Source organism: Lissotriton helveticus, chromosome 7 (genome assembly GCF_964261635.1).
Source record: "Lissotriton helveticus chromosome 7, aLisHel1.1, whole genome shotgun sequence".
NCBI classification, from domain to species: domain Eukaryota; kingdom Metazoa; phylum Chordata; class Amphibia; order Caudata; family Salamandridae; genus Lissotriton; species Lissotriton helveticus.
In genome coordinates this window covers 1,865,435,764-1,865,507,852 of record NC_136068.1, presented here as the reverse complement: position 1 = coordinate 1,865,507,852, position 72,089 = coordinate 1,865,435,764, and the positions used below count along the sequence as shown (strand labels likewise).

Genomic DNA, 72,089 nt, shown 5'->3' with positions numbered 1-72,089 from the left:
CATCCAAAGCTTCTGGTCATAGATACTAATGGCACTAGACCACATGACGGGATTACATATTCCCGAAGACCCCCTGACCGCACTATTGGGATACACTGAACCCATTGCTGCCAAAGTGCAGATATACACTACTCTTGCGCTCCTTCTTGCTAAGAAATGGATTGCCTGTAGATGGGGAAGAGGGAGGGTGCAAAAATTTAAGGACTGGCTCCAAGACCTTATCTACTGCCAAGAGCAACTACATATTTACGCAGATCCCCAACCCCCTTCATCCCACCCAAAGGACATGTGAGCCCCCTTACAAACATATCTATTGGAGCACACTACCGACAAAGAATCTAAGACACCCTAGTAGAAATATGACATGATGCAAAGGGAACCTCCCACCCGCGTCCACACACACCATTTACTGGAGAACATGGGGCACCATGGGACACCACCCTCTATCCCGACGTTCAGAGTGCGCCATCACCTCAGATATACATACTTTGAGTACAGTGCATTAATGGAAATGTCAACCTCTTTTTCCTTTACATTTAATGTTCGTTATTACATAATTACAGATATTCAACTGCCTTTAATGCTCATTGCTCCAACTAACGCGGCCGGCCCGATGTGGTTGTAGGCGGCTTGCCCTGTATTACCCCCCCTCTTACTTATATTATCTCCATACTTGATGCATCACAATGGCGACCCTACTGGGGATGTAGGCAGCACACTGTGATTCACACTTCTTTACCCTTAATAAAGGTTTTTTTTAAAAAGTGTTAACTTAAGAAAAAAAATTGTTTGTGAACTAGGTGTGGCATGGAGACTGTGGTTGCAGGATTGCGGGTGGAGATATTACTGGCAATGGTAGCAGATACTGTGAGATACCAGGCCAATATTTTCCTGCCCTGCCACCATGAGGGGCTGATGAATGTTGAAGCCTGACTTTTTGCCTTTACCTACTGTATTTTAAACTGTGTGCTGAATTTAGTGTTAGCTGGCTTAGATAATCTGGCCACTGCTGATCGGTACCGAAGAACTACTGCTCCCTGTGTAAATTGTACCTATAATTGGTTATCCATAATAGGCATATCTGATTTTCTATTAAGTTCCTAGTAAAATGCACTGTGTGTGCCCAGAGCATGTAAATCAAATGCTACTAGTGAGTCTGAAGCAGTGGTTGTCCACCCACAGAAGTATATTTTCAAATTTGTCTCAGATCTACCACTGCAGTGTATGTGAGCGCAGTTTCAAACTGTCATGTTGACCTGACAAGTGCACCCACTTGACAGTCCCTAACCTTTTTATACATGTGAGGAACTGCTAACTTAGGGCCAAGGTACCCCCATGGGCAGGGTGCAGTGTATGTGAAAGGTAGGACATATTTACCGGGTTGTTTTGCATGGCCTGATGGTGAAATATGCAAGTTTGTTTTTCACTATTGCAAGGAATAGCTCTCTCATAGGCTTGTAGCTGCCTTGTAGCATTTTTACAAGTGTAGCTTTTGGATTTTGGGCTCCTTGAGCTCAGAAGTTAATAACACATTTTTTAGTAAAGATGGTTTTTAAACTTTGTGTTTGGAACTGACACTTTTATAATGTGGCCATTTGCTTGCCATCCTGTTCCTGCCTGTGGAATCAACGTCTCGTTTTTGACTGACATGGGCTGTTTGTGTTTTCACTCAAGACACTCACACATAGGAAGTTGAGGTGTGCCCTACATATGCTGATGGGTCTTCCTGGGCTAGAGTGATGGGAAGAGTTGTCACTAGTACCTGAATATGCTGTGGCTGCCTTGCACAATGCTGTCACCACCCCCTGTAGTGTGGCTGGACCAGGAAGAACAGAACAGTTTTTTTACAGAGCAAGAGACACTTCTTTAAAAAGACTTCAAAGTGAAAAAGGGGTATAAGTATTCGACCTAAACCCCCAGATTTTAGATTGCCTCTGGACTAAGAGGACCATGCGAAGAAGGAGAGCTGCCAGGAGGAGTGCTGCTCCTTGTCTGTGTGTTGCCTTGCTTGGTGGGCCTGCAGTTGCTGCTTCTGTCTGTGAGCAATGGAAGGGACAGACCTTTTAACCTGCTGTGGTATCGTGCTTAAGACTATTCTACAAGGGCTTGAAGTAGAGCTAGTTTCTATAAAAAATTCTCAGGGACTCAAATACTTCAACGCCAGCATCCTTGCACTCCACTACTGGGAGTTCCAACCTGCCTTGTGGTGCAAAACCTAGGCCTGAGCCCTTGGAGCTCGTTGCTGCTGTAAAAAACTGCTAAAAGCTGAAGAAACCCCCAACGCACAGACCCATATGGCCAAATAAATCCATTGAGCGCCTGACAGTGGTCCTAAGAATCACAGCAAGCCAAGTCGAATATATGACGTTATAACGCATACAATTACAACGCATGTTTTTACAACCCAGTCTTTACACTGCAACTACCATTGCATTACATGATTTTACAATGCATGCCATCACAACACATTTTTAAAAACGACCATTGCAATATATTCCATTACAATGCATATCATTACAACGCATAATACTTTTAGGGCAACAGGAGCATAAGTGTTGGATAGTGTAGGAGTAAAAATTACTATTCCCATGTACCACAAAACCCATACCCACCCTAATACAAAATAAAATCTCCACTACTTAACTTATAATGCATTGTAATGGCATGTGTTGTAATGGTATGAGTTGTAATAGCATGCGTTGTAGTGGCATGTGTTGTATTGAAATGCATTGTTTGGCATGTGATGTAAAGGCAGTTGTGTTGTAACATTTGCGATGTAAAGGTAGGTGTTGTAATGACTGCGTTGTAATGGATGTTTTGCGCCATGTTCAGAGCACCTGTCTCCTACATTTGATACCACCACCCTCACCCTGACTCCGATGCTGTCCCTGCTGTGTCTAAAAGAAATGAAGCATTGTGGGACTGCAGCTGAAGTAATTAACATAGCACCTGTTTGCCGCCTCATCGACCTCCAGCCTTTCCAGATTGCCTTGCATCACACCTAATACCACGCATCTCCAAGGCAGCACCCACAGACCAGGAACCGCTGTGGGATTAACGTATCACTCCCCCTACAGTCCAGATTCGACACATCACTTCTCCTGCGTGCAGCGGAACTGTTCCAACGCTTGCCTCCTGTGCAGCTGATTTGCTTTAACAATTTTTAGACATGTGAAGGTACTTTGTGTAAAAACACCATAACCATTCCTATGGACAGAATTGCAAAAATGTTTTAAAAGTCATGTTTGAGTTGTGTATGTTGGATTTTTCTTTCTTATTTCGGTCAGATAAAGAAACTTTAATTTTCTACACTAGTGTGGTGTCTATTTGTAGTGTTTTCACCGTGCTACTGTGTGTCTTATGTACAAATGCTTTACACATTGCCTATGAGATAAGCCTGACTGCTTATGCAAAGCTACCAAGGGGGTTAGCAGGGGTTCTCGTGTGTGTGTAATCCCCATATCCTGTCTAGAAGGCAGGGTCAGGACTTGAACAGGATACAAACCTGAGACAAACCTGAGACCCCCCATTTCTAACAGTACCTGAAGAACTCAGGTAAAAATATGACTACTTGTGGGCTCTGAAACAGGCCACTGTGCTGTACAGATACCTAGTGGATTGGCTACTTTATCTCAATTACAATATCAAGGTGTAACAGTGTCTTGTCCCGCGACCATTAACATCCCACTTTTTCCTCTATTGACACCTGATAATTCATATACAACCGATATGGATAGAAATTTAAATCCATATACAACTGATATAGATAATAGAGATTTAAATTCACATATATCCAGGTACTAGACTAATGAGAAATGTAAGGAAAAATATAATAATTGTGTTTTCTACTCAATATATAGCACCTAATTCCCAGTACCTAACCTGAGTTTATATTCAGTGGTTTCCAATGCGCTCATACATGATTGCCACATGCGAGTAAGAAATGCTGTGGACATATTGCAGCAGGAATATGGAGATCTCACAAGAAGATCTTGAGGCTCTTTCATTTTTTGACAATACCTACATTAATGGCAGTAATTTAACTGAACACCTGACTATGGTGGACAGAATAGTGACTCTTTTAGCGAGATTTGGGTGGAACATTAATTTTAAGAAATCTATAATTGCATTTCTTTGTGTGATTTTCTATGATACAAGATGTCCAGAGTGGGGAAAGGTTTAGCACCTGGCTTCCTACAGAAGAATGCAACTTTACAGCCTCCAAACATACTAAGGATGATACATGCCCTAATGGATTTTCTTAGCTTAAGAATAACTTACTTGTCGCATTAGTCTGGAAAACTATAAATGATAGCACACACAGACACTTTAAATGGACTGCAAGCATATATGTTAGAGATTAAGGGCCAGAGTTTAAAATCTTTAATGCAAAGCAATGCAGCAGGACAAAGTGCTGCACTGCGCTGAGCTGAATGAAAGAGAGTGGGCAGGAATGTGCCGTATTTACCATGATATGGTTCATTCCTGCTCTAACTGCTTGGCACTAATGCAGGCACCATAGTGCAAAGGTGACTAAATTGCAGGTAGGATTGTTTTTGTGCAGGAGGGGACACCTTCCTACACAACATCAACCCTCTACTATGTTTTCATCTTTATAAGTGTGCTGCAGGTTGCAGCACACGTAGAAAGAGAAAACAACCAGGAGAGATAAAGGTATTTCTCCTGCCCTGCCTCCCTTGGGGAGGTGCAGCATTTTGACACATACTAGTGGTCATATTTATCAAAGCTTTGAAACAAAATGTGCAGTAATGCATTATTTACCAATATATTAAACCCTCAACTGTTGCAAACACTGCATAGACTGTCCTTGCTAGCTTTCATAAACCCTTCAGTGACATTTTTCTGGACCATATCGGGCCAATCCCGGGTGTTAACTTATTTAACAATATTTTCTTTGAGATTGATTCATTACCCAGATTCCTTTGGTACCTCAAGAGTGCCATTTCATGTACATCCCATTAAAAGTACAGCCAAACTGAAACTCTGATCCCCATTCTGGGACTGAGAAACCTGCTGTGTTTCAATATTTACGACCAAGGACCTCATTACGATTTCGATCAGAAAGCATTCCGGCCAACAACTTGTCGGAGTTGTTTCTGACTATCTCGGGTTTGGAGAATCTGGCCAACTGATTACAATGTTTCTGAACACTTTTCGGTCAGACTCCCATTGACTTCAATCGGAGCCTGGGTTCTGACCAACAACACAGGCTCCCATGGAAAAAGTATGTGGTTGTGGAAAACCATACATTCTGTTGCGTGCACCCCATTTGCCTACCACACTGTGCATGTTTGTAAAGAGGGGTCCCATGGGTGAAGGGGGGCCTGGTATGGGCTCTCAAAGTTAGTTTCCAACGGCCTTTTTTTGCGAAACTGACCAATTCGAAAATGCTGTCAGAATCCGACATCGTAATATGTCAATCGGAAATGCAGGCCAAAGACCTGTACAATTCGGCTCTGACTGACTCAGAGTTGCCGATCAAAACAGAGTCAGAAAGACCGAACGGTTACCTTTCCATCGTGATTGGTCAGTCAGAAATGTTTCAGAGTCGGTCAGAAACATGGTTTCTGACAAGGGTTAGGAAAATCCAAATGCCGTTTGGAGCCTTTCTGATCGGCATCTTAAAGAGGCCCAAGTGCCACTTTAATTGAGTGAACCTAAGGCTGCAGTTTCAACTACTGCAACCACTTCTGTGGTTTAATATGAGCCTCCAGCACAACCAACATTAATTGAAATGATACGACTGCAAGAAATTGAACTAAAAGAAACTAAGCTTAATGCAGATTTTGAAAGCAGGGAATTAATCATACGCTTTCAGTAAATGAATGTTACAAATAGATTCTTGCTTGCTGTTGGTTTCATGACAGATAACTTTACCCACAATGGTCATACATTGGAAATCTGGCTTCACAAGTATTGTAATGGTGCCCATAACATTTTCTTCAATGTGGAGGCGGTCAATTACATCATTCGGTATCACCAGAACCCGTTGCAAAATAAATATTGATAGAAAGAATTTTCATGGGCCAATCTGAAAAAGACCTATTGATTAATTCATTTGTATTGCTGGAGTCCTGCGGGACTTCCGTGGGGGAAATCGTTCCAATACACCTAATTGCTTTCCTAGGATTGACCCCCTCACATCCAAACAAATTCCATCTTAAAATGCTGGTTTCTCAAAAACGGCTGAATAGATTTACACCATAAAGAACGCGCATCAAAGATCTGGGGCCATATTATCGAGACGGGGCGATAAAATTATCGTCACTTTACCGGCAGGAAACTGCCGCTAAAGTGTCGATAAGGGGCTTGATAATATGCTCTATAGAATTCCAAGAGAAACCCAGGTTATACATCTAACCTGGGCTTCTATGGTACCACTTTAGAGGCAGTTTCCTGCCGATAAAGAGGCGATAATTGTATCGCGCCATCTTGATAATATGCCCCCTAGGTTTTTGCCAAATTTAGTGTAATTCCTTTTAGAAGTTTCTTCTGTATTGAAGGGCATGGTTTCCCAAGGAAATTAACTTGTGCAATTACAATTGTGGGATCTCCTCTTTTTCTTGCCCACCCTTCTTAGATCGACATAAAGCTTTTTATGAAAGAACCAAAGTGGGTGAACTTTTTTTAAAACTTCCGTGCAGATAAATCAAACAGCACCAAAGGTATTAGCAAAACAAAAAAATGCCTTACTTATGTAAACTTCACCTAACCAACATTTAGTGACTCTACTGGTAAATCTATTAAACATACACCTGCATGCTAATGGAATGCATTGTAGTGCATGCATGGTAATTGTGTGGGTGTTAGTGGATGAGTTCTAATGAATCCATATCAAGAACTGAATCTCTATGCTGAACCAGCAGGTGAATATCAAAGTCTCAATATAATGGCTAAAAACGACTGGTCAAAAAAGCCATTAGCTGAAATAGCCTCTATACATATTTAGTAGGTTTGGTTAGACATGAGGCAGCACCAATAAAATAGAGATTAAGGGCGCCGTTTATTAACACGCTGCACCTGTGAAAAGTCATAAAAAGTAATGGAAATCAGTGCAAATTGTTTATTCTGGATGTATTTTCTTTTCACTGGAAAGTAACTCTTTGAGCTGCTTTGAACCACTCTGCATAATCTGGTTTATGGGCATTCTCCTGCATTCCCATGCAACTACCCATGGTTTTTGGCGCAAAGCTCTATATACTAAGAGGCAGGGCTTGGCCCTGAAACTTTACACCAATTTGAAGCAGCACAAAGTAGGAGAAAAGTTTTATTTTCTCCAAACATTTCCAACTTTGCACATGTGCTGCCCATATAGTCCCCGCACAAAGTGAGAGAAGTTTTTAAGTTAGTCTAAGTATTGCTTTTGTAGTGGAAGAATACCATTCTGTTTTACAAGCAATTGTCCATATAAACTTATTTTTCCACCTACCTATCTTCTAGTTCAAAACTTATGCTAGACTCATACAAGCACGCCGCCATGGAAAGGCTGGCGGGGATTTGATTTGGCAGCCCGTTGCGGACCCCCAGGGGGCCAGGGGGGCACTTGGGGGTACCTATGGTACCCCCCTAAATGTCCGTGCACAATGTGTCAGGCACCGCAAGGTGCCTGACACCTTGTGCATGGACATGCACAACAGGGCATTTTACCATTGCGGCGGGTGCTGCAGCCAGCAGCACCCGCGGCACTGTTAAAATGCCAGATGCGACCGCCGCGGTCGAATCATGATCAGGGGTGCGGGACCGCCGCATGGCAGGCGGGCAGTCCCGTATCTGCTAGGATGGCGACCGGACTCAGTACTTATTGGACATTTTCCTCTAATAAATAGTGGCATATTATACCCACTGAAATGTAAGACAAAGAGATGCATGATGTTTTTTTGTCAACCTTTGCAAAGGTGTGTGAAAAACACACTTTGGCACATCTGCCTGGAAATCGCAAACTATTGTGTTTTATATCCTTATCTAACACTAGCATATGGCTCTGCACAAAAATGATTTTCTGAAAACATTAAGGCTCTCATTGTAGTTCGCGCTTATACTTTCGATTTACTTTACTAATTTGGCTATTCGTCATTTACATGTGTGAAGTTACTCAAATATGAAGACATACATAGCCCCAACTTTGAAAGGGGGGTGGAGCTAAATTCAGATGTTTATGTCACTACTGCAAACAAAGAAGCAATAGCAAGTCCTGCACCTTGCATCTACTGGTTCAGCAACACCTTCCCTTAGAAAATAATGGAGGTAAGAACTTCAAATAAAACCCCATATGAAATAATGTTATTTTAAATTAAAATATTTAAAGTAGTTACATTATCAATACCTATGCCTTAAGATAACTAACAATGAAACAACTTACAGTCTATGAGTTTCTATTTTAAAATGTATGTAACTTTGATTTTTTATTAAAATATAACTAAGTAGTTCATCACTCTAAGAGCTCCAAATCTTACATTGTAGGGAAACTGCACAAAGCATATTACATTTTAAACTTAAGCTAAAAATAGTTAAGAAATATTCTAAATATTAATGTCATGTTTTAATGTTGAACAAAATAAAAAAAAATAAAGCACTATTAACTTAATTTTGAATTCAATATGTAATAATATAAGTATATTTAGTTAAATCAAAAAAATTATTCATAAACAAAACCCAAAATAAAGTAAAGGCATATTTTGTATTAGGTATTAGTAATTTCCAAAAGTTATATTGAAAGTTAATTAAAACTAGTTGAATGGCATTAATACAATATTAATGTTACATTATTCTTTCAATTCGAAAATTGTTATTATATGTTTTAAAATTAAATAGTAACAAGTATGCTTTATTGTTAGATAATTGTATTTATTTATATTTTTAATTATTACAATTCATTTACTTTAACATTATGTCCTATGGGGCTACTAGTTTAAGTCCTCACCTTCATTATTTTCTATGGGAGGGTGTTGTAGTACCAGTGGTTGGCCATGTGTGGAGATGGACTTACTCCATTTCTGGGCTAGAGTAATTTACTACTGTTTTGGGTCCGGTTTTGGGTATTATATTGTTAGCAGTGCAGTTGTGAATAGCAATGACCTCTACTCTTTTGAGGTGGGTTCATGACCCTCTTTAAACTAATCCTCACTAATTCCCTCCTTACTCCTTCCAAATTCCATTCACCATAGTTGCAACCATGCCCCATTTTCCAGTCACATACCTCTCCCCATCGTTTACTACTAAAATGTATTCTTAAAAGTGCAGAAAAATATGGGAGTGGCAGAGGCTAAGCATATACGTATAGGTTTGGGAATAGCGGTTTGTGGTAAATTAGCATACTGATTGTAGTACTACTAAATATACTACAACATGCAGTCTGTGAATAGGCCCCTAAGTGTTGTATGTAAGGGATTTCTACATCAGTAATTCCACTCTTGAACTTACCAACATACCCAGGTTCAGTAATTTCGAGTTGCAGAACTACCCCTGTATTTTAAGGTAGCGCCATAGGGAGTGGGGAATAACACAGAAAACTGAGGCCTAGATTTAGAGATTTTTTAAGTCAGGTTTGCATCACAGTTTAATGCAGACCTGAAGCAAAATCCATATTGGTATTTACAAGGAAATGTATTTCTTTTGCAAAACATAAAAAAAGTAATGCAAGTCAGTGTATTGCACTGAGTTGCATTACTTTGCATCATGGAGGCTTTCTACAGGTGATCTATGGGTGTTCTACGGGTGTTCCGATGCATCTGTCCATGGATTTTGACGCAGAGCTGTATTTACAAGGATTTGTAAACATGGGTTTGGGCCAAAATGGTGCGCCTGCCTGAGTCTGGTGTAGCAACGCAAGACATCCTTATTTCTCCTCGTTGTTTCTTCCTTGCCTGTGTGCTGGATACAGCGGAACACAGAAAAAGAGGAAAAAGCCTACAAGTTTTTCTTTGGACAGGAAAGTACCTCTTCCTGCATAAAAAATATCCTGACAATAATGGAGGCACCATAGTACTAAGGCTACATGGATACTCAGCTTCCAACTGTCTGTCTTCAGTGGCTACATGGATGAACGACAACTGTTTGCGCCTAAATGGCGATAAAACAGAATTGCTGGTCGTTGGGAAATCTCCCTCATCATGGTCGCACATGTGGTGGCCCACAGAACTGGGCAATCTTCCCCTTCCCGCGGACTCTGTCAAGAACCTTGGAGTAATGCTTGACTCTGATCTCTCCTATAAATCTCACGTCAGTAAAGTGACAGGCAAGTACTTCGGCATACTGAAAATTCTTCGTAAGGATCTTGATCTTCTCCCTATCAGCACTAGAAAGACAATTGCCCATGCCCTAGTCACTCCCCACCTTGACTATGGAAATGCTCTGCTCTTAGGTTTGAGTAAAAAAGGCCTACACCAACTTCAGTGCGTCCAAAACGCTGCTGCGCGCCTAGTACTCAACCTACCTCGCAGAGCATCTGGGAAGACTGCCCTTGCAAAGCTCCATTGGCTCCCAGTCAAGGAACAAATTAAATGTAAAGCTCTCTGTTTCACGCACCGCCTACCTGCAAAAACCTCTCACTGTTCACCGCCCCACCCGGAATCTGAGATCGACCGGAGCAATGCTGCTCAAACCCCCTCGCATTACCAGAGCTAGGATGGGCGGCTGCTCTTTCACATATCTCGCCCCCAAATACTGGAATGAACTTCCACTCGACCTCCGAATGGAACCCTCTGAAACAAGATTCCGTGGAAAACTTAAAACGCTTTTGTTCCCTCTTATCTAATGCTCTCGTTCCTCTCTGTCCCTGGCTCTTCTTTCCATCTTTGGCCTCCTGAGAATTAGTAGCATCTAGCGTGGGGACACACTGTTTTTGTGTAGCCAGGCACTTTAAAAATGGCTTATTATTATTAATATTAAGGCACCAGGGTGCATTGGCCCCAGGCAGCCCAAAGAGAGCCAGGGTAGGGAGTTAGTAGAACTGTGCCACTTCTTGTGAGACTTTTGCACGGTTCTGCGTTTCACACAATGCAATGAGCAACTTCAATTCCTGAGCTGCGCTGCATGAAATATCAGTAGATCCAGGCCTGAGTTCTCAGAATACTTCCCAGAGGTGTGTCCCTCTTTCTGGGTCTTTTTGATATTGAAATGGGCATAGGGAGACATTGAGAATGTGTTGTATCTGCGGAAATCACTATTTGCCTGTATTGTCACACATTGTGGCAGATTTACAAGCCCCTTGCGCCTCCTTGTGCCGCCATTGTGTCACTTTTTTGACGAAGCAGTGGCACAAACAATGCGGCCAATTTACCCTGCGTCACGTTATACCTGCTCCAGGTTTTATGTTTGCAGGGTCAGCTTTCCCACACAAAAAGCCATGTAGAACTGATGCAGTGAAATTTACATTTCACTGTGTCACTCTATGCCTTCACTGCGTCAAAATCCCTACGCCTGCTCAAACCAGGCGTACGGAATGACTCAGGGCTTTGTGTATGGGACTCACCTATCTGTTGTGGCACATTGCTGAAGTTGCATGAGTCAGTATTTCTAATGCCTCTGTTAATCTTTGCGCCATGAAGCACTGTATTGTAAATACAGTGCATCCATGGTTTCGCAAGGATATTTGGCACTGGTGGAAGGAAACTGACACATCTATGCAGATGCATCAGTTACTTGTAAATCTCCCCTATTGTTTCTTCTGCTGTGCAATGCACCTGACATAGAACAACCTTGAATGATGTAAACTTGCAGAGAACAGTTCTGCATTCATTTGTCATTGTCCAGAGAAGGAACTCTACAACAGATACATTTAAAGAAAATAGTTTGAACTGAAGTAATATGAGTGAAAAAATGTGCGACGGTATGAAAATTACTTTGGGAAACTTTACAAACTTTGACCGAGATAAGTACAACTATACCTGACCCTCCTGTTAATGAACAATTAACTTTTCTTTATTTACGCTAAAAGGTTTCCATGTCGAGCTTTGAGACAGGTTGCTAAACTAAAAAATTGTCTTGGGGAACAATTTGACATCAAGTAATAAGTGCTAATTGCTTTCTCCTGCAGCTGCCTGGTAAACCTTTTTTTTGGGGGGACAAGTTTAGAATCCCAGAACAGATAAATACCTGTTGTCTTTCAGGACCAGTGGAAGACTCGACTCAGAGAAAGAGGCCACCTTGCTTACATTTCTCCTCAGGTGCATGCCCTATGTTTATTGCCTGACTCTATGAGTGAAGGAATATTTGAGGAGCGTCACGGCTATTGTTCCTTTTCTTTTTTGTCTGCAGTCTTTTTCTCTTTGGCCAGCTGTCTCCTTTCCACTTCTATCATACTGAATCTAAACTATATTTTTGTAATGTGAGTTTCAGTAAAAATTTTAATTCTGTGAGCAAGTGGTGTGACCTTGTGCCTACAACTCACACATTGTGTCCTCTTCCCCAAGGTGAGTAGCTTCATTTTAAAATAAATTATGAGCAATCATTGGGGTGCTTAGTAAATCTTCAGTTTTCTAAATTTAAGGTATTATTTCAAGAAGAGGGTCGTCACATAAGGTTTTTCAGCACAGACATCAATGCACCGCTCTGAAAAAGAGCTATTTTGGTTGTGCACAAAAAGGGAATGAAGAACATGGTTTGTGCTCTGGTGACAAATGTGTAAGATGGGGTCAGGCATCCCATTTTGTTTACTCAAACCAGGGAGTCATTTCTCAGAGAAGGATGAGCTAATAAGATGAATGAAATCACCCCATCAAAATATTCAGGTGACATTTTTCTTTACCATAGATTTTGAGTTTAATTGAGGGCTAAAGAGATTACAGATGGGATTTGGGCACAGCGCAACACGGTCATTTGTTGTGCTGCCCTACGCACTGTATTCAAGCAATATGATGCATTCCTGTCCTTTCTTCCTGCACTGGCACTGTTTTGGCATCCTAGTTCCTATGTGCCTGTGTTGCAGGCACCATTGTTTGTGTGCCCCCTTCCTGCACAAAAACAATCTATTGAGGCGTTTTCCCCTTTCTATGAGTGCCACAAAAAAACAAATTTCTCATTGTTACGCCTCACCTTGGGAGACATACGGCTTTGGTGCTTCCCCCATTGGTGGATGGCAAAACCCACCGCAACGCCCATGGAATGCCTCCTTGGTGCAGATCGAGATGATACCGCGATTTGCGCTGCGTTGCCTTACTCATGATTTATGATGCCACTCAGAGCAACGCAGGGTGGCTGTGCGTGGCTTCAAACATCGACATGAGAGCCCTGCATGTACCACTTTACATGGTGGAAAAGGGACGCAGGGCTCTCGTAAATAAGTCCCTAAGTCTTGAATATTTGCCTCAACCCAGTGGTCATCAGTACCATAGACAGAGCCCTTCGTCCATGGGACACCCACACTCACAGATCAAGTGTGCTCTGCTGCCTCATGGGACTAATGATGTAAAACAATCTGCTTCTAACATGCGGTCACATAGCATCTGCCACAGTTCTGTACATTACATATGGTTTTGAAGAAGGAAAATCAATGCATCACACTAATTAAATGCTATTTTGGTCGTGCAACTAAAAAGGAAGTAGAAAAACTGTTGGTGCTCCAGTGAGCAAATGTGAAAGATGGGAGCAGGCTTGTCATATTGTTTGTGAATCCCAGGGAGTCAATTCTGATTGGTGGGTGATTCAAGGCATTGGATGAAACCTTCCATCAAACTCCTCTGGTGTCATCCTGCTTTGCCCTTGCCCTTGAGTTGCAGCTGCATCGAGTACTAAGCCCTGTGCACCCCCTCAGCCCCCGGTCACCGGTGCACGAGGCAGAGACGTCATCCATGACCCAGCCATGCTCTGCTGCTGGACGGGTCTGGGATGGGATCAAAGGTGCGCCCTTCACGGAGCCTCGTGGCGTCTGTACCAGCTCTGCCACTATTTAAAATATTTGAGGAGAATTTATATGTCTCTCTAATGTACTGTGTTGGTCTTTTTGCCAGTCTTTCCCCACATGCAGCTCCTTAAAATTATGGTGGTTCTAAAAAAGCTTCTGGTTTTCTGGTGTTACTAAACAAGTGAGTGCAACACGAGGAAAACCGTTAAGTGGGGAGTTTGCGTCGGTTCAGAATGGTTTTAGGCCTGTTTGCACTCAAGGATGTAATAAATGCACATTGCTTTGTTTTCTCTCCCTACGTGGAAACCTTCCTGCCACAACAGTTCATAATTAAAAGGCCCAAATCAGCCTTGTAGGAGAGTAGGGTCTGCAATCCTATGATCACACAGATTTTTGCTTTTTGCTTCACTGGTTTACGACTTTCCCTGGCTGTGGGCCTGCTAATCAGACCCACAGCCTAGCTGTTCTCTCTAATCCAAATTGTACCCAGGTACTGAATTGGCAGTGGGCCCTCTCGAAGTCCCTGTACCCAGGGCTGAGGTGTACCCAGAGGTCTCCCAGGGGCTACAGCATGTATTATGCCACCCCTGGGCTGACTAACCAAACAGACACAACTGGCTGCATGACAGCTGGGGCAAGGTGGGGTAATCACCCTTTGCTTTAGATATAGTATTCCTATATCTAAACCTAAATGGGCACACAGATTTCCTATCAGTCACTCCTATGGCAGGCCTTGACAATCCTGAAGGCAGAGTGCTTGGAATCGTGTGAGATAGTGCTCTGGCATGAGCTGAGCCTGTCTGCGGCTTTCGGGATCCATCCCTTAGCCGTTTCCATGATATCGCATACCATATACTCTTAAGTGCATTATAATCCTCGCGGTTATATGCCAACTCTGGTATCGCTTTATCAAAACATGTCGAGTAAGGTGTCATACGAATTGGAATACTAACCCCTCGCCAATTCTAGCGACGGGGTTAGCATTCCACCCTTCTAGAGGGACACGACATGTTGGTAACCTGTAAACCCGGGTAAAGTCAGACAGAGCCTTAGCTCCACAAAATGGATGCTGCCACCGAGACACAAGTCTGCCCTCCTGTTGCTGGGAGTCCTCCCAGCGCAGGAGGCAAGGACAAAGGGTTTCCTGTCAGGGGCGGTGCCAGCACCGTCCCAGACAGGATTTTGTGTATCCTAGGTAGGCAGGGCTTTAGAGGAAGGTGACTTCAAGTGGCACCCCGGTGCTCACTATGCATAGGCCGGCTTGAACCAGTTCCAGGGGCACACCAGACCCTGAGCTGGGGAAAAGCCCGCCAAAGGAGAGGGGTGTAACCACCCCCCTCCTGGTCCCACCCATAGGGCAGGACTTAGTCGCGTGCCAGCCCCCTTTTGCAGGATAAAGGTAGGAGCTGGCCCCCTTCCAAATCAGATCAATCTTTGAATCCTGAACCGACCTTCCTCACGAAGAACTCAAGACTCTTCTCAAGATTTCTCCCTTGTGACTAAGGTGTAGTCACCCTGCAGCAGCAGGCACCAACCAAGCTTCGCGGTTTGTTGCCAGTCTCTCCTTCGGATCAAGACTGCTCCAGCACGATGAGAACCGGCTTCCCTGGCACCTCTGACCTCAACCCACCTCATCAGCTCAGCTGTGATCTGTGGGTGCGACGAGACCTCGAGGGACCGGCCATCTTCAGAACTGCACGACGCTTGTCCAGCACGACCACCGAGTGACCCTCGACTGAGTGCTTTGGGGTAAGAGAAGCCCCGACCCTGAGCAGCTCCAGCACCGAAGTTCAGCCCCCCTGCATCCACGAGATCTGCGTGGGGCCCTTCTGCTCTTGACTGCTCACCGCGTTGTCCAGAACACTTGCCCGTTGGCTAGTGGTCCCCTTACGACGCTCCACGACGACAAACACCACTGGTCTGGTTGCTCCAGACTGGCCCTTGCTTCCCTCCAACAGAGAAGCACCCTGGACCCTCCTGGTCTACTCAAGACTCCATTTTAGGTCCACCGCGTGGGCCTTGCATTTGCCAAGACTTGTTGCCCAATCCTGGGTCCAGCGACGTCGACAGCAGAGACCTTCGTGGGACAGCTCGCACCTCCATCCTGGTCGCCGACAACGCCTCCTGGTCCGAGAGACTGCAGAGCCCAGCAGCGCCCACTCACCTGGTCGAGGTGACTTCGTCCGGTGCCACTCTGGTGCCCACTCAATCACTGGCTAGTGATTCAGAACTTGGTCCCCTCTGCTTTCAGGTCTTCTTCTTCCCTGATCAGGCTTGGATCTCTACGAACTTTCTTCACTGGCCGCCTGCCAGCAACTCCTTTCTTCAGGCTCCTGGTTCTTCAACGAGGGTTTCCGACGCAACTTCGACCCTATGCAGCCGCAGCCCCTGGGCTAGGTAAACCAAGTACTCCGGTGCTTCAGCATAGTCCAACACTCCAAGTGTTCGGATCCACCCTTGTTTTCGACCCACCTAGTCGGGTTCGCCCGAGAACAGTAACTTTAACTTTGCTAGCCTCCATAGACTTTTTCCCGCCTTACGTGTGAGAGTTCCCACTCTGCACACGACGTCCACAGGCCTCCTGCTTCTAATCCAACTGCTTAGTATTGTAGGCCTAGCGTTTCTAAAGTCTATGAGAATAGTTACTTACCTGCTAGCAATCCGCATTCCACTTCTTGTGTATATGGTTTTTCGTGCCCCTAGGGCATTTGTGTAAATTGTGCGACTTAAAGTATTTTCGTAAGAGTTTTGTTGTGTGCTTAGCTCCCTGACTCATAAAGAGTTCAGGGTAGACTTGTTATAAATAAATATACGTTTATTTTCATAACAACTTGTGTGGTGTCTTTTCACTTGGTGTTCAAGGGGTAATGTGATGGTAAAACAGCTGGCTTAACACGCCCTCTAGAGTCTTAGCCTTAGACTGCTCGTATCCATGCTACTAGGATAGCTGGTCTATAAGGTTGACTTACAACCTATCATCAATAAGGGTTGTTTGGACTGATACAGAGTGCTCACTAGAATAGTGAACATTATATATCAGGCCAACTTCTCACATTGGTGAGCAGCGGTTGGGATTTGAGCTTGCTGTTGTTTTACCACGCATATCCTAAGAATATCTTGTGAAAGATCACATAAGTACTGAGGTACATATAACTTAGCTTAGAATACTCTGAGTTCTACTGAACCAGCTGTTGTAGCTCCTAGGGCCTAGCACCCCCTAAACTACAACTCTAGCAAGGGATCAGTAGGCAAACATATAGTGTAGGTAAGTGCACCACTTACACCTCACTAGAAAAGCATGTCTACCCAGGGAGACTCTACTGAGACTCCCCTTGTGGATGTTGACCCTCCACAGGTCACTTCAAGATATGCAGCTCTCAGTTTCCAGGAGATGAGACAAGTGTGTACCTCCAGGAAACTGAAGCAGGGGTCTAACCCCACCATTCCCTTTCTAATAGGTCTCTTAGAGACTTATGATGCGAGAAAGATTTCTCAGTTAGATGGGAACATGCCAGCCTTAGAGGGAACCTCTGGGGATCCAGACCTCCACAACACTGAAAATGCAGTTGGGGAGGAGGACCTCGAGGAGCTCTCTGGGGATGAGGTAGACAAAGGTCTTGAGGTAGTCAGAAGGCTAACTAGGGCCAACTTAGACTTACTTGGGCTAGGATCTGGGGGACCCCCAGTACTAACCCGAAGTGGGCCTAACCTTGGAGTTAGGAGAGATAGATCTCTTTCTAGGGACTCCAATAGATCTCTGCACTCTAATGCCTCTTCCCAGAGGAGAAGGAATTCTCCACAGAGGAGATTTACTTCCCCTCAGAGAAGGGAGCATGAAGCTAGGATGAGACAAGCTGAACTGAGGATTGAAAGGGAAGAACTTGCCCTGGCCAAAGAGAAGCTTGCCTTTGCTAGAGAGCAGCAGATGAGTGGGCTAGCTCCCACTGGTGGCAGCAATCTCCCAAGAGATAAAGAGAAGGGTTTAGATACTAAACACCTGACAAAGATAGTGCCCCCCTTTAAGCAAGGGGATGACATCCAGAAATGGATGGCTGCTCTGGAGAGGGCCTGCACTGTGCAGTGCATTCCCCAGAGTCAGTGGGCAGCTATACTGTGGCTCTCCTTTGATGGCAAAGGAAGAGACAAGCTCCTCACTACAAGAGTGGAGGATGCTAACAATTACCAGGTCCTGAAGAATACACTGGTTGATGGGTTCGGTTTAACCACTGAGCAGTACAGGTTGCTGTTCAGAGACACCCAGAAAACTCAGTCTCAGGACTGGTCTGACTTTGTGGATTGTGCCACTAAGGCTTTGGAGGGCTGGTTGCTGGGTAGCAAGGTTACAGATTACACAGGATTGTATAATCTTATGATGAGAGAACAAATTTTAAATAATTGTCAGAACCAGTTGTTGCACCAGCACCTTGTTGATTCAGATCTGACCTCTCCCCAAGAATTGGGAAAGAAGGCAGACAAATGGGTCAGAACAAGGATCAAGCAGAACCAGACTCAGAACCAGGGTGGTCAGAAGAAAGCAGACCAGAAGGGTAATACCAAGAATGAACAAAATGACCAGAAGTCTTCGACAGGTCCCCAAAAAACCAAAGAGGGTGGGGGTCAGGCTTCACAGCAGAAAAAGAAGACTCCAGAAGGCCAGTCAAAAAGGTGGTGCCAGTACTGTAAAAGTAAGTCTCACTGGTTTAGTGAGTGCACCAAAAGAGGAGGGCAAACTCCTACCACTGCAGCCCCTAAGGCAACTGCACCCCCTAGTACAGTCAGTAGTGGTAGTGCACCTCCCAAGGCATTAGTTGGGTTAACCTTAGGAACTGAGGGGTCTGACAACTTAGTTGGCACACTCACTCAGGCTGTCCTTGTCTGTACAGGGGATGTGGATGTGTCCCCTGAGATAAGTCCCAATACTTTGGGCAAATACAGGCAGACACCTTTGATAAATGGAAAAAGGGCTCAGGCCTACAGGGACACTTGTGCCAGTGTCACAATGGTGACACCTAACTTTGTGGACCCTGGACAAATCATGCTAGGTACAGATTACCTAGTGACCAATGCTAGCAATGTCACTACCAACCATAGTATGGCAATTGTTAGTTTCTCCTGGGGAGGGGTAAGTGGCCAAAAGAAAGTTGTGGTTAGTTCAGACCTCCCAGTAGATTGTTTGTTGGGCAATGATTTGGAGTCATCCCTATGGTCAGAAGTGGAGCAGAGGACTCACATGGAAATGTTAGGCTTGCCAGCACATGTCCTTGCTGTGACTAGGTCACAGGCCAAAAGATGCCCCACTGAACAGGTGCTGGATCCTGGAAAAATGGACCAGACACCTTCCAAGAAGAGGAGCAGTAGAGTTAAGGCATTGCCTTCTCCCTTGCCCCAGGTTGAGGATCAAGCCTCTGAGGAAGCTGATCTCAAAGAACTGAGGGAAACTGAGCCTAAAGAGCTTGAACCTGATCAGGTTGAGTTTCTGGGCTCAGGGTGACCCTCCAGGGAAGACCTGGGAAAGGCACAGTTGGACTGCCCCTCACTTGAACCCCTCAGACAGCAGGCTGCTGCTGAGGCTGCAGGGAATGCCACAGGTACCCACAAGGTATACTGGGATGATGGACTCCTGTACACTGAGTCAAGAGACCCCAAGCCTGGTATGACCAGGAGGCTGGTCATCCCCTTGTCTCAGAGAGGTTTCCTTCTTACCTTGGCCCATGAAATTCCCCTTGCAGGTCACTTGGGCCAGACAAAGACGTGGGACAGGCTTGTCTCACACTTTCACTGGCCCCATATGAATGAAGATACCAAGGAGTTTTGTCGCTCCTGTGACACCTGCCAAGCCAGTGGCAAATCAGGTGGTCAAACAAAGGCCCCCCTCATACCACTACCTGTGGTGGGGGTACCCTTTGAGAGAGTGGGGATTGACATTGTTGGTCCAATGGAACCCCAGACAGCATCAGGGCACAAGTTTATACTGGTGGTGGTGGATCATGCCACCAGGTATCCTGAAGCTATTCCCCTTAGGACCACTACAGCACCTGTGGTGGCAAGAGCCCTAGTTGGAGTGTTCTCCAGAGTGGGCTTCCCTAAGGAGGTTGTCTCTGACAGAGGTACAAACTTCATGTCAGGATATCTGACTGCAATGTGGAAGGAATGTGGTGTCAACTACAAGTTCACCACACCCTATCACCCACAGTGCAATGGGCTTGTTGAAAGATTCAACAGGACCCTTAAAGGGATGATTCATGGGCTACCTGAACCTCTTAGGAGGAGATGGGATGTCCTGATGCCCTGCCTCTTGTTTGCTTACAGAGAGGTCCCACAGAAGGGGGTTGGCTACAGCCCTTTTGAACTTCTGTATGGGCATCCTGTAAGAGGACCCCTTTGTTTGGTAAAGGAAGGATGGGAGAGACCTCTCAAAAAGCCTGGAACAAACATTGTGGACTATGTACTTGGTCTCCGCTCCAGGATAGCTGAGTACATGGAAAAGGCATCCAAAAACCTTGAGGCCAGCCAAGAACTCCAAAAAGCTTGGCATGACCAGAAGGCTGTCCTGACTGTGTACAAGCCTGGACAGAAGGTGTGGGTGCTGGAGCCAGTGGCCCCAGCAGCACTCAAAGACAAATGGTCTGGGCCCCACACCATCATTGAGCAAAAGGGAGAGGTTACCTACCTGGTAGACCTTGGAACTCCCAGGAGCCCCCTCAGGGTGCTCCATGTAAACAGGCTCAAGGCATATGTTGACAGGAAGGACATGAGCTTGCTCATGGCCACAGATGAGGGACAGGAGGAAGAGAGTGACCCTCTCCCAGACCTGCTCACTCAGAATCCTGATGATGGCTCAGTAGATGGTGTTGTCTTTTGTGGCAGCCTCTCTGAACATCAGCAACAGGATTGTAGACAAGTTCTGCAATCCTTCAGACATATGTTCTCTCTGACACCCAGCCAAACTGATTGGTGTACCCATGAAGTTGACACTGGTGACAGTCTGCCTGTCAAGAGTAAAATCTACAGACAGCCTGATCATGTCAGAGACTGCATCAAGACAGAGGTGCAGAAATTTTGGAGCTGGGAGTCATTGAGCCCTCAGATAGCTCTTGGGCTAGCCCAGTAGTTCTAGTGCCAAAACCTCACACCCAGGGTGGTAAGAAAGAGATGAGGTTTTGCGTAGACTACCGAGGCCTCAATGCAGTCACTAAGACTGATGCCCACCCAATACCAAGAGCAGATGAGCTTATTGATAGATTGGCTTCAGCCAACTACTTAAGCACATTTGATTTGACAGCTGGGTATTGGCAAATCAGGTTAGCTGAGGAGGCCAAACCCAAGACAGCATTTTCTACCCCTGGTGGGCATTATCAATTTTTGGTGATGCCCTTTGGTTTGAAAAATGCACCTGCCACCTTCCAAAGGTTGGTGAATCAAGTCCTCACTGGGCTGGATGACTTCTGTGCAGCTTATCTTGACGATGTTGCTGTCTTTAGCTCCACCTGGGAGGATCACCTGGTCCACCTGAGGAAAGTGTTAGAGGCCCTGCAAAAGGCAGGCCTCACTATCAAGGCCACTAAGTGCCAGATAGGGAGACACAGGTTGTATACCTGGGCCACCTTGTAGGTGGAGGCCAGGTTCAGCCATTGGAGAGTAAGATACAGGCCATCCAGGACTGGACTCCTCCAATCACCCAGACTCAGGTTCGAGCTTTCTTGGGCCTGACTGGGTATTACAGGAAGTTTGTCAGAAATTATGGGTCCATTGTGACCCCCCTTAATGACCTGACAAGCAAGAAGATGCCAAAGAAAGTTCAGTGGACAGCAAGCTGTCAAAAAGCATTTGATGACCTAAAGCAGGCCATGTGCACAGCACCTATCCTAAAGAGTCCAGACTACTCCAAGCCATTCATTGTCCAAACAGATGCTTCTGAGTTGGGTGTGGGAGCTGTTCTATCTCAACTGAATTTTGATGGTAATGACCAGCCCATTGCTTTTATTAGCAGAAGGCTGACCCCCAGAGAGAAAAATTGGTCAGCTATTGAGAGGGAGGCCTTTGCTGTGGTATGGGCCCTGAAGAAGTTGAGGTCCTACTTGTTTGGAACTCACTTCACAGTTCAGACCGACCATAAGCCCCTCTTATGGCTAAGTCAGATGAAGGGTGAAAACCCCAAACTACTTAGGTGGTCCATTTCCCTACAGGGGATGGATTTTACAGTGGAGCACAGACCTGGTACTGATCATGGCAATGCCGATGGGCTCTCCAGGTATTTCCACTTAGAGCAAGAAGAATCACCTGGTCAAGGTTAGTTTATTGTCCCAAAGTTTGGGGGGGGGTCATGTAGGAGAGTAGGGTCTGCAATCCTATGATCACCCAGATTTTTGCTTTTTGCTTCACTGGTTTATGACTTTCCCTGGCTGTGGGCCTGCTAATCAGACCCAGAGCCTAGCTGTTCTCTCTAATCCAAATTGTACCCAGGTACTGAATTGGCACTGGGCCCTCTCGAAGTCCCTGTACCCAGGGCTGAGGTGTACCCAGAGGTCTCCCAGGGGCTGCAGCATGTATTATGCCACCCCTGGGCTGACTAACCAAACAGACACAACTGGCTGCATGACAGCTGGGGCAAGGTGGGGCAATCACCCTTTGCTTTAGATATAGTATTCCTATATCTAAACCTAAATGGGCACACAGATTTCCTATCAGTCACTCCTATGGCAGGCCTTGACAATCCTGAAGGCAGAGTGCTTGGAATCGTGTGAGATAGTGCTCTGGCATGAGCTGAGCCTGTCTGCGGCTTTCGGGATCCATCCCTTAGCCGTTTCCATGATATCGCATACCATATACTCTTAAGTGCATTATAATCCTCGCGGTTATATGCCAACTCTGGTATCGCTTTATCAAAACATGTCGAGTAAGGTGTCATACGAATTGGAATACTAACCCCTCGCCAATTCTGGTGACGGGGTTAGCATTCCACCCTTCTAGAGGGACACGACATGTTGGTAACCTGTAAACCCGGGTAAAGTCAGACAGAGCCTTAGCTCCACAAAATGGATGCTGCCACCGAGACACAAGTCTGCCCTCCTGTTGCTGGGAGTCCTCCCAGCGCAGGAGGCAAGGACAAAGGGTTTCCTGTCAGGGGCGGTGCCAGCACCGTCCCTGACAGGATTTTGTGTATCCTAGGTAGGCAGGGCTTTAGAGGAAGGTGACTGCAAGTGGCACCCCGGTGCTCACTACGCATAGGCCGGCTTGAACCAGTTCCAGGGGCACACCAGACCCTGAGCTGGGGAACAGCCCGCCAAAGGAGAGGGGTGTAACCACCCCCCTCCTGGTCCCACCCATAGGGCAGGACTTAGTCGCGTGCCAGCCCCCTTTTGCAGGATAAAGGTAGGAGCTGGCCCCCTTCCAAATCAGATCAATCTTTGAATCCTGAACCGACCTTCCTCACGAAGAACTCAAGACTCTTCTCAAGATTTCTCCCTTGTGACTAAGGAGTAGTCACCCTGCAGCAGCAGGCACCAACCAAGCTTCGCGGTTTGTTGCCAGTCTCTCCTTCGGATCAAGACTGCTCCAGCACGACGAGAACCGGCTTCCCTGGCACCTCGGACCTCAACCCACCTCATCAGCTCAGCTGTGATCTGTGGGTGCGACGAGACCTCGAGGGACCGGCCATCTTCAGAACTGCACGACTCTTGTCCAGCACGACCACCGAGTGACCCTCGACTGAGTGCTTTGGGGTAAGAGAAGCCCCGACCCTGAGCAGCTCCAGCACCGAAGTTCAGCCCCCCTGCATCCACGAGATCTGCGTGGGGCCCTTCTGCTCTTGACTGCTCACCGCGTTGTCCAGGACACTTGCCCGTTGGCGAGTGGTCCCCTTACGACGCTCCACGATGACAAACACCGCTGGTCTGGTTGCTCCAGACTGGCCCTTGCTTCCCTCCAACAGAGAAGCACCCTGGACCCTCCTGGTCCACTCAAGACTCCATTTTAGGTCCACCGCGTGGGCCTTGCATTTGCCAAGACTTGTTGCCCAATCCTGGGTCCAGCGACGTCGACAGCAGAGACCTTTGTGGGACAGCTCGCACCTCTATCCTGGTCGCCGACAACGCCTCCTGGTCTGAGAGACTGCAGAGCCCAGCAGCGCCCACTCACCTGGTCGAGGTGACTTCGTCCGGTGCCACTCTGTTGCCCACTCAATCACTGGCTAGTGATTCCAAACTTGGTCCCCTCTGCTTTCAGGTCTTCTTCTTCCCTGATCCAGGCTTGGATCTCTACGAACTTTCTTCACTGGCCGCCTGCCAGCAACTCCTTTCTTCAGGCTCCTGGTTCTTCCACGAGGGTTTCCGACGCAACTTCGACCCTATGCAGCCGCAGCCCCTGGGCTAGGTAAACCAAGTACTCCGGTGCTTCAGCATAGTCCAACACTCCAAGTGTTCGGATCCACCCTTGTTTTCGACCCACCTAGTCGGGTTCGCCCGAGAACAGTAACTTTAACTTTGCTAGCCTCCATAGACTTTTTCCCGACTTACGCGTGACAGTTCCCACTCTGCACACGACGTCCACAGGCCTCCTTCTTCTAATCCAAGTGCTTAGTATTGTAGGCCTAGTGTTTCTAAAGTCTATGAGAATAGTTACTTACCTGCTAGCAATCCGCATTCCACTTCTTGTGTATATGGTTTTTCGTGCCCCTAGGGCATTTGTGTAAATTGTGGGACTTAAAGTATTTTCGTAAGAGTTTTGTTGTGTGCTTAGCTCCCTGACTCATAAAGAGTTCAGGGTAGACTTGTTATAAATAAATATACGTTTATTTTCATAACAACTTGTGTGGTGTCCTTTCACTTGGTGTTCAAGGGGTAATGTGATGGTAAAACAGCTGGCTTAACACGCCCTCTAGAGTCTTAGCCTTAGACTGCTCGTATCCATGCTACTAGGATAGCTGGTCTATAAGGTTGACTTACAACCAATCATCAATAAGGGTTGTTTGGACTGATACAGAGTGCTCACTAGAATAGTGAACATTATATATCAGGCCAACTTCTCACAAGACTCATTTAAAAAAATGTGAAAAATTGAAAAAGGCGTAACTTTTAATTATTTTTTTTATACTGTAAATTCTCTAATACTTCATAGGGCCCAATCACTTGAGTAAAACAGTTTGTTTGCAAAGGGATTGCGATTGAAGCCACAAATTGTAAATTTAGATATTCCGGACACGTGAATGTGCAGTGATTTATTAAAAATTAATCTCAGGGCTCTTCTTAACTAACACTCACCTTTTACTGCATTTGAACAAACAACTGATGCTGCATGACAAGTAAACTGAATTTGCGCATTGCTTTACAGTATCTTTGTGACCTGGCTCCAGTTATGGGGGGGCTATAGCATCTGCCACACCTCAGGGTCCAGCGTACTTGATTGTTCTTCTAATAAATCAATATAAATATATAGGTTATTTGGATACCCATGAAAGACACGTTTGATGAAGTCCAATTTAGATATTATGTTTGGCAGTATTATTTTAATGAAAGATAATCATATGTATTTAATTCAGTCAAATCAAGCACACAGAATAAGGTTTCGGCCTGGCTAGCTTTAATAGAGGTGGGCCTTCTTCAGGATGAAGTCTCAGCTGTCTCTTTGAGGCTGTAACTTATCCTAGCGGCCAATCAAGTGCCCTAAGAGAGAGTAGGCCAGCAGTTTTGCTTCAAAGCCCTCAATGGAGGGTCAGGGAGGGGGGGTTGGACCTCCTTCAGATCTATTTCACCAGCAACTGTACCTATAAAGGAAGGAACAATGCAGGGTGATTAATCCTGCATGATGGGACCTCTGAACATTTTGGACGTTTTAACAAGTAGACTGGGGGATTTGGCCTACCTAAAATGATCCCTCTCTTGGCTTAGGTTAAGAAAACAAATTATAGTCTTGTGATTTAGGCTTTGCATCTTAAGTGTTAAGGATGTTCCCTGTGTATTGCCTTTGAATATGCTTTAAAAAAGTAAAGGGAGTGGAGATCTGCGGCTTCCCTGGGTAAGAATGCAAGAGCAGATATTCTCACCCTATCAGGAGTGACAGATGCGGGGAGCTGTCCTGTCCTTTGTCCTATTGCGAGCAGGGATGGATCTCCTTCAGGGATTGGCCCAGCCCATCAGGCGAGTCTGAGGCAGAGGTTAATCCTATCAGGCGACAATGAGACATTAAAAATGTAAAATAGCGCAAACACGTCTGATAAAACACATTTAAATGTTACGTATTTTTGTAAATAGGTTCTGTTATATTTAACGTTAGTTATATGAGCTGTTTAGACACTTGCAAACTGGCCAGAGTTTCTTTCATGTGTGCAGGTCTTTTGGGGCTTTGTTTGCATCTGTATCGACACTGTGGTTTAGGTTACTTTGTTTAATATCATCGAATTCTTTTTGCGCCGTTTGGAATTGGTTGGGGGTGTAAAGTGCTTGTTTTTGTTTTTAACAGCAGCAGAGGAGCTGACAGGATCTGCTGGTGTTCTGCACTCCTCATACTTTATTCAAACATTCCTATCCCTTTTGCTTGTTTACTCGGATGTCCTACATGTGCGGGTGGCAGCAAAGTTGCTGTTTCTGAGGTTTTGTGGCTGGTGAATGTCCAGTGTATCCGGGGCGGCACCTTCTGTTAAAACTGCTGCTGCTGGGAGTTGCAACAAGAGGCATTGCACGTCCTGCCTCGTCCTTGTCCCCTGTGGGAGGAACAGAAACATGTCATCTGGTCTCCTTTGCTCAAGACCTGTGAAGATTCCCAATGCCCTTGGAGTTTCTGGTAAATACGGTTTATTGTTGTACCTCATGCAGTATTGATATAAATTGATGTGTTGGCATTTTTTAGCAAACTGCCAATCAGTAGCTGGGCAAGGAGGGTCCTTGCCCTGGTTTTAGCCCTCCCACTTTCCAACAAGTTCTACCTTACAGCAGTTGCCTATAAGGAATCCACAATATGAGTTTTTGAAGCTTGAAAAACTAGCACAAATACCGCTGGCACGCATAAATCTCACTTGAACATAAATCGAATTCAGTCAATCAAAAATCGAATGCCTAAGACACAAAGGTGTAAATGGGCAAATACGTGGTGGCACCCGCAGATCTGTGGGAGGCCTGGCAGCAACTTTTCATGCAGCTCTGTGTGGTTGTATTTCTGCCTCTGCTGGGTCCACGAAATGCTGGTGGAGACATTAGGGTGGTGGTCTTCATGCAGTTGGCCTGTGGAGCTTAAATGTAGCCACTTTGAATGGTGCACGTAGATAGTCAGTGATGACCTCTGTAAGTATTATGGTCCATATTTATGAGGGATTGGAGTTGCCCTTGCATCATGCAAGGCGATGGACGCCAATGCTTAAAGTCAGATTTACTATGCCATGCAGGGCTACCTTGAATGGCTCTGTCTGGCATAGTAAATCCGCAGTAATTCAAGGCAGTGCAAGTGGCTGCCTTGCCTAAATCTGCACTGGGAAGGCCTTCTGTCGATGTAACATGGATGTTCCCATGCATTCACCTATCATTTTTTACGCATCCTGAGATTTACCGAATCTAGGGGCATATTACCAAGCAATAGCGAAAAATGTCGCTAAGCTTGGTTAGCGGCTATATTTTTATCGCCGTGCTTCGCCTATTTTTATCGCTTGCTATTATCAAGGTTTGTCTCCTAAGCAATCAAAATCGGCCGAAATGCATGAATATTGCTGAAAAGTGAGCGATATTCATGCATTACCGAGCAAATGCTCTTAGCCATGTTATCCACCTACCATTCAATAACATGGCTAAGAACTGCTCTGGGCAGGCGTTAGATTTTGGAGATAATCGCGCTTAGCGCGGTTATTTCCAAAAGTTGGTAATAGGAGTTAGCAATGTTAGCGACTGTTTCCAGTCGCTAACATCTTGGCACGCCCACTTTGCATGTCATTAGCGATATATATCGCTGACATGCAAAGTGGGCCCCCTGAAGCTCGCTATCTCCTACTAGCTGTCGCTAACTGGTGTTAGCGACAGCTAGGTAATAGGGCGTTTAAATTATCACCGCTTTAGCTGGAAAAATTCCCGAAAAAGCGGCGATAAGGCCCTTGGTAATATGCCCCCTAGCTCACCTTGAAATGTATCAAATTGTTATGCCTTCGCAGGTAAGGAGTAACAAGGAGAAATATCTTCATTTCACCTCTTTGTTTACTCTTTTCATATACATACAGAAAGAGGAACATGTCTCAGATGGGAAACAACCTTTACAACGCAACTTTTACAACGCACTACCATTACAACGAAACTTTTACAACGCAAAAACCATTACAACGCATGTATTTACAACGCATGTTTTTACAACGTAGGTACCTTTATAACGCATACCATTACAACGTAAGTATTGGTAAGTATATAATTATATTTAAAATGGTATATGTTTGGGTTTTTGGGTAAAGGGGTATTTTTAGGGTTCAGGGTCAGTTTTGGGTTTTTGGATAAAGGGGTATTTTTAGGGTTCAGGGTCAGTTTTGGGTTTTTGGGTAAAGGGGTATTTTTAGGGTTCAGGGTCAGTTTTGGGTTTTTGGGTAAAGGGGTATTTTTAGGGTTCAGGGTCAGTTTGGGGTTTTTGGGTAAATGGGTATTTTTAGGGTGCAGGGTTAGTTTTGGGTTTTTGGGTAAAGGGGTATTTTTAGGGTTCAGGGTCAGTTTTGGGTTTTTGGGTAAAGGGGTATTTTTAGGGTTCAGGGTCAGTTTGGGGTTTTTGGGTAAAGGGGTATTTTTAGGGTTCAGGGTCAGTTGTGGATTTTTGGGTAAAGGGGTATTTTTAGGGTTCAGGGTCAGTTTTGGGTTTTTGGGTAAAAGGGTATTTTTAGGGTTCAGGGTCAGTTTTGGGTTTTTGGGTAAAGGGGTATTTTTAGGGTTCAGGGTCAGTTTGGGGTTTTTGGGTAAAAGGGTATTTTTTGGGTTCAGGGTCAGTTTTGGGTTTTTGGGTAAAGGGGTATTTTTAGGGTTCAGGGTCAGTTTTGGGTTTTTGGGTAAAGGGGTATTGTTAGGGTTCAGGGTCAGTTTTGGGTTTTTGGGTAAAGGGGTATTTTTAGGGTTTAGGGTCAGTTTTGGGTTTTTGGGGTACAGGGGTACAGGATAAAAATAAAGTAAAATTAAATTTAAATTAAATGAATTGAATTAAATTAAATTATATTAATTTCAATGAATTTACATTTAACAAATTATTATATACTTACCAATACTTACGTTGTAATGGTATGCATTGTAAAGGTATTTGCGTTGTAAAAACATGCGTTGTAAATGCATGCGTTGTAATAGTTTTTGCGTTGTAAAAATGTCGTTGTAATGGTAGTGCGTTGTAAAAAATGCGTTGTAACGTCATACATTCGTCTCAGATGATTGCATTTGTGCAGGAAGGTGCCAATTCCAGAACAAAAAGCAATCCTGGTTGTAATGCAGGCACCATGGTGCAAGGGTGCCTATTTTGGAGGCAGGCTGAATTCATTGCGCCAACGCAGAGGGAAAGCAGGAATGCACGCTCTCTCAGCAGATATGGCTCATTTATGCGCTCTCCGTTTGATGCAAGCAGCACAACAAGTCGTCTTGCTGCTTTGCATTGTGTCACATTTTTATACGTCTGTCCCTATATGTATAGTCAAACAAAAAACAGCTAATACTTTTTTTTCAGCATCTTCAACTTCTGTGACCGGTTGATGTGAGAGCAACTCATATGTTCGATTCCAGCATCTCTTGGACAAGGTGGAAATACTGGAGACATTGCTTGGGTGTTAGCCATTCAATACCTGGGTTAAAGGATTCAACGGTGGTTGTAAAATGAATAAATAATGCATGTTTTTTACTTCGGCTGGCCTGATTGAGGTAGTTGTTTAAAGTCAAGTTGGCACCTGGAACTCTGAAATGTGTGACAATTAACTTACATACTGTTTTACAACCCCTTTAACTGAAATTAGTAGACTGGTGACCCTCTGGTCTTCTGGCTTGGTGACCAGTTCTTACCCAACACAGCTCCAATTTCATGTGAGATCAGTGCAGGTCATAAGGATGTCAGTGCAGTGACAAGCTAAAATTATTTGTCGTCAGAGCAGTGGAATAACTGAGATGCATGGAGGTGGCCTCCTTTGAGGTAGAGTGTAGATTTGGTTACCAATGCTTTCAAATCAGATCTTGTGAAGAAGAAGCCTTTATTGGAAAGTTCATAATCCTAATATTCTCTGCAAGCCTCTACCTAAAATGTACTACCCAGCTGTCATCTCCTCCATTGCAATTCAGTCCTACACATTCTTAATCAGAATACAAACTCTAGGATTCTATTAGGGAAGCACCATCGAGAGTCCGGTGAAATTGGGGTTGTTTATTAATGCAGCTATTTTTTGGAAAGGGGCCTCAAAAACTGATTGTAGACCAATGTGGGTAGGAGCAGGGAAATGTTCATCTGACTTTTCTCAGAGGAGGGAGCCAGCAGGAGAGAGACAGAAAATAAATGGTCAGTCGGCTCTCCTTGGTATGTGCAAGAAAATAGTTTTTAAGTGGCTCTCCTAGTGGGTGAACTTGAAAAACCTAAATATTGACTCAAAAATACCAAGCCGCTGTATTAGCATGTACAAAATATTGTCAGTACCAAATGATATTATGATATAACATTTTCATTGCATCCTGTAATATTTTTTACTATGTCGTTATATTGCTTTGCATTATGTTTTTTAACACTTTTGGCATTGTGGGATTTACCTGCAAATATTTTTTAAACAATTTCAAGAATGTTTGCTTTTTTGTGTTGTTGAGTTTATAGAGGAGTTGGGAGAGTAGTTTTTAAACTCTGTATGTATGTATTCTAATTGATTGATGTTAACTATTCATTCCTTGAATATTCTTTATTTGTTTACATTTTTAATTAACTGTTTAACTAATGCACATTTTATTTTCGGTATTGGAATTTCTTAGGGGATTGGTTGGATAGTTGTATTAAATAAAATATATGTACATTGGTATTTATTGATATATTCATTCATATTTTATTTTAAATTATAAATGATATGTGTACTCAATTTTAAGTTTTAAACTATTTATTTTTCAGTGAGATATTTCTTTATTATTTTTATGGGTTGTGTGGTGTTTAGAGAGTTCTGTATATTGTCTATTTTTAAACACTGCATAATTTACTGCTCATAGTTTAATATTTTAGATTTATAATTTGAGGTTTATTGGGAAATGTGTTATATAACCTTTAAATTAGTGTATATTTTAATTCATAATAATTATGTTTATGGTATCCGAATTTTTAAATCAATTATTTTTATTTAATAATCTAATTCGTTTAACATCTTGTAGTATGTAATAATTTTTTATGGAAAAAATATTTAATATATCTTTTATATAAGTTGTGGGGTATATTGAACAAATGAGTGTATAATTTTTTTCGAATTAGTATCAAATTAAAATTAATTAAACAATAATATATAAAATATCAAAATTGTTTATTGCTTTCTTTATGATAAATATTTTTTAATGTTTTATTGGTTTTCTTTTTGTTCATTTTATAGAGGAATTCTGTCTTACTCTTTATTTAAAAGTGACTTCTTAATAGTCTAAACACTTTCTTTGTAATTCTGACAATGCCATTTTTTTATTTTAATGGTTGTTTTCCAATTGTAAGATAGTTAAGTGAAATGTAGGCTTTCTGCATGACATCATTATTGCCCAGTTTGTTGTGCAGAACATCCTCAAGAAAAGTTACCTGTCACAGGATTTGTACTCAGCTATTCACTGAGGCCCAGAGACAGTGGATGATCACTTAGAGTGCTAATACAGTCCTTGTAAAAGCCCTCGTACAGGAGGTCTCAAACCACTGTAATATACTGCAATGCCTGCTTGAGCAATACATTTCTTTCAATGAATTTATACTACAAAGATGTTTCCGAACCACAAGAGTGGCGATTGGCAAATGGTGACAAATTTTTATCCTTTTGAGCTGTTTGACACAGGAAGTCAGCATGGAGGATTGTACCATTAGCCTAGCTATCCCTTTGCTGCATATGCTGCAAAAAGTGGAAAAACATTCATCAATATCAATAAAAACCAAATGTTTAATCCTTCATGTGAATACAAATCAAAAGCTATACAAAAGATTGTGCCCTACAAACAGGATATCTGTTCCTAAATACTTGATCCCTAAGGCAAAAATGGACTACCTATTTGCATTCCCTTTATTCCCTTGTCATCATTGGTTGTTTCCTTTTGCAGGATTTGCATCACCAGGAAAGCTAGGGAATGAGAAGGTGAGCAACATAACTTAGGGGCAGAGAAAAATTGAATTGGTGTTTTCAACCTCTGGTGAATACGGTGATGGTTCCATGTCAAAGCATGTTCCAACTGCAGCTGCATCAGAATTCAGGGGCAGCACAATGTAGGAAAGTAGGATCTGCTTCTTATGGTTAGCCCCATTTTTTGCTTGATGTACTGCTGTTTTGATTAGTCTGACTGGGATCCTGCTAATCAGGACCCCAATCTATCTGTTTTCTCCCTAAAACTGTTATGCTTTGTACTAGGTACACTTGTCAGACCCTAGTATATGGTACACTTGTCCCCAGGGCATACAGCATAGGTCTCCCATTGGCTGCAGCATGTATTATGCCATGCATAAGAGACCATGCAAAGTTGAACTTTGCCATTGCAGCCTGTGTACGTTTGTGCATGCACCACCAGTCATGGGAGCTGTTGGCTCATGCTCTGGCATGACACTGGACAAAGGACAGGGGTGTATCCTCCCCATTGTCGAAACATTATCCAGACACTCCCCTAGAAGGGTCCCACTGAATCTTTCCAACACTCTCCCATGGGTACTGAGGGCTTACCTGGCTAAAGGTCCTTAGAGTTGATGTGGACAAGATTCTGAACCAGAAACCACTGAACTTCGACCATCTGGACATTTGGACGTTGCTGGACTTTGTTTGGGCCCGACTTTGTCTCCCACTCTGTCTGCTGCATCGTCTGTGCACCATACAGGATCCATGCAGGACCTGTGGAGCATCAAGGACAACTGAAGACAGTCTCCCTTGGGGTGAAGGATTCACTCCCCTGCATCTGCATGCACCACATCACAAAGTACTGGTTTGCTGCAACAGAGCTCCTATGGACTTCGACGAGCCCAGTAACACAGAAGGCAGGATTCTACATCACTTGAGGCCCAAGCTGTCCTATTGCCAAGTTTGAGGCCAGAATCCCTCATGGGGGCTCAATATCTGAACCCCTGTGCACTGTGTACATTTGCAAGTGCATTTGATTGCTGGCCTTTCCGAAAAAGTGTGTTGGGCTACTGATAGCCCCAACCTCTGATGCAATTTCATTCCAAGATCTTTGTCCTCCTCCACTGAGGTGCTCCGTGGGCTGTCGTCTTATGAAATCGCTCAAGGCCCTCTCTTGACTCTTGTGCCTCCGGCCTCCGGGTCCCATTGAGGGTCAACTTAACTTTACTTAAACTTACCGGGTTGCTCCAAGCTTGCTCTGACTCCCTTGTGCTTGGTGAGTCTACTGGGCCTTGCTGGCCTGCCTCGCACATTTCTTCAACCTCTTGCGTGGGTTGCTGTTGCCAAGGCTTGTTGGTGCTCCCGCCAGACACTGACTCCTCAGCACTCGACATCCTTTGTGGGACAGCTCGCATCTGGCTCCTGGTCATCCTTAGCGTCTCCTGGTCCCCGCAGCTGCAGAGTCAAGAATTCCATCAACCAACCTCAAGCACACAACATCAGTGGCCATTCGTCCACCGAGCCCATGGTCACTCTCCAGTGACCCAGACTCTGTCCCCTCTGCTCTCTGGTACTCTTTGACCAGAATCCACGTTTGGATTCCAACTGACACTTTTCTTTTTTCCAGAAGTGGCACTTCTTCAAAGCTCGCCATTGGGTTTTATGGTAGTTGCTGACACCAATTCAGACGTATGCACCCGGCTAGGTAATTCTGGCACCTCGGTATGCATGGGTGGCTCTCAAACCTTCCATCTTCAACAGGTCATCTTTGAAGTCACCTGGGAAGGTTCCTTAAACTCTAAATCTTCAACCTCTACATTCCCATAGAATTGTCCAGAGCACGCAGTCATGTTCCCTCACTGCACCCGTCCTCCGTGGGGTCCCTACTTACTCACCTTGGGTGGTTCCATGGGGTCCCAGCGATTATATGTCCTTTACACAATGTCTTGACTTGAGTTGTGGGTCTTATACCACTTTATTAGTATATGGTTTGGTCCCCCTCTGGGCCCACTGTGTATCATTGCTACTTAATGTTGTTTCTGTGCTTAAGTATTGTGTGATTTGTGATTATCGATTGTATTACTACTGTATGCTTCTCCTTTCATTTATCCAACACTATAATATTCTATTTTGGTAAAACAAGCTGCTTAACATTCCTTCAAGACTAAGCCTGAAGGCTGCTCATTACAGCTACCACTTGGATAGCTTTCTAAGGTTATCTTTGACCTCTTTGATCACCATAAGGGCTGTTTGGACTGGTGCAAGGTGCCCACTTTAATTAGGGGACAGCATACACCAGGCCAACTTCTCACACACAACAACTGCAAATTCAAAACAAACCTTTTACTAAACTGACAATACGAACAGAATCACTTGCAATTTCAACTTCTGCAATGGGTTGGTTTATGATTAATCTTCCTTGACTTAAAGCAGCGCTCAAGTGTAATTCTTTTTTCTCCCCACATGCTCCCCACCAAAAAAAACATTAATTTGTGCTAAATAAATCAATAAAATTACTCCCATCACCCAACCCAGAGAACCCTCCCTGCTATCATTGGGCAATTCTGATTGCCCTTTTGAGCTCAGTTTTTAAGAGGCTTTATAATATGTCATATCTTATTTAGCCCTATATTTTCGCTTTAATTTGTTCAAGTAATGTTTCTACTTCTTTCTGATCCCTGATGTTGTACGTCTTTTTATTCCACATGATCCTTAACAAAGCTGGGAACTTCATTTGGACTCAGGCTCCTAGTGATCTCTGTTCTTGCATATAGTTCCCAAGCGCCCACTGTATGTCTAGTGTAGCATTAGATATATCAGGTCGCATTTTAAAGGTGTGATCACCCCTGGGTATAGTACCTACTTTTAAGGCCTTGTTTAAGATGTTTTTTTTCAAAGTGTACGTTTTAAAATTTACGAGTTTTTTCCGGGCATTTTCCCTTAATTTGTTCTGTCTAAAAGGGTTCTTTGAATATCTTCTTCTAGAATGTTCTCTTTTGTTCCGAAAACATTGATTCAAAAGAGTTACCATGAATTTTTTTTATATTCTGTCCTTCTAAGCCTTCCTGAATATTAAATATTCGTATATTATTTCTCCTTGAATTATTTTCCAGGGTCTCGATCTTATCTCTAAGCTCTTTATCATTAGATCTTAGTTTGTCTATGTCATCATGACAGGTTTTCACCTCTTCCTTTGTTTGCTCTACTTTATTTTCCATATCTGACACCCAGCCTAGTAAGGCATTAACTCTAGACTCCAGTGCCTCGCCCCGCCCTGCAATGGAGACTCCATATCTTTTTCATGGTCATTGGGAGGCAAATTTGCGAGTAAATTATCTTATAATCTCAACGCCTTTGTCAACTTCTGACCTGTTTTCCTCTACATGGTCTTCTGACATAAGAACTAGTTAGCGGTTTGGTGATTCCACACTTTTCTTTGATGGAAAGAGATGTTACTTTCTGCATGTTTTGAACTCCTCTGTTAACACTTTCTCCCTTGTGTATTATATTAGTAATTTCCAATTGTTCTTGTACTTTAAAGAAGGAGCAAAGAGAGGGCGTAATTTTTTGATTTTCCACTTTCCTGGCTTGCAAAATTTTTGCAGCCTTAACAGCTCTAGTTGATACCACTGCTGTATTTTTGGCCTTTGTTTTCTGACCCCTTTGCTTCTTATTTGTATATTTTGTAGCGTCTCCACCTTTGGTAACTAATAATTCTTCTTCTGTTGAAATGTGGCCTGTTTTTTCTAAGGGGTCCAGTGTGGAATGAGTACTCCTCAGGGAGTAAATTGTGCCTCGAATACCACTTGTACAACTTGTAGTGGTTTCAAACTTCAGAGTCCACGAACCATTCAAAGCGGCCGCTCGGCAGACCTCTGCAGGTGACTCTCTCAGACAATCTCCTTCGCGTCTAAAAACCGGCCGCTGCTTCCTCCCAAATGCCCTAGCTTGGCAGGTAGGAAAGTTTTTTCCCACAGGGCCCGCCTGCACCTCTTTCCCGGCATTGCAGTGACCTGGGAGCCGCGGGAGCTGGATTTCAAACTCTGGCGTACCTCTCATAGAAGGTCCATAAATTGCAGATGCGGGCGAGCACCCACACTGAAAGAATAAAGGCCACATATTAAAAATGTTCTTTGTATTTTCTAGATTCAATTACGTGTAAGGATCATGTTGTAGGAGGGCTGGAGCAATCAATATTGCACACCTCTATCGGAGGTCGCGGCCGGTCCTCTTAGCCGTCTGCCATGTTCTCCCAGCTACTTCCTACATTTCTTGGTCATTCCTGTGTTTGTCTCTAATAAATTAGTCCTTCCCTTTATGTTGGGAGTCTAATCTAAGTTTTTGATAGGTACATTTTCTTCTGAGTTAATTTTCCTCCTTTTTCCATACATTTTCCAATACATCTCCCTTCTGATCAGCATTCTTTTTCATGGTTGTGTATATTTCTCCTAACATCATATTATATGCCTTCTCTTTTGAATGCAAAGCAAGTCAAATTTCTTATGTAATCTTCTACTTTTTCACTGGTAACGGGGGGGGGGAAATAATACCAAGTTGTCTCCATTGTTTTCCTTTGTGGGTGTCGATTCATACTTTCAATTAGAGGTACTTGTGACAGCCCTAAGTCATAACTGAAATAGAAATATTCAAAATGTTCCTGCCTATAAAGTTATGAAAGCAGAATACTACATGAGATTGCATAAGATAGGGGTAAGTGATAGTAGGTGACTTCTTCTATAACTGAAGATAGGAAAGGTGAGCAAACATAACATCCTTAACACCTAAAGCAGTTATATATTCCTGTACTAGCCTAGAATAGTGCGGCTATGCGGAGGGCCACAGAGATGAGAAAAAACTCCCACCCCCTATCAACAATTAAGTAAAACTTAAATAAAAAGATTTTAAAGTAAAGAAAAAGCACTTACCTTGGCTGTGCGACACTCGCCTGCCCTACTGCTCTTCATTGCCGCCTCTGGGGAAACTGCGAATGCATTTCTCGCTTGCCAAGGTAAGAGGCTTTTCTTTACTTTAAACTCTTTTTATTTATGTTTTACTCAATTGTTAATAGGGGGGTGGGAGGCGGCACTGGCAACCTCCCCTTTGCTGCAGAGTGTGTGGAGATCTGCCTACTCCGCGCTCTCTGCCCGGGGTAAATCTTCGCAAACTTCGCAGGCAAAGAGCAGGTCTCCATCCATACCTAGAAAAGCACAATGCCCCCTCATCCTCATTAATTCTCATCTATTGTCTTAACCGCAGACATGAATTTAAACCATGCTCAGTAGTCATTAGGTAAGCTGGAGTACCCTCAGGAGGCAACTCCTCACTTTTCCAAATAGTAATAGTAACGTCTCCTTTAACAAATTTCTTATAACCCCTTAAACATTTCATCTTTGCAATTCAATTAATCCAAGTGTTTTTGTGAAACTAAATGTTTTTATTTAATTCTGTATGTCAGAATTTTAATACCAAATCAAACAACAGTTTTGAATTCCAGTAGCCCTTTATTAAAACCGTAATCCCGATTCAAGCACACAATATCCAATACACAGCGCGACACGAAACATCATCAGACCAATACCAGCGCAAAACACACCAAGAAGCCCATCCCAATGCAAACACTATGACGTCAAAGTCTCACTCGTCATAGCATCTACCCTCCTTCATAATTGTTGCTGTTATTTCAAGCAAGAAAACTTTTGACCAATCTTGTTTGTTTAACTCCTTTCTAATAGAAAATGTTTAGATCTTCATTCATTCAAGAAAAGATTCCACAAACGCAAGTGACTTCTCGATCGGGGAAAACTTACACCAATGAATGCGGCTTCACCCTAGTGCACAATAAGGTTTCACCAGAATTAACAAAGGTAATCAATTGCAAACAATTGTCCCAGCTGTTACTGAGGGTAATGATGGCACCCCACTTGCCATACCTACTAATCTCTTTGCATGACGATTAATATCTCGGGCACTTGAAACAGAAATTTCGACTATTAAAACATGTTTGGGATATTTATTTTTAAGGCTCTATTCTGGGTGTAAAACCCTCAATCTGCTAGAGCCCAGAAGGATTCTCCCCAATGGTTCAGACCTTACAATACACTCACTAATAAATAGCACCATGGGAAATCCTCCAGACTCCGGAGAAGTCAATGGTACTACAACAAAAAAGTAATCAAATATCATGGGCATTTAGGATTACGTTGAGTCAATGATGAGGGATTATCTTTAGTTTTAAAGGCTTTAAGTATGTATATAGTTAGAATCTTAGGTATCCTTATTCAGTTTAGTATTTTACAGAAATATAAGAAAAAGATTAGAAATGAGCAATCAAGAAGTGTTCCATAAAGAAACCCAATAACCTAACTAAAGAACCTATTCTAAATCAGAACCCATAAAGCGTTCTGCTGGAAAAAGCTGTAAACATAAGACAAACTCCTCTTGAAGAGAAGTTCTGGGGACTCAGCCGAGTTTTCAACTGCTGCATTAGCAACTGTTCAGAGTAGTGATCTGTGCAGCAGCATCAATCATAAAATTAATAAAGAAGTCACCTGAAAAGATATAAAGGAATTCAGCTCTTCATAAAAAAGAGTGTTGGGCAAAGGAGAAATCCAGATGGAAGATTTTTCCGATGGGTAAGAGGGAAAGTAGAGCTGAGGTTGTAACTAGCTAAGAACACTCATTATTATAACCTTTTATTACTAATATCCATTCATAATGAAGCCCTCCCCCGATTCCCAATCTCAATGGTCCGTTAAGGTGGTGTTGTCAGTCATACGCTGTATCTTTTAACGATTCCAACAGTCTGCACTCGTGTCACCTGGATTGAGACAATGCTTTGGTACAATTGTTACATGAAGGAAGGTTCCCACGAGAACCCTCTTACCTAAGCTAAAGACGCATTGTGAGTTTCCGCGCAGAAACAAAGACTAGTCAGCAAATGTGAAAACATATATTGATTCAATATTTAAGTAACATTATAAGTTTACATCACCATTTATTCTATTCAGTTTCAATACGTTTATTATTCTAATGGAAATGATCTAACATGGGGTGAGAGGAACTAAATGAACATAATACTAAAGCCAGCACATTTCTAACATGGCATCAATGTTAGGCTGTTGCACAGAACAATTTACTGAGAGCCAAGGTCGAACGAAACAGAAAGTCTCAGGCCTGGTCACTGTACAGGCCTGGTGCAAAGTTGCTTGGTGCCAACTTTTAAAATACATGCAATTACAATGAGGCATTTCTAATAGTATATTTCCCCTTTACGTTTGCCATTATTCAAATGTTTTGACTCTGTTTACATACAGCTATATTCATCAAGCCGGAAACGGCTCGCAAAGGGCCAGATTCTGAGAATCTGGCCCTTTGCGAGTGCAATTTTTGCATTTGGGATTCATCATCCCAAATGCAAAAATCGCTAATTGCGAAATCGCATATTTGCGAGGAATACCATTTAAGGAATCTCTATTTGAGATTCCTTAAATGCAATTCATTAACCATTTTCTATTAGCGAATTCGCTATTTCTGGCCGCTATTTACCACGAAGTCAGACTTCGTGGTAAATAGCGAAAACTCCGAAAAATACACTTTAGTGCATTTTTCTGAGTGGTATGTTACACACACATGTCCTTTGGACATGTGTGTGCGCAGCATCTGGCTACATTTGCTTTTCAGGGGTGCTACAGGTTGTCCTTTGGACACCCCTGGCACCCTTGAAATCGCATCCTTATTTGCGATTAGCAAATTGCTAATCGCAAATAAGGAATAACTCCCCATTCTTTCCTATGGGCATTTATAGCCTCAATGGTCTCAATGGCCTTTAGGCCCATAGGAATGAATGGGGAGTTATTCCTTATTTGCGATTAGCAATTTGATAATCGCAAATAAGGAAGATGTAGGAATCACAATATTTTTTGCAATTCCTACATGAATCCCGTTTTGCAAGTCCTTAATAGCGATTCCTTATGAATCGCTATTACAGACTCGCAAAACGGGACTTTGATGAATCTAGCTGTTATTCTACTAAAAGGCATTCACACATTTTGTAAGTAATTTCTAAAATATGCATTTTACTTGTATCAATATATGTTCTAAATTGCATTTATAATGTGCTTAGGTATGTTGATTTCTAAATGTGCTGTAATTTCTCTGAAGCTTCTTTTGTTTATATGGTTCTTAGCTGATTCTCGACTATAAAAGCCCCTACATAAGCATTTTATACACATGATTTGGTACAGAACATTGTTAGAGAAACAGGTGAATCTGCCACTTTGTAGTTTTTCCTCATGTTTCGTGTTGGGATGTTGTGAGAAGTGTTGAGAAGGTGGATGTGGTGGCAAGCTAGACACCTCTTGATTTGTCTGGCATTGCTCCAAGGTCTGTTTAGATATGATGTTTTCGTAGTTTCTAACTTTGTGTACAAAGTTGATGTTTTTTTTGTTGAGAGGCGCTTAAAGGACAACAGTCATCATCTGTAGCAAACTGCTTACCAGAGCATAATCTCATAAAACCACAGTGTTCATCCTCCAATGATACCTTTGTTCAATTTGTCACCAAGGGATAGTTGGAACTTGTCAGTAATGAGTCAGAGATATAGCCACAAGTTCAAAAGGCCACATCTACATGCAGGACATGTTCACAACGCAGTACCTTTAGCACGCATCCCTTACAACGCAAGTCGTTACCACGACTTGCGCTGGAGGACGCTAAAGGAATACAAATAGTAAATTTACTATCCCAACACCTTCCCTAGGGTCCACGGAGACTGGTGTTAGAATAGTAAATTATACTATTTGAAATCCGCACCCCCAACGCAAGTAACGACTTGCGTTGTAAGGGATGCGTGGTAAAGGTATGCGTTGTGACGGTACGCGTTGTACCGTCATACATCCTCACAAACTGCTTACTTGAAAACAGTTAAGACACAGAGAATTGCACCATGTCATTTCAAGATAGTTGCATCATACCTGCCTTTTGTACCTTCAACAATGCAATTGTCTTAAACTACCGACTACCAGGCATCATAAATGCATCCAGTGGGCAAGAAAATAATCAGAGGCAGAAGCATCAGGAACCAGTTTTTGCAGAAAGGTGCACAACGTCACCATGAGGAATACACTTTTAAATATACTGAAGATAAAAATGAGAGGGGAAAAAATGCATCTTCAGCATTAGCAAAGGAAGGCTTTTAGAGGGACTGACAATATAGGCAGCTCAGAGCTAAATATTACAAATGGGGCAAACCTGAATCCCAGCACAATGGTAGTGAATAAATCAGGGCAACACCAACAACTCAGTCAGTCGAAGTCATATGCAATTTACATTCCAAGCTAAGAATAATCCACCCTTAAATGAGTCTCATGAATGCGCAAGTCAGAAGGATGGTCCCCCTTTGGCCTATGATGACAGCGTAAGTTGTGATAAAGGCCATTAGTAATTACTGCCCAACATAACAGCCTATTATTACCAAATTATGGGCCATATTATCAAGAAAGGGCGATACATTATCGCCGATTTTATCGTCAGGAACCCCAGAACCTGGGCTTCTATGGGAATTCACAAGGGCCTATTATCAAACCCATTATCGCCGCTTTATCAGCAGTTTCCTGCCGATAAAAGTGGCGATAATGGATCACCCTTTCTTGATAATATGGCCCTATGTTCGGATGGTAGCTTATCTTGAAGCCTGCTTAATGATATAATGGGTATGCAAAAAGATCTAAAAACAAGAAAAGGGGTACCTAACAACTGTAGCAAGTTTGCATGCAGGATTTACTCAAAACAAAGTACCGACACAGCAACCAGTACAGTGATAGCAGGCAGAAAGGCAGATCTAATGCTGCATGACCCACGTTGAATATATAAAGGTGATTTGGAAAGCAGACAGGCTTCTCATTATCCCAAGGGTGGGCGTGAAGCAAAAACCACTCCTAAAGATTGGAGTTCTCACAAATGTTTTATTAAGTGATGCAAATTAATTCTAATGATCACGGAAACAAAAGTATACACCCTGCCTGAGGTTGACAGGACACTGGTTGTCAAAAGTTAAAATTACAAACCAAATGATACTATCCTGAACAAGTAGTTATGATGATTGAACAAGGTTGGCTAGGGCCTGGTGCAAGATGATAAATGTGTCAGAAGTCTCAACTTTTCAGAAGGGAGCCAAGAATCAGGCTGTGTTGTATTCAAATGTGAAGAAGGAAATTTCGAGAAAAGCCAAAGCCTTCAGTACAGCAGCTGCAGGTTTGTCATAATCAACACTGCAGCTGCTACACTGCGTCCTCTCAAACTACCTCTACCACATCCAGGCTCTCCTTAACTGTACTGAAAACAGGGATTGGCCCATCAATCTTGGCACTGAAGTTAACTACTTGTTTTAGGTGGATGCAAATATGTGCAAGAGCAAAATACCACCATGCACAATGAAGCGAGCAACCACTAGCTGATGTGGGCTGCACAACTACCCCATGTCTTATACAGTAACTTGCGGAAGCAAAACGGGAATGACAGTTGGACACACTAGTTAATGAAGACTGCTGCCCAAAAGATTCTCTATTTATATAGATAGTATATGTATGTATTTTTATTATTAAGTTAAAACAAATAATAAGGCTGGTGGAACGGATGAAGCTGGAAAGGGGGGACCACTCGGTCACCCCGAACGTATGGCGGGGTGCCCCGCCCTCCCGGGAAACCTGTTGCAGGTGAGGGGCGTAGCCCCGGCTGGTATATCCATAGTGGTGTAGCCGGAGCACGCCCCCGCCGCATGAGAGGGTTGTCCTAAAACCCCCGCCCGGAAGTCCGTGCACTTAGGGCGGGAGGGGGATGCCGCCCCGCCTACCTGGGGAAGGTTAAAAGGCACGGGACCCAAGCAGGCGTCCTCTTGTTCCCGCGCTCTGAAGGTTGCACCACTCGTCGCTTGTGAGCCCTCAAGGGAACAAGCATCATTAAGGCAGTGCACTTACGTTTTTTTGTTTTGTTTGGATTACAGTTTCACGGGCCTGTGACGCAGGGCGGGAACTGGGACCGGCCCAGTATCGGCTATCCACCACGTCTGGAACAAGGAATGGACAATATGTGGTCTGGGTCGTGGGCCACTCATACGTGAGACGGGCCGCGGACATATTCAGAGCAGGTGATGCGATTCACACATCTGAGGAATATGGTTTTCGGGTGTCCTTCCATGGACGGGGCGGTTTGGGCATTGACCAACTGCAATGTTTTGTCGAAGAATTGTTAGGGCGGCACAGGTCACCGCCATCAGTAGTCATAGTGCACATTGGGGGCAATGACTTGGTGAGATTGGGCAGACAGGCCTTAATCGAGCACATACTGACAACAGTCAGTTGGTTGGCGAAAACCCTCCCGGGGTGCACACTGGCTTGGTCACACATTATTCCGAGGAGGGTATGGAGGGGTGGGCGGTCCACAACAGTGTTGAACCATTCGGTAAAGAGGGTCAACAATAAGATGGAGAAGTTGTTTCGGTCTACCCACCTTCACAGTATACCTCACCGGTGCATCTGGGGGGACCATTGTTATTCTCATGATGGAGTACACTTGTCCAAGGCGGGGAATGACATATTGATAGGAGATTTCCTAGCCTGGCTAGTGGGATTGAGGAGACGGGACCTATAGGAGTTGTGGGGGGGCCAGATAGTCGGTCAACTACCTGGCCTGTGGCGGTAAGGTCGTGATCGGTGAGCAATTTTCAAGGTCCCTAGTGGGGGCGCCACCCAGTACGGATGGGAGCGCCCGGGGGGAGGTGGCCATTGCCCCCCCCCCACGGGGGGGGCGACACCCAATACGGATGGGATCGCCCAGGGGAGACGGCCATCGGCCCCCCACAGGGGGAGAGGACTATATGCCCCTCCCAGGAATTTCCCAGGGGCCGGATATCCGCTGCGGCGGAAGAGAGTGCGGGGAAAGGGGGGGAGTCTACGCTGTCCTTCTTACGGTTACCCCACACGGGAACTCGGACGACCTTAAGATGGCGCCAAGTGGAATAGGGGCCCCCATGACAAGGGAAGATACGGTTGGCTAAGAGGGTAGAACCCTCTGCGCAGGCGCCACTACGAGAGGGCGGATGTGGTGATAGGGATCTGACACCGGGTAAGACCTTGCCGTTGGCCCTTAACAATAGGATGTACAAAATTCATATACAATGCACGATGCCATGATGTTAGACTCGGCTAGGAAAATCTTTGTATTAGAGATTTGTTAAGGTTAGCCTCAATACCTGTCTTCATCAAGTGTAATGGAAGTTGAATTTTGTACATGGTAAATGAATAGTTTTATTTAAAGTTTTAATTTTTTTTTCATATTTTAATAAATACGGCCGGGGGGGTCGTGAGGCCCCCCTGTCTTCCAAAAGCTCAAAACTGTGTCTGTCTCCTACCATTGGTATTGATGGTGGAAGGGGTGGCGGGCATCCCGGACCATATGCCTCTAGACCGAACCTAAAAATGAAATTCACCAAACCTTTCCTGGAATGTTATTGTGTAGATATCAACTATCCTTGTCAGAAATAAAATTATCAGTCGAATCAGGAATGTACAATGAAAGGATGGCTTAGGAATGTGTTTGTGTGTTCAGTATTTAATAGTTTTTGTCTTACTGATACATTTTGTTGCTTAATAAAATATTCTGCCTCTTTAATTTCAGAAGGGCCTAAGATCCCTGCATGAGTGACTCCATCCCCAAGCAAATGGAAGGAGAAAATCAAACTGAAGCAAACGAGTTTGTCATTGTGGGTTTTGTGGGTGTGCCACAGCTGCAAGCGTTGTTTTTTGCTACTTTGCTGTTAGTTTATATGATAACATTATTCGGAAATGTTCTTATCATTGCAATTGTTTATTTAAATATACATTTGCACACCCCTATGTACTTCTTCCTCACAAATTTGTCACTCCTTGACATCAACTGTCCAACAATTATTTTACCAAAGTTACTGGCAAAATTTTTTCAGGGAAAAACAGTATTTTCCCTCACAGAGTGCCTGCTCCAGATTTATTTTTTCTTAGTCATTGTGTCTACAGAATTCATTCTCCTTGCAATCATGGCTTATGATCGGTATGTGGCTGTCTGCAATCCCTTACGCTACATGACCATCATGAGCAAAGATGTCTGCATTAGACTGGCAGTGGGAACCTGGGTAGTTGGCTTTGCTGACCCAATACTTCATGCTGTGCTACTGTCACGTCTCTCCTTCTGTTCTTCCCACATAATCAACCACTTCTTCTGTGATGTGACAGCCCTCATGACGCTGTCTTGCAGCAGTACTAGATCAATAGAAACATCAAGCTACATCTTTGGTTCGATTATAGTTGTGTTGCCCTTTTTATTAGTGGTAGTGTCTTACGGCAACATCCTGAATGCCATCCTTAAAATAAAATCAATACAGGGTAGGTGGAAGGCCTTCTCCACCTGCACCTCCCACCTCACTGTGGTTATTCTATTCTATGGGTCTCTTAGTTCTGCATACATACGACCAACATCAACTTTTTCCATGAATGACAACAAACTATTGTCTTTATCATATACAGTGATTACTCCATTGTGTAATCCTTTTATATATACCTTGAAAAATAAAGACTTTAAAAATGCCCTCCGGAAAGCAAAGACAACAATGTAGGACCCACTTCACAGATACATTTGTCACTCGCTTGTATTACCGAGCACAAACACAGCACCCAAGGTAAAATACGAGTCATAGTTCTATGGATTGAAATGCTGAATTATGGGCCATGCTTAAGAGTGTTGGTTAGTTAGATCAAAGAGGAGTTAGGGGACAATGAAAATGGGAAACATTTGCACAAACCTGCATGGAAAAGATAATCATATAAATAAAAAAAATTGATATATTATTTGAATGGAAGGGGTCCCAAATATTGTTGATGAAAATGGACCTAAAAATAATTGCGGTATACCCCGATTTTAGGGTGGTTACTTCAAGGTGTAACAAGGTCTATTGACCACCCTAGATACTCATAAAAATGTGGGCTTCTGTCAGACCCAACCACATCATGGAAACTTTCCTCATTGCTACCACAGATGATGTCTGCATGACTCTATACAGAGGAGGCCTTCCTGCAGCATCTGACATGGTCTTGCACCCATCCTCATTCAACGCCTGCACAACATCAGAGTCCAAGGACATTCACTCGATATATATTCTCCTTCCTAACAGGAAGGACCTGATCAGTTACCCTGACACTGTACACTTCAGATGCCCACAGACTCATCTGTGTAGTTCTGACAGGATCTTCCATTAGCTCAAACCATTTCAATGCATGCATGATCATTTTAGCCAGCATTATCTTCTCTCATGACAACAATGTCCTCTCCTATGCCTATGACATGCAACTCATTCTCTCCCTTACAAACAAGATGCCTGGTACCTGGATCACGTTCAATGTCTGCATGATCAAGTTCAATGTCTGCATGACTGGAATTGCCCGCTAGGTAAAGATTACCTGAATGCCAACAAAAGCAAATGTGATCTTCAGGAAGAGGACTTCACCCTAGTCCACCACCTCCACCAAGAACCTCAGGATTATCATTAACTGCAAACTGCACCCAAGTCAACCCTGTCATTGCTTCATGCTTTTATACCCTGACGAAGTTGAGGGAAAATTTCAAATGGGTCCCATTCAGCACCTGGAAAACTATCCCTCATGCCCTGGCCACTTCTAAACTGGAATTCAGGAGCATCCACTATGACATAATCAACAAAAAATTGACCAGAAGGCTCCAGACCATTCAAACCCATGCAACCAGAATCACACTACACTTAACATCACACCACACCTGAAGGAACTCTATGGGCATCCATACACAAATGTGCACAATTCAAACTCCTCACTCACACTTCCAAGGTGCTACATAACACTGTCCTAGCATACCTCAACAGTTTCATCTGCTTTCACAATCTTCCAGACATATCCACTCATCCGGATTCCTACTTGCACATGTCCCACACACACACAAAAAATACACATCTTGTAGATGAGCCTTCTCCTACATTGATCCTAAACAGTGGAATGACCTGCCTCTACTTATAGGAGCATCCTACTCACTTCCTGAATCCTGCAGACCTTGCTTTTTTAGCAGCCCTACGAGGCCCTAGGTCTGGCTAGGCTCACACCTGCTGAGCGCCAGCATACACTCCACAGTGATAGAACACTCTACAAATCTACATAATTTAACATTGAACAGCATTACATAGCATAGAGAAAACTTAGAATTTACATAACATAACTGTTGGACCTGCTCCTCTCTGCTGTTGTACTAATTGGATTTTTGTTGTTTTGGTGACAAATAATATAATAAACTTTACGTAATTTTTCTGAATTGGTTTGGGATTTTCCTTGTGTGGTATTTTCAGTGTATTGGTATTTGTGTGCCACATAAATACTTTACACATTGCCTCCAAGTTAAGCCTGATGACTTTTTGTGCCACATTACCCAGGGTTAAGCAGAGGTTAATTAAGGGTTTTCTTGTGTCTCACTATGTCAAGGATTGTGGTTGCTGCTTGACAAGGGCTCACACCCCAGTCAACCACTAACCCAATTTCTCACAATATCATCACATAACATAATATAACATAAAATGACTGTGTTGTAGGATATAGGTTTGTCCATGGTAAAAATAATTTACTTTGCAGAGAAAAGAAAATTGTGCTGAAACGACATTTAAATATTATTTCGAAATGAGGAGATTTTTTTACCAAATGGACATTCTGCATGAATAATTTAAAACATTGCAGGGCGTAAGGGAAATTACAGCTGACAATTTATATCCTTGAGTACAAATTAGATCTTTGCTAAAACCTACAAAAGTCAGTAATCTGCTCCCATATAGGAGTAAAATTGCACTTGAAAATGTCAGAGTTTCAAAGGCAATGTTTGAAGACTATGGGCGATATGTATCAACATTCCATTGTGCGATTCCTAAATAGCGATTTTTAAGGAATCACTATTTAGGAATCGCACAATGGAATGTATGTAGAAATCAGCTTCTTTTTAGCGATTTCTTAATATTCCTTAATTGCGATTAGCAAATGGTAATCACAATTAAGGAATAATTTCCCATTCATTTCTATGGGCCAGGAGGCCCATAGGAATGAAGGGGAAATGTGCGATTAGCAATTAGCTAATCGCAAATTGAGAATATTTTCAAGGGTGCAGGGGTGTCCAAAGGACACCCTGCTGCACCCCTGAAAATGACATGTGTGCGCATATGGCGCACATACATGCCCTAAGGGCATGTATGAGGGTCACATAGCACCTTTTGTTTTCGAATAAAATGCTTTTTAACAGGAATTCGCAACTTACCACCAACTTGAAGTTGGTGGTAATTTGCGATTCCTTAGCAACAATTAGCAATTCCTTAAATGCAATCGCAAAATAAGGAATAGCAAATTGTGCGATTCCTTATTTTGTACCACATTTGTTTAATACATACCATATTGAGAATTCGCATTCGCAAAGGCCGAAATTCTGCGAATTTCGGCCTTTGCGAATGCGAAAATACTTGATACATATCGCCCTATGCCCCTTAAGAATAAAGATCCAGTAACTGAGAATGTATCATGCAACTGACTAATAATAATAATAATCGTAATTTGTGATGCATGTTAGATACAAGTTGGAGAATGTGCAATGCCACTGTTTGGATCACAATTGTTTTGTAGGTGACACAGGAGGCTTTCCTGCTTTCATGATTAAAATATAGATCTGCGTGGTTTTCTTGTTTAGTATTATGTCAAACCATATATAGTAATTTCTTTCTATCTGACCATTTGCTTGAGCAGAGTTGGTCATTCTAAAAGGTATTCAGAAATCTCCTGGTTAAAATGAATACTGAAACCTCACATAGACTTCAAATATGCTCCATATTATTAATGCCAGCACGAAAATGGATTACTACCACCCAATATAGGGTTAGAAATTCACAGTATGTTGTTCACATGCAGAGCCCATCTTGGTTTCTATTAGGGTAGCCTCATCGAATGCTACTTTTTTTGCTCTCCAGTCATTTTACCTCAGAAGAGGCTCATTGAAGCATCTGTTCAATTTGGGAAACATATGATATAAATCACGGAGAAAATGTAAAACATATTGCTAGACACTGGGATACTAAAATAGTGTTATAGTACCCACACCAGACATGCACTGTGCACACTCACTGGAATGTAGTTCTCAATGTAACCTGTACATTCATAAGACTCATCGAAAAAGTCAATTTGCAGAGGTTTGGAAAATAATCTCCCTAATGAATATTAATTCGGCAGGTCACAATTTGTGAAGATCTATGATTGGCTGCAAATTCAGGCATGGAAAGCAGATATCATTATTTGCATTTTTTAGAAGATTCCCCTGTTTATTATATGGACACTGGCTGTTTTTTAAAACATGTTTTCATTTGTACATGGGGGAAGTCAGTGGTCCTCTGAAGCAGTCTCTTTTTTCCCTGACATCTTCCACATGAGTCTGACGATGACAACTTTCACTGTTCAAATGTGTTACCATGGTAACTGATCAATGGTTGGTATAGCATTTGTGATCACAGAGCACTGACACATCTTTTTGTGAATCACAAATATAAGCAGATGTCAGAAGCTTTTTATGAGTCAGAAAGACTTATCTATCTCATAAAAGGTGTTTAGTAGATTGTAAAAAGCCTTTTTGTAACTGCAACCCTGTGTTTCCTTGAATTGCAGGATTTGCAATTGTTGCTCAGATGTGTATTTACCTTGAAAAAATGTAAGACAAGAGGCGTGTGGCAAAACAAGGACACTTGGTTTAATTAAACACGGCGGAAGGAGAACAGGCAACAGAGTTCGAGTCTCAAATCACATTGGTTTTGGCCGTCATTTTATACAGTATATGCAGCATCATAAAATGATTTATGCATTTCTTTGGAGATAAAAAGCTGAGCCTAGTCACTGGGCCATACATTTTGTCATTTGAAAAGAGGAGCAGTTGGGCCTCAACTTTGTGTGAACACAATGCAGGGCCAGTGGATATGTGTCCGGATGTCTAGCATGGGGAGCACATGATCACTGCGTGTAGTGTGCATGCAGTGTTCTGATTGGCTATGTGTTCTAACTTAGTGTGGCATGTGACATGTGACTTTATGGTGCTTTGGGAATGCACGCCCCTCCTGAGACCATTGTGGTGTCACTGCCTATCTGTCGGATCGATCTAGGTTTTCCAGGTCTAAGGGTTCCATGTCCCCCTACTTGTGATCTGTCAATGAGTCGTTTCAGGCCTTGGTCGCATGGCCTGCCTGACCATGCATTTCTAAATTGAGGTTGAGGGCGATGTCATATTGGGTGAATTCAACAATGAAGATGCAAGTTTTTGTTTATGCGTACATATATCATGATGTACATCAACATCATATTTATCAATATTAAGATAACTGAAAAACAGGTATGTACATCAGGTCCTAAGTACTATGTCCCATACAAACCAAAAAAGTTAAAAGCATGCTTCCTTCTACCGAATGCATCTATTTGAACCCCTTAACTGCAGGTGTTTTTTCCCTATGATGCTGAGATCATGTTAGATGTTTGGGGTGGTTGGAGCTTAAGCATTCATAACTTTTTTTCCACAAAAGGTGTCTAGGTGAAACTTGCTTCCTTATTACCAAATGTTGGGAATTCCAGAGATCCAAGAAATCCAAAACCCAAGAAAATAACCAAAATGTTGCTTAAATTATGATTTTTTGCTAAAAAATTATGGGGCCTATTACGATTGCGGATTTCCCGCATCCTCTAGGCCGGCGGAAGCCACCGCCGGCCCGGAGAATGCGGAAAAAACGCCGCGGAGCCTTGAAAGACCCACCGCCAAATTACGATGGCTGGTGGGTCTTGCAATCTGTCCGCAGAATGTGAATGAGAATGTGCAATGCCACTGTTTGGATCACAATTGTTTTGTAGGTGACACATGAGGCTTTCCTGCTTTCATGATTAAAATATAGATCTGCGTGGTTTTCTTGTTTAGTATTATGTCAAACCATATATAGTAATTTCTTTCTATCTGCCCATTTCCTTCCAACTTACCCTTAGCAACAATTGCCCAAATGCAGGTTGACATGCTTGAGTAGAGTTGGTCATTCTAAAAGGTATTCAGAAATCTCCTGGTTAAAATGAATACTGAAACCTCACATAGACTTCAAATATGCTCCATATTATTAATGCCAGCACGATAATGGATTACTACCACCCAATATAGGGTTAGAAATTCACAGTATGTTGTTCACATGCAGAGTCCATCTTGGTTTCTATTAGGGTAGCCTCATCGAATGCTACTTTTTTTGCTCTCCAGTCATTTTACCTCAGAAGAGGCTCATTGAAGCATCTGTTCAATTTGGGAAACATGGGACTTTATGGTGCTTTGGGAAAGCACACCCCTCCTGAGACCATTGTGGTGTCACTGCCTATCTGTCGGATCGATCTAGGTATTCCAGGTCTAAGGGTTCCATGTCCCCCTACTTGTGATCTGTCAATGAGTCGTTTCAGGCCTTGGTCGCATGGCCTGCCTGACCACGCATTTCTAATTTGAGGTTGAGGGCGATGTCATATTGGGTGAATTCAACAATCGAGATGCAAGTTTGTGTTTATGCGTACATATATCATGATGTACATCAACATCATATTTCTCAATATTAACATAACTGAAAAACAGATATGTACATCAGGTCCTAAGTACTATGTCCCATACAAACCAAAAAAAGTTAAAAGCATGCTTCCTTCCTCCAAGTGCATCTATTTTAACCCCTTAACTGCACATGTTTTTTCCCTATGATGCTGAGACCATGTTAGATGTTTGGGGTGGTTGGAGCTTAAGCCTTCATAACTTTTTTTCCACAAAAGGTGTCTAGGTGAAACTTGCTTCCTTATTACCAAATGTTGGGAATTCTAGAGATCCAAGAAATCCAAAACCCTAAGAAAATAACCAAAATGTTGCTCAAATTATGATTTTTTGCTAAAAATTATGGGGCCTATTACGATTGCAGATTTCCCGCATCCACCGCCAAATTAGGATGGCTGATGGGTCTTGCAATCTGTCCGCAGCTTTTCCGCCGCGGTGGCCTTCCGACCGCGGCGGAAAAGCTTTAACACGGCTGGCGGTGTCTATCAGACACCGCCAGCCATATTAGGATGGTGTAGAAAGTATGCTTTTCCACGCGGCTTTTCCGCCGTGGAAAAGCATACTGACCTTCACTTCGGGGGCCCGTTGCAGGCCCCCTGGGTGAAGGGGGGGTGCACCCCTGCATTTGCGTGAACAAAGCAGCAGGCACCGTGCGGTGCCTGACGCTTTGTGCACGCAAATGCCGTGCATGCATTTTTAACATTGCGGCGGGAGCAGCTTGAAGCTGCACCCGCCGCAATGTTAAAGATAGAGGATGTGACCGCCACCCTGGCGGTCACCTCCTAATCTGCATGGAGGGAACGCCGCAGCCCATGTGGACGTTCCCTCCTACTCTGGGGTCGCGGATGGACTCAAGTCCGTCCGCGATCGTAATCGACCCCTTAATTTGTACAACGGATGTGCGAGTTTCAAAATGGTAGTACATTTTTCCTTCTTTTCTGGTTTATACCTACTTGCACTTTGGGATGAGATCAGATGTCAAAATCTTAGGCAAACATATACATATTCGAAAAATAGACAGCATTCCAAATTAGGCCAGAGGTCAAATACGCCCAAAGAAATAATTGTTGTATTCAAATATGAATGAAAGAAGAAAAAACTAGGTACATTTTCCTCTGTAATATTTTGCCCCCATTTCTAATTTAAAAAAAAGCAATACAGTGGTATGACCCTCTGACCCTTCTGTTTGAAGAGACATATAGTGTTTTTTTTTTCAAAAACACATGAGATCCAGAGACAACAACCATGCATCCGTTACAAGGTAAACTCTAACAAATGAAAAAAGGATATGAAGGAAGTCTAGCCATTTTATAAATGTGCCAGGATACTGAGCTTAGTAATGCAGGTTGTTTGATCAACCCTATATTTTAGGTTACCAATACTATCAGATGATTAAGACAGCATAAAAAATAAATATGCATTTTCTCGCACACTGTCTTAAATTTGATGCCAAAAATGGAGAGAAATTCAATTGATAATAACAATTGGTCTACCATCCTCGTTTTCCAAACTTTCACTCTCCCCCACCCCGCCACCAATGTTTGCTGGTGGGTCTATCACCTGGAATATGAAAGGCCACCAAATCACAATGTGGAGATATCAAATATTCACTTTGCAAAGTGGCGTATTTTAGCAACATGGGTAGCTATGGTATTAGGGTCATGGCTCCATCAGCACCCAGGGAAATCTATCAATTTAAGACCTTTCTAAAACCAAGACAGCAGGTCGCTGTGACTTGCCTAGATCACACTACATTTTCTTTCCAGAATGCCCTTCAAACGTCAAACTTTGCCTAAAATCATAATGATACCTCACATTTATGTAACACAAACTGGCCTCTACAGGGATGAACAATCTTTCAACCACCTAGGCTATCCACTACCAATAATAATGGTTCCCTGCATGTCGATTAAATCCTCACTTGTGCAACCATTCAAACACGCCACAAACACACCACCCACAGTTATATACAAACACATGTCATACTTTACAGATGAGTATGAAAATCCATCCTTCAAAAGGAATGGTTTGGCACATTCATCACATCCATGTGATCAGTAAGTCTGCCATGGCCGGTTCCAAGTCCAGCTGGAGGAGAGTGATGCATGGGGCTGGTTACCGCAGCATGTAAAAAAATCCTAGCTACAGAATCATTAAGCATTAATGAAAAGACATTTCTTCCTTGAGGAGAGAGGAATCTCCTTCACAGAGAAAGCTATGATGCCTTGCGGTAAAAGCCAAAGATCCCTGGAAGTCACAAAGTCACAAAGTCTATCCACCTACTTTTGATCAAGATCATCAGCATTAGGAAGTGGAATTTGAGGACCATGTGCACGACCGGCAAGACCTCCCAAGTGCAAAGAGATGACTAAATACAACTTTGCCCTGCATGGCATCAATGAGATGAGCTGGACACTAGGAAAAGAACACTCCATATACTCAGGGAGTAGCACTGATGCTATCACCAGCAGCCAATAGAGTGCTGTTTAGATGGGAAGCCCACGGTCCCAGAATCTTCAGAGCAACCTTCTGCATAAAGAAAAAGAGGATCAACATGAATGTCATCCAGTGCTATTCACCCACGAAGACAGCAAAGAAAAGGAAAAAGAACAAGATTGGAAACAATAATACTGGGAGTCGTGGATAACCATGGCCTTAGAAATATGAACGATAATGGTAAAAGTCTCTCGGGTCTCTGTGTCCTGACCATTAGGTGATAGATGGTAGTGTATTCCCGCACAAAAGAATACACAAGGCAACGTGGGTTGTCACCAGACCATGCAACAGAAAATAAGATCTACCATGTCTGCATTGCCAAAAGGTACCAGTGGTCGCTACAGATGTGAGAGTGAAGGAGCGGATGTGACCTCTGACCATCACCTTGTCATGGCCAGGCTAAAGCTGAAGAAAGCATGTGATATAACACCATCCTCCTCAAAGATGTCAGAAATTGAGTGAACACTTAGTCGCTCTCAGTGAAAAACTTAAAGTCCTGCAAAAAGAGGATGACAGAGACCCAAGTCAGAGGTAGAATGTTAAAAAGTGCCCTATTTGTCATTGTCACCCACTTTGTGCTCTTGGTGCTGTCATTTTAGGTATGAAAGTGCACTGGGACCTGCTTACCAGACCCCAGTGCCAGTGCTATTTCCCTTAGACTGTAACTGTAAAATTTGGAATACTCAATTGGCAAGCACTTATCACTCCTTGTAAGTCATTAGTAGATGGTACCAGTGGTACCCAGGGAAAGGGTGATAAGAGGGGTCACCAGGGCTGCAGCAGTTTATTGTGCCACCCTGAGTGACCCAAGTAAAAGTATGCCTGCATGTCTGCCATTGCAGTCCTGCACAAGCAGCCTATCGGCTCGAGAGAAGTTCAGCACACACTATGTACTGCAGAGCCATTCCACTGCCTTAATGTAAGTAAGTCACTCTTATGGTTGTCCTCCTTAGTCCTGGAGGTAGAGTGCATTATGTTAATGGTGTGGTTATATATGTTCACACATATATATCCGTGCAGAAACCCTGTAATGCAAAGTTTTACTGTAATTGATCAGTGGCCCACAGAGTAACATGGTCTGGCTATCAGGCAAACTCGAGATAGCTAGCTCCAGTATAGAACAGCCAAATTGTGTGTGTTTGGTATCAAACACTGTGATTTTTCACACCCAACACAATTGTTGTGTTGAGGGGGGAGTTGGAATTCACAGGTTTGCTATTCTGCATCGATGCCCTCCTAGGATACAAAGCTCCAGTCCCTTGGCGTACTTCTCTGAGCCATTTGCCAGCAAGACAAGAGGCTGCCCTCCTGGTAGGATGTGCTGGCAGGAAGGAGGTCACAACTCTGCCCTCCATGGATGGCTAGTACTTACAGTGGATGGATTTGGCCCAGATCTTTGGACTGGGGTGAATGTGTGACACTGATCCACATTCTGTCCATCATTGTTGTGTTTGCAGTTATCTAACCCAGGGTGGTGTGGAGTGGAAAAACGATGGATTTGGGCCCAGATCTTTGGACTGGGGTGAATGTGTGACATTGATCCACATTCTGTCCATCATTGTTGTGTTTGCTAGTACTTACAGTAATCAAGGCGGTGAGCCTCAAAGTATTCACTGCCATTCATATGTAATTACTTTATCACCCTCTCGAGGACAAAGTCCTGCCCACCCTTTTCAGCCCGAAAGGTGGGAAAATTAATTATTCAGGAGGCATACACCTCCAAAAGACTAACCACTCCTTTAGGGTGGGTTCGGAGGTCTTTACAGTCCAAGTAGGGTCCTGCTATTATGAAAGACTCTATAGAGTATTCTGGGTAGCAAAGTGACGTACACCCACAGGATGTTGACACCACAGAGGTGAGTTAGCTCCAGGGACCAGTAGCCAACTGGCCCCTGTCCCTAATGCCCCTAACATCCGCTAAACTAGGATTTGAGGGTCCCCCCTGGCACAAGTACTAACTTGGAATTTGAGAAGAGACACAAAGAAGAAACCGTCCCTAAAATAGGACTTTTGAATCTGCAGCAGAGCAAAGAGAGGATACTTAAGTCCATTGAAGAGACCATATAATCGAATCATGTGTCGATGTGTGTCCGTGGTGAAAGCTCATTGCTCCAAGAGGGACTCCGGGGAAACCAGAAATCCAAAGCAGACTCCCCTGACTGGTGGAACCAGTCAACTGCAACCTGCAGAAGAATTGAAGTGCTGTTGTACAAGAATTGTGACCTGTTGAACTTGTCGAGAGTGAGCCCAAAGAGAAGTGGTGTCCTGCAAGCCAGGAGTGATAGCTAAGCTCACACTGAGTTTCGAGCCGCTAGTCCACTTCTGTCATCCTCCAGCTGCCAAAGTACCCAAGGACTACATTTGCCGCAGTTGGGTGATCAACCTTGTAATCAACATCTCCAGCCCAAGGGCCCTTCACACCAACAGCGACAAACATTGGCAATGACCCCGTTGCTGTGTTCCTGCATCCTGAAGTTGGTGTTGTCAAGTGTGTGGTAAAGCATCTTTAGCGCAACCTGCCCCAGTGATTGACAGCTGACACTACACCTGCACCCGGACCTGCCGAGCAGGGTAGAAAAAATCCAGCTGCTACACCTGGGTCCTGGGACTCCAAAAGCCTCTAATTTCTGAGGGTAGAGTGTAATTCCATCGACAAGTGTGATTTTACCAAGTGCTGCATTTTTGATAGCTCCCGTGGATCCTGTCAGCACCGAGGATAGCCAAGTAACCTCTGCACCCTGAATCCCTGGGCGAGGTAACAAAGTAAAGACGGTTGAGTCTTGGTCTATGGACCTGTAGAACCTTAACCACAAGAGGCTTCATTTGAACTCGCCCAGGAACTATTGTTTTGCTAAGTGTGTTTTTTTGTTATTGACTTCAATGGTGAACATTTGACAGCTTTCATTGTGTTTATTGTGAATACTTTGAAAATCTATAATTCTGGTACTATGCAATGTATCAAGTTCATTTTGGAGTCTATATTTATAAAAATACAATCTAGGTTTATGAATTGGTGTCAAGTTTTCTTTCGAGTTGTGTCACCTACTTATTGTCAATGTTGCTACTGTGAAATGCTTAATTCACGATCCTCTAAGTACGCCTGATTGCCCTAAGCTATACTACAAGGACTATGCTAAGGCTGCTAAGGGCAAATCCGAGGTCCACTTTTGTGTATTGTGTTAATATTACTTGATAAAGCTCGCCCGCCATATCACATAATACTTCAACCTTGTAACAGTTTAGATCAAAGAAACAGTGACATCAACCTGCCATGAGGTACTGGGTCCCAAGAAACACTGGCATAAATAAAGGACCCCCCCAAGACCCTCCGCAAAATCCAGGGGAGAAAGGAAAAAAAGGCTGCAGCCAACTCCAGAGCAGAAAAGGTGAATAATCAAGGCAAATACACCAAAGCAAACAAGAAGGCTAAGGGAAGCCTAAGAGCAGACAAGCGAAGATGCATTGATAGGTTTGGAACAGAAGCTCAGGAAGCAGCAAGCCATGGAAACTTCAAAGAACTCTACAACAAAGCAAGGGAACTCTCCAGCACATATAGCAAGCCAGAAAGACTTGTTAAAGACAAAGCTTTAAAGACAATAATGGCTAACAAAGGTCAATAATGAAGATGGGTGGACCACTTTGAAGAACTGCTGAACCAGCCCATTTCTCAGTCTCCATCAGACAGACAGCTAAGCTGACAAGGGCTTACCAATGAACTGCAGCTGACCTATCAAGGAAGAAATACAACAAGCCATCAAACATCAAGTCATCAAAAATCTGAGCAATGGGACGGCAGCACTTTGACCTGACAACATTCCTGCAGAGGGGCTGAAAGCAGACATAGAAACATCAGAAGTTATGCTCTACCCCATGTTTTTAAGGATTTAGGAACAGGAAAGGGTATCATCAGACTGAATGGAGGTATATAAAGATCCCCAATAAAGGTGACCAGAGTAACTGCCCAAACTACGGAGGGATACATTTTGTATCAGCCCCAGGCAAAGTGTTCAATAGAGTCATCCAGATGAAGGAACAAGTCGACAGTCAGTTGCCTTACCAGCAAGCTGGCTTCTGCAGAGATAGATCCTGCACAGTCCAGATTGGCATCCTCTTTGAGCTGTCGATGGAATGGAACTCTCCCCTCTATGGCAATGTCGTCGACTATGAGAAGTCATTTACCCGTGTGGACGGAGAGACCATTTGGAAACTCCTACAACCCCTATGGTGTACCAGGAAATCTAGTAAGAATCATCAGGTACTCTTTTGAGGGAATGACCTGCAAGATAGTTCATGGAGGACAACTCACGGAAGCCTTCCAAGTGAGGACCGGGGTCCACTAGCGTTCTTGCTCTCACCTTTTCTCTTCCTGCTGGCCATTGACTGGATTTCGAAGGCATTCACATCAAGCAGAAGAAATGGGTGGGATCCAGTGGACACCTTGGACTCTGGACTCTGCAGAATATCTGACTCTACTTTCCAATAGCCATCTGAAGATGCAAGAGAAGACTGACAATGTGGCAACAACCTCAGCACAATTGGCCTAAACATCCACAAGGGAAAAACCAAGATTATTAAGGCTAACAGAGCCAGCACAACTGCAGTAACTCTTGCAGGTGATGCACTAGACGAGGTTGATGCCTTCACCTAACTTGGCAGTGTCAGACATATGCTGGACAGCACAGATGCCGATGTCAAAAAGCCCTCCCTCAAGGGAAAAGGAAAAGAGGAAAGCCAAGAAACACCTCGCATCAAAGACACTAACATCTGTCCCAGATACACAGATGTTTTGATGAAAAAAAGAGCAATTCAAACAATACACTTTACCCAAAGCTACCATCTCAACAAACTATAAAGAAAGCAACAACCAAAAACAATACAGTAGCAAAGGGAAATCTCAAATTGAACTCACCCAATAACTAGAAATAAAGGTTAAAGTTACCTCCAACATCCAACTTACCACCAAAATCATGCATACCACCAAATACCACAATATAGCGTGCTCAAATGATTTATTTGTATGCCCCAGCCTGAACCCCTAGAGGCAACTCTGCTTACCGTTTCCATAACACAGGGGTCAAATGCAGCATGAAACAGTACTGAATAATGCAATTTAGTAAAAGAAAAAACAAGGCAATGAGGTGTGTTGTAAAATGTGAAATACAAATGTACTGCTTAATTAGTTTGAATGCCCATTTAAAGAAGGGATTGAGAACATATTGTAATTCTTAGGGGTATATTTACAAGGGCAATGCACCACTGGAGTGCTGGAGTGTCACTTTTTAGGATGCCCCAGTGGCGCAGTAACCTGCTCCATATTTAGAAAGTGGTATTAAGCCACTTTGCATGGCTCAAGACCGCTTTGTAAATATTGTATCCTGTCACACAAGTATCTGCGTAAAAGGAAAATGCAAAGGGTGTTGATGTGGGCATTCTACCATAACACCCATTGCTATTTGATGCTGCTCCAGATTCACAAGGATCTTTAAATCTGAGGCAGCGCCAAAAACTAACACCACTGTAAAGCAGGCATTAGATTGGCACAACAAGGAGACCTTGGGCATATTTTTAGGGGCATTGCATCACCGGACATCGCTTTTCACCACACTCCGGTGGTGCTATGGCCTGCTCCATATTTACAAAGCAGCGTTATACCACGTTGCGTGGCTGAACACCACTTTGTCAATATCATAACCTTTCACGCAGGTATCAGCGTGAAAGGGCCGAGCAATGGGTGTTGATGTGTAGCGTTCCACCACAACACCCATTGCTTTTTGATTCTGCCATAGATTTACAAGGATTTTTAAATCTGAGGCACTCCTGACGGCACCCCGGGGATCTCCTTCGGGAAGACCCCGTAAAATGGGCGAAATTTATCACCATCCTAATTAATGCCATCGATAATGGCTCCCCGATACCAGATTCCTGGAAAGGAGCAGATGTCGTCCCTATCTACAAAAAGGGAGCCAGGGACGACCCTGCTAATTATCGCCCTATAAGCCTGATAGACTCAGCACAAAAGGTTGTTGGGAGGGTGGTGTTGGAGAGGATCTTGGACTGGGCAGAGAAAAACAGGGTCCTTTCAGATTACCAAGCAGGTTTTAGGGCTGGGACAGGGACAATTGAGCAGGTGTTTAGGCTGCTCCTCCTTTATTAGAAGGTGGTCCAGATAGGCAAGGGCAGTCTTTATCTCGCGTTTATTGATCTAAAGACTGCCTTTGACCTCGTCCCCCAGGTACGTCTGTGGCAGGTGGTAGCTGAGCAGGGTGTCCCCAAGAACATTCTAAACATACTTGTGCATCTCCATGAAGGCAATTATGCACAAGTGAGATGGGGTTCCCAAGGTCAGAAGACAGCCAGAATATCGGTGAACAGGGGCGTCCCCCAGGGATGTGTTCTAGCTCCCACCATATTATCTTTGTATGTGAACGAGGTGGTTGAACATCTACAGCGAATACCATCTGATGCTCCAACCCTGGCGGATGAAAAAATACCTACCCTCCTGTTCGCCGATGACACCCACCTTATCTCAAAGATCCCGAGGGGCTTGCAAAGCCTGTTGGATAGCTTTCAGTCTTTTTGTACCATCAGAGGGCTGGTTATCAATTCTGAGAAAACAAAATACTTAGGGGCCGATTAGGATGGAGGATTTTCCGCCTCCTCCGGGCCGGCGGAAGCCACCTCCGGCCCGGAGGAGGCGGAAAATCCTCTGCGGAGTCACCAAAGACCCACCACCAAATTAGGATGGCTGGTGGGTCTGGAATTCCGTCCGCCGCTTTTCCGCCGCGGTCGGCTTCCGACCGCGGCGGAAAAGCTATAACATGGCAGGCGGTGTCTATGAGATACCGTCTGCCATATTATGATGGTTGTGTAAAACTGCTTTTCCACGGCGGCTTTTCCGCCATGGAAAAGCATACGGACATTCACTTTGGGGGCCCGTTGCGGGCCCCCTGGGTGAATGGGGGGTGCACATGGGGGGTACCCATGGTACCCCCCTGCATTTGCGTGCACAAAGCAGCAGGCACCGTGCGGTGCCTGCCGCTTTGTGCATGTAAATGTAACACATGCTTTTTTAACATTGCGGCGGGTGCAGCTTGTAGCTGCACCCGCCGCAATGTTAAATATAGAGGATGTGACCGCCACCCTGGCGGTCACATCCTAATCAGCACGGAGGTAACGCCGCAGCCCCTGCGGACGTTCCCTCCTCCTCAAGGGTGGCGGACGGACGCAAGTCCGTCCGCCATCCTAATCGGCCCCTATGTGTTGAATCCCCTAAAAACCTCAGGACGTCTCCAGTACTAAATTCTGTTCCATTAGAGAGGGTTACCGTGTTTGATTATTTGGGCATTCGCATCTCCAATTCTATGGTCTGGAGCACTCACATCCAAAAAATGCTTCTAAATCATAAAAGGGTTGCGGGGGCAATACTTAAAGAACATCGCTCCTCAACAAGCAGACCTTTAGCTCCCGCCATTGACATCTATAAGGCTAGAGGAGTGAGTTCGACCCTCTAGGTTGCCAAACTCTGGGGCTTTTCTAATTCAGAGCAAATTGTGAGATCAGAAAACACATTTTTAAAAGAGCTCCTCAGAGGACCCCTACCAGGCCTTTATTGGAAGACCTAGGGTGCCATTCATTCAAAGATCTAGCAAGACTCCGCCCACTCTTACTGTGGGCCCGTGCGTGACGGACACCAGAACTCGAAAAAGTACTCATCAGGGCTAAGTGAAATAATGAATATGGACGGGTGGCACAAAATTAAATGGTTAAAGGACCTAAAACACTACCGTACGATCTGGACCTCAAAGAAGCATGGGCAATCAGAACAGCTCCACCAAAGGCAGTACTTAAGAAGGCCTATTGGTCTTGGATCAGCAATAATGGCCTTCTTGATCCTAAACTGGGTAGGCTGACAGAGGAATTTAAGCAACATAAGCATTCTACCCGTTATAAACCCTTCCTATATGTCATTCAGAAACCCTATGACAGAGCTTTGTTTTTCGAGTTCAGGGTAGGTTCACTTCTCATTCGCGAACTGACAGCGCAATGGAAGGCTCCCTATCAGACACCAGCCACATATCCGAATTGCGAGGCTATCTCGGAGTCCATAGCGCATGTCATGTTCGTTTGTCCAGCCTACAAAGCGCCAAGGTAATATTGGCTCAAACCACTCTGCAGAGACTTGGGAACTCGCAGCCACTCTGTGGCATTGCGCATCTTAAGATTGAACCCACGAGGACTGTATGCATGTGGTCTGGCCAAATTCCTGAGATGGACCTGGAACATTAGATCAAGAGCCATGAATGCCAACCTTTAAGTATTTCTGTTGCTATGTGTTTTTCGCCCTCTGTAAATCGTACCCTTTTTTATTTTTATGCTGTAAATACTATTTTTAACAATTTCTTACCCATTAATTCTTGTTATTCGTTTGATTTTGGTATTTTTAGTCAAAATGTAAATACGTTTTAATGGTATAGCCTTTTTTAAACCTTGTTCTAAGATGTTTTGTTATCGAAATAAAGCTATTATGACTGACTGACTGAATATGCCCCATAATGTGTTTAGCGGAAAGATGTGGTCAGTCTACTTCATTCTGCCATTGGTTGGGGCACAGTCATGGCCTTTTTGACCCCCCTGTGCAATCAACTGTGGAGTTGTATAGTGGAAGGACCGGCAATCATTTCCCAATGCCCTTACCTGGCAAGTTTCTGTTTTCCTTTATTTTAATACATATATTTATAATTAATCCGAAAAAAAACAGCTGTTACAATACATCCCAACAAGCACAATGCAGCTAAAACCGTAAAATTTCTAAAAAACAAATGAGAAACGTATAAATAGCTGTACAAAATGGTATATAAACATGGCGGTTCTAACACACAAAACCATAAAATATACTCAAGGGGGTAAAAATACATCTTCATTTCGATTTCATGATACAGTACACAAGATCCGGCTAAAAAGAAAACAATCAGATCACATTAGATTAGTTCATATATATACATATCTTATAATAATAGAAGCATCGAGTGTAGAGGTTATTACAATATGTGTAGATATAATTGCTTATTATAGATGTTAGCTACTTTTATGCTACTAGCTACAACAAAGAACAGTTAAGATTAACATGCTAATCCCAGCTTCTCATTAGAGGGCCTAGTTAAACATAGGGCCCCAAATCTTTCTACCTCATTTCTTGGATCTCCACCCCTTACAGTTGTATGATGCCATTTCCTGATTGCAGATATGAAGCTTCCGGGCAAACCTAAAGCAGGATATGAAGGAGGAGCCAGATCCTTCCAATTTATAGCGATCAGCAATCGGGCTACTGCCACGAGATGAAGATAAAATATACATGTGTCTGTTCTAGCTGGGCTTTCTCATCATAGCCTAATATCATCATAGTCGGCGAGATGCTCACTATTACTTTTTGCTGGGATATTTGATCCCCTTTGGGTCAAATCTGCAGGGCCTTGCCCACATCTCGGGCAATGATAATTTTCCCTTTTCCCCCACCCGAATAGCTTAGCAGGGGAGAAATACAAATTGAAGATCGCTTTATAGTGTTGAGCCTTCAAATTAGCCGAGAGAAACATCTTTTTGGAGAGAGCAATTGACATACATAGATCTGTGTCATTATATTCTAACTTACTAGGCCAGTTATATTCTGTTTTTGCTAAATCATCAGGAGTTACTTCTATGATTATGTTATATATATCCTTTATCCGGGAGTCTTTATAAAGAATGGCTTCTAGTGGAGGAATATTATCTATAGGCATTAATTCTGGTATAATCTGTCTGATAGTTTCTTTGAGTTGAACATACTTAATATAAGACTGAGCATCAATACCATAGTGCTCCTGTAGCTTAACAAAAGAAATCATCTGTACAGAAAATATCCCCTATTTTATTTATACCAATGGTTCCCTATCCCATCATAAAGAGGGGCCAAAAAGATTGGTGAGAGCCAAATGGGGTATGTATTTGTGGAGCCTTGGTATCTTCAACAGTCGACCAGCTCTTATGCCATATATTTCATGCTGCTCTAAGGGATTTAAAGTGTGTCTTCTTATAGTAGCTGACCTCCAGCTGCTGTAGCAATACCCCCATGCTGTTCTCCAAATAACCAACCCATATATAGATGGTGGGGCTTCAGATTTCTGTGTTCTCCTGTGTCTCTTGTCCCCTTTGTCTGACATGTATAGGATAACCATCTGTTGTAGCATTGAGGCCCATTAGTATTAAAGTAAATTTGGAACTGCCTATCCGCCACCATTCCTGGGGGAGGGATAGGAATTCTGAAAGTGCCATATACAATTTGAAAATAGTACATCACGTTTTTTAAAGAGAACAGGTACTGGCTCGAGCAGGATACAACGGAATAAATAGAGTACTTTTGGAAACATTGTCATTTTAAGGGGATTACACCTCCCAATTATTGAGAGGTGCAACTTATCAATTTTTCTTAAATCTCCATTGATTTTATCTATCAAAGGGCTCATGTTCATTGCCGAAATAGAACCCACGGATGTATGTCATTACAACACGGTCTTTACACCACGATACCTTTACGACATCACAACGCAAGTTGTTACAACGACTTGCGCTAGAGGCGCTGGATTTAAGAATAGTATAATTTACTATCCAACTCCAGCCCACGTAACAGTAGGGAAGGTGTTGGAATAGTAAATGATACTATTCCTTAATATATAGCGCCATCCAGCGCAAGTCGTTGTAATGACCGCTTCATAAAGGTATTGCGTTGTTATATCTGCGTCGTAATGTTTGTCTCCCGAACCCACATTAGCAGTTATATCAATCGCAAAATATGTGGCCGCTTTGGATTTACGTGGATCCTGAAGCATAATGTTCTTAGTGCAGACAATCTTGGTCCACCTGTGGAATTGCCCTCTGTGGATCAGGGTTTACAATAGCTATGTCATCAGCATAAGCTAATTGTATGTGGAAGAAAGGGGCCCCTGCCTTAAAGGATAAACCCTGGCAAGGAAACTATACTTTTTAGAAAAACAGGAAGTCGCACCGGGTTACGTGCATATATTTTAGAACCACACAATTAGACGCAAAACAATTAAGTCAATTACTCCTAAACAATTTAAAGATATGTTTCTCTGTTTTAATTTTAATCGTTATGTAAAAGGAATTTTGTTCACATTTTTATAACTTTTTTTAAATACATTTTTGTTTTTACAAAGTGCATCATTTTTCATATAAACGTGATCATGTACAGATATTATAAATTGCAGTTACAAGCAGATGACATAAAATTGATGAGTCATTTCATGGAATACAGAACCAATTCCCCTTCAACGCGTTTCGGCGGTTTGCCTTCCTCAGGAATTCTGTATTTTCTATATAACACGTTGATACTGTATTGAGGATGGCGTGAAAAAAATATGCGTTAACAGGTGTGTATCTCAATTACACATCCTTTATCACTCGGGAGACGAAGACACTGGATTTAATTAAAAGACTGTGGTGAGCGTCTTTTGAAGTCACGGGTCTGAGCTTTTAATGAACTCTCGGAATAATCTGTAGAGCTCGTTCTTCTCACCTTTTGCTGTCTGTTTCTAGAACGAACCACACGGTGGTGAGAGATCCTGTAGTTTTCTGGTGTTTGGTTGAACCAAGGAGGAGCTTCTATGTGGCCGGTCTTCCCGTGTTAAACTAGGGACTGATAGACTTTGTGCTTTTTAAACGGTGATCACGTCTTCATGATGCTTGTCTTCCATCACTGCGCTAAGCTAATACTTTGGTATTATAGCCCCTGACCAATACTGGCTTGATCTTCTGATCAAACACAATTGTTCTAATGAGTGGATCAATATATGAAGCAAAGAGAATCGCCAAGCAGGGACACTCCTTTCTTGTCCCTCTAGCTACTTCAATCCTTTTGGATTCCTTACCCACCATTTATATTCTGGCATAAGGGTGTGAATACATAGCTCTGATGGCAGTAATAATTTGTGGTCCAAAGCCATTACCCCTTAAATTGTCCCACAGGTGATCCCATGAAACTCGATCGAAGGCCTTTTGAGCATGAAGGAGAATCAGGGCCATCTGTTCTCCCAAAATATCAGCTATATCAAATAGAGTTATGACTCGTTGGATATGATCTGTGATCCCTCTCCCTGGTATAAAGCCATGTTGCCATGGACTCACCAACCTCGAAATGATCTTGCCAAGGCAAACCGTGATAATTATTTTGTATAATTCTGCATCAGAATTGAAATGGGAGATGGGGCTATACAAAGCTAAATTCTCCGGGGATTTCCCTTTTTAAAAACAAACCAACTACATCAATTCCTCGCCAAGAATGGAAAGGCTGCCCCCTGTACTGGGCAGACCGAAATAGATCCAGTAGTAAGGGGGCTATCTCTGCCTGGAGTACCTTAAAGATTTCCATGGGAATTCTGTCTGGGCCAGCGGCTTTCCCTGAGGCCATCATATGTATTGCCTCTATAACTTTCCAGAGTGTAATATCAGCCTCCAAATCTTGCAATATCAGGGGAGCGGCCCCTACCGTCCACCCTTCACAGCTTGGTCCTCCTAACTCTGGGGTGATATCCTGTGTATCTACCTATAAAAGTTACATGTACAATTCTGTAAACACATTGAGAACTTCCTTAAATTCCGTTGCATATGTCTCATCTTTCCTTCTAATCAGTCCGATATTATTTCTAGTTGACTTCTGTCTCATACGCAGAGCTAAATGCTTACCAGTAGTGTCTCCATACTCATAGTTAACCCTGTTAAAGTCTTGGTAAGCTTCTGCCACTTTTTTATTATAAAAATTATTAATCTCTGTTTAATCCGTATAACGTCAATCTGAAGCTGGGCTTGTATCTAATCCTGTTTACTAATAATTGCAATGGTGTGTTTCTCCTCACATACCGTTAGCTGCTCAGTCAATCGATGCATCTCCTCTTGCTGCCTTTTTCTATGAGATCCAACAAACCTCGCCCCTTAATCCTGCCTAGAATGCATCCCAGACTACTTCCCTCGATGCACTGTATTTTTTTATGTAAAATCTATTTGGATTGGTGTTTCCGATGCCATTGTACCATGAAGTCAAGCACCAAGGGGTTATGATACGAGATAATTTTGGGCAGTTTCCTAATGTATCCACCATCAAGAAGGGTGGTGGACAAAAAAAAGTAGTCCAGCCTCACGTATTTTTTATGGGGGAAAGAAAAGTAGGTGTTGGCTGGGTTCATCGGGTTCCTGGTGGCCCAAGCATCAGTTAGCCCATGACTAGTTATTAGGGAAGCTAATGCCTTATATATGTGTGTGACTTTCTCCCCAGATATTTATTGATAGTGGCCCCACTAACGGTCAAATGAATGTTAATATCCCCACATATGATAGGAGGGTCCAACCAAGAGGTTAATTCCAGCTCTAGTTCTTCTAATACCTTAGGGTCATCCTGATTAGACCCATAGATTGTGCAAGTCATCAGCTCTGTATCTATTTTAATAATTGCCCATCACCCCCATTTATCCTCCAGGACTCGCCTAGCTGGAACCAAGTTATTTGATACATGAAGTGCAACCCCTCTAGTTGTGGTGGTGTGGGTAGAGCAGGCCACCAGTGTATATCCTGGAATTAAGATAGATCCTCTCCTATCCCAAGGAATGTGGGTTTCTTGTTGACATATCATGACCACCCCACGGATCTTTGTGCCTCACTAACCTTACCTCGTTTACCTTTGGCCTTAAGACCACCAATTTTTATTGAGCAGATAGATAGCCTACCCATATTTGTAATACGTAGTCAAATTGATCAGCATACTAGAGATAGCTACACAAAACTTACAACATCCATGATGTTTCTCTAGGCTTTTTATCCCACTGCTACACCAACCCACCACCACACTACAACACCCCCCCTCGTGTTGTCTCACAACCTCCCCCGCCAACCCTCCTACCCCACCCTATCCCACTCACCCTTAAGCACCCACATATTGATAGAATACAAACCTGCATCGGTATGTGGTAGATGGGAGGCAGCTCCCCCCCCAACTGGTGGCTATATTTACTTATCCATCATATCCTATTATCCCACACTACTATACCCATCTAGTGGTCATTAGCCTATATTTTCAATACAGACTAATCGATAGAAACCTAATGATGGAGCAAACAAATTGCATGACCATGAACATACAACCTACAGTTATACCCCACCCTCCTCAAGAAAGTCTTTAGCCTTAATTTAAGAGATAAAAATTCTAGTCTGATCCCCCCAAATCACTTTCGAGCGGGCCATGCACCCTTCTCTTGAAATGGCTTGATCATTTGGCATAAACGCCATTGCCTCTCACAGTGACATGACAAAAATCTGTCCTGGTGAAAAATGAAAAGTGCTTTGCAGATTTTCAAGCTTCCGGCCTAGATTTCTCAAAGATATTCTGTCAGAACAAAAAGTTTCCAAAATATACCAGCATGGCATGAGATTTTGCATCCAGCTTTGCAGGTTGCCGAAGGAAGAAGGGGACTCGGTGCACTCTTTGGACCTAGTGAAGCCAATTCTATAAACGTTCCATAAACATTCGCTCATCAGATACTTTCCTTCCTTCTGGAATTGGTAAGAAAGAAAGGTTATTCCGCTTTTGGCGATTTTCTTGGTCTTTGAGCTTCCAGTGGATATCGATAGGCTGAGATTTGTGAGCTTCTGATTGACCTGGGCACCAGCAATGTCTGTCTCGAGGGCATTCACTCTTTGCTCTAGGTCCATCAGCCGCTCACTGATAGCATTACATTTCTTGGCTACTTTCCTCACTGACCTCTGCAGCTTATGGGCTGCAGCCTATGAGGGGCGGCTTTCCTGCCGAGCCTCTTTGCGATATTATTTGATACACTGCAGAATAGTATCCAGTGTGGGAGGCGCTGCTGAATGATCATCTTGGAGCTCAGTTGCACTGTTTCCAACAAGCTGATCACCCGGGGAATAGTTAAGGTCTTTTTCACGCTGGCCGTCACATCCACCAGGTTTTCTTAGCACTTGTTGCGTCATGGCTGCTGAGTCAACTCCGCTAGTACCTGGTAAGCTCTCTGTTTCACTGGAATCCATTCCTGACTCTGAGCCATCTTCTGACCAAGCACCATCCGACAAGGAGAAAAAGAAATCATTTGTCTCTGAGTCATGATCCCAATCTTTGCAGGCTCCAACACTTTTGAGATTACGAGCTCAGCTGCAAATGTGCTTTTTTTTTTGGTTTGTACGTCAAAGATCTGTCACAGCTCCCCCCACTAGGCCAACCTGTATTTTAATGTGGACTTGGCTCCCATCTTTACTTTTATCCAGATTGCTATTTTTTTCCTCTATTTTTTTGGGACACCCCCCTGAAGCGTTTCATGTAGCTGGGTAAATCGCTCCCTTACCTTTCTCACCTGGTGCCCGAGCCACCAGAGCCTTCTCCCCAGGCACTGTGGCTGCGGGTGAAGCTGGAGCCATAGCCTCCCATGCCAGGAGAATCTCTTATCCTTGTTGAGGATGCTCACAGTCCTGTGGGGCATTCTGGCATCCTTCCTGTATTGCTTGCAGAGAGGCTGTCAGACGATCCTGGCCAGATGCTGCTCTGGACTGAGGAACCGTGAAGCAGTTCTTTCACTGAGTTGCCGGTCTGACGATGCTGGGGAGGTAAGGTCCCATTCCTCCCCTTTCCCTCAGCAGAGTTTTCCATCTGGATTGGCTTTTCCCAATGCCCGTGTTGTGGAGCAGCTGCAGAAGTTGTAATTGCGTCAATAGCAGGCGATTGTGCTCCAGTCTGGGGGGGAGCCATCCCCTTTCCTCTGCCAAGAGCCAGCTTGGGCCCCATGATGAGCGATGTCTCCTGGGCTGATTGCTGGTGTCCTTGGCCCAAGTGAACCACCGCTTCCAGTAGCCTACAAAAGGCAAGCACAAGCTCTGCCTGCCGCAAGATGATCTCTACCCAAGGTATGCTGCAGCCGATTTCACTCTTATTCCTTATGCGGGTAGCTGCATTTACATTAGTCATGCTTCATAGCTTCAGTTCATATGGTATGGGTGTAATCTTCCCACCTAGTTGGGTAGCTGCCGAACGGCTGTTTCAAGCTGCCGCCATCTTTTCCCCTGGCATTGCTATTTCCATCACTTCTCTGTTTTCTAGCGGCATCCCTCGTGTAGAACAATTTCCCATCCTCTCCTGTTATAATTATCATGATTCATCTCTCTTAGGTAACCCCTTTATCAGGTTAAAAATATTAGTTATTTATGTATAAATGACAAATATAAAATGCTTGTTAGATTTGAGTATCAAGAAAGCATATAATTTTGATACACTGCCATGGGGCACGTTCTTCATGACCTTTGAGTAATTTTAGATGATTCACATGCGAAACTAGTTATAACAGTTAGCAGAGACATCCTTTGAATCTGTTTGTTTAGGATGTATGACGTTACAACGCATACTTTTACAACGCCTACCTTTACAACGTGGTTTTTACCACGCATACCATTACAACGCATAGCGCTTTGGGGTGCTGGATAGTGAATAGTTTAATTTACTATTCCAACTCCAGTCCCCGTGGATAGTAGGGAAGGTTATTGGATAGTAAATTAACCTATTCCCTATCCTAGAGCTCCCCCAGAGCAATGCGTTGTAATAGTTTGTGTTGTAAAAGTTGCGTTGTAATGGTAGGTCGTTGTAAAAGTTTCGTTGTAAAGGTTGTATACCGTTTGTTTAATAATGGTGCAAGCTGCTCTTGTTCCAATGAGAGTAAATTTCAGGGCACCAATCATGCAACATCTCTTTCTAGAGGTGTGCACAGCACAAGGGATGGTGTAATCTTCATCGTAAATACACATGCTGAATACACTTTTGAAATATTCTACTCATGGGTGAAGTTTGAAACCTGTAGATCCTGATACTGGCAATGTTCATACATACAGAACTGTGTACACTCCGAGATAAATATCAACCCTTCTGTGACTTAGAGGTCCCATTAGGATATCAAGAACATCAAGCATAATTTGGTAGTTAGTTACCCCACGTAACCTGCTAATCTGCCAATCCCAGAAGCAAGATGGTTACCAAATCAGATAGTGGATGGATATAGGCATCTTCAATAGTCTGAAATACAATGGACAGCCGCTGAAGCATTTGTTCCTGGTCCCGCATAACATGTACATACCGCAGTGCAGGCAATTAGACTACAACCTATTAATGCTATTATGGGCCAAGAGCCCACAAAACAAGACAAGTTAACATACGGGATAGCTCTCAAGACTATTCACTTGGAAGCAGAACATCTTCACAAGCGATCCCGGGAAAGGCATATGATTTCAACTATCTATGTTTCACTTGGGATAGTACCACCTGTAAAATAGTGCACCTCTTAGGCAACAAAATTTGTGAGTATATAACACTCCATGTACAACACCAAAGCCTTTTCGAGACAGTCACCTCAATAGCTCTGAGTAAGGTTTGCGGAGAAGCTGCAGTTCTGGCAGTGCCCCACCTATTGGCAATGGTTGCCCTTTATGATCATGAACAGGAACTTCCAAAGATTATTTAAGTAGTTTACAACTCTGTGGGTTATAATACCCTAGGCTCATGGGCTATAAAACCGCATCTAAAACCAAAAAATTGAGAATGAGTGTTCAGCAAGAAAATGGACATGCTGGAAATTAAAAAGAAGCTCAAAGCAAAAAGGTCAGGATACCCCTAAATATGCAAATCTAGTAGTTGTGGATATAATCTGAGGGATTATGATAAAATCAGATAGACAGATCAGTATCAATGACGACTGTTCTTCCCTTTCTATGCAAGACCCTTGGCACTTTAAAAAG

General features: G+C 43.4%; 1 protein-coding gene across 1 annotated transcript; it reads left to right on the top strand.

Moving 5' to 3' along the window:
* The first annotated feature begins 44,784 nt into the window (after nt 1-44,784).
* LOC144769786 (olfactory receptor 5V1-like) lies at nt 44,785-45,735 on the top strand. Its single transcript, XM_078653972.1, has one exon. It carries the CDS (start codon nt 44,785-44,787, stop codon nt 45,733-45,735), a length of 951 nt encoding a protein of 316 aa, XP_078510098.1.
* The last annotated feature ends 26,354 nt before the right edge of the window (nt 45,736-72,089 follow it).

Coding starts and splice junctions, on each gene's coding strand:
- LOC144769786 (XM_078653972.1), top strand. CDS start 44,785: ATGAGTGACTCCATCCCCAAGCAAATGGAAGGAGAAAATCAAACTGAA.